The sequence below is a fragment of the Eubalaena glacialis genome, chromosome 3, assembly GCF_028564815.1.
Source record: "Eubalaena glacialis isolate mEubGla1 chromosome 3, mEubGla1.1.hap2.+ XY, whole genome shotgun sequence".
In the NCBI taxonomy this organism is placed as follows: Eukaryota; Metazoa; Chordata; class Mammalia; order Artiodactyla; family Balaenidae; genus Eubalaena; species Eubalaena glacialis.
This window is the reverse complement of record NC_083718.1, coordinates 187,881,267-187,951,083: the sequence shown is the minus strand read 5'-3', so window position 1 is coordinate 187,951,083 and position 69,817 is coordinate 187,881,267. Positions and strand designations below refer to the sequence as shown.

Below are 69,817 nucleotides of genomic sequence, written 5' to 3'. Positions count from 1 at the left end.
AAGCAGGAGGGCGGAGCCACAGTAAAGCCTGATAATGAATTTCCCTTCCGTGCTGCATGACCCAGCCCCAGAGCAGATACACTTTGATTTAAAGAAAATTAAGTGTCCGGGGGACTTCCATGGTGGTCCAGTGGTTAAGAATCCACCTTCCAATGCAGGGGACACGGGTTTGATCCCTGGTCAGGGAACTAAGACCCCACATGCCGTGTGGCAACTAAGCCCACACGTCGCAACTATTGAGCCCAAGCGCTCCAGAGCCCAAGCGCCACAACTAAGGAGAAGCCTGCACCACAAATAGAGAAGCCCACGCGTCTGCAACAAAGAGCCCGCGCGCCACAGCGGAAGGTCCTGCATGCCAAAACTAAGACCCGATGCAGCCAAATAAAATAAATTAATTAAATTTTTAAAGAAAGAATAAGTACAGCATGCTACCATTAAAAAAAAGAAGAAGAAAATAAAGTGTCATGGAGTCAACTGTGTCCCCCCAAAATTCATATGTTGAAGTTATTGTCGAACCCGAATCCGTGTGCCTGACTAACAGTGGGACCAAACAAACCAAAATGTCAGAGAGTTTGAAGCAAAGAAAGGTTTATTTGCAGGGCACCGAGGAGAAGGGGCAGTTCATGATTAAAAGACTCAAACTCTCTAATGGCTTATAGGCAAGGGTTTTTAAAGACAGAGTTAGGGGGTAGGTTGCCTTATCAGCTCACGCACCTTCTTCCAACTGGTTGGTGGTGAGGTAATAGGGTGATGTTTCCAGAATCTCAATCATCAACCTCTGGGTCCAACCAGTCTGGGGTCTAGTGCTTGCGGTCAGCATGTCATCATCATCCTCTACTCGGTGGGGGGTGGGGGTGGGGTGGGCGGTGTCTTAGTTTCTGCAGAACAACTCAAAGATATGCATCAGATTGTTATATCTGTCTCTTCAAGAGGAACTAGGAGTCCTGCTGTAACTGTATTGTTATAATCATTAACTGCTGGATCTGCTCTTTGGAACTCCGGGGAAACCTAGGAGACTAAAGTCTTTTTTCTACAAAAAAGAAACAGGGGACACGGATGGGCTTTTGTACCCAGGAGGACCCCGGAGGGTCCTGCTTGCTTTCAATCCCCCTTTTCTTAGATGCTCCTCAATCCTGAGGGGGACAGGGGACAGGACGAGAAAGAGAATAAAGTTTTGGAAAAAGAGGTTAATCATAAACTTGGCAGGAGAGCTCGGTTTGAGATGGTCTCGCTTTCAGAAGTCCTAACTCCTAGGACCTCAGAATGTGACTGTATTTGCAGTCAGGGCCTTTAAAGATGTGATTAAGATTGAGTGAGGTCATACGGATGGGCTCTCATCCAATGGGACTGGTGTCTTCCTAAGAAGAGAGGGAGACACCAGGGAGGGAAAACCAGGTGAGGGAGGACGCAGGGAGATGGCGGCTGTCTGCAAGCCAAGGAGAGAGGCCTCAGCAGAAACCAAACCTCCAGCACCTTGATCTTGGACTTCCAGCCTTCAGAACTATGAGAAAATTAATTTCTGTGGTTGAAGCCACCCAGTCTGGTACTTTGTTCAGGCAGCCCAAGCAGACTAAGACATTAGGTAATTTGACATTTGCAAAGAGGGAGTGGCATTGACACCCACTTGGATGGGAGGGGTGAATTCCTGAGTAGCGTGGGTGGGTTCCTGGGTGGCTGGCCAGGGGGCAGTCTCCTGATGCCCTGAGTCTCATCACGTTGGCATTAACCCTCATTCTCCAGAAGTGTGTGGGTTTCCAGGGGGCCATGACCACCACATCCTCTTTCAGGCCTTGACACTGGTGCAAGCTGGATCTGGGAACGAGAGCACTGGTCTCCACGTGAGACGGGGTGACCTTGCTCACTCACTCCATCCATTCCTTCCGTCTGTCCTTCGATATGCAAGGAATGCTCAGTGTAGCGGGGCGTTTTACCAGGTGCGGAGGCATCATTAACTCCTTTATCACCAATATCCCAACCCAAGGCTCAGTGAACTTTCTGCAAAGTGCCAAAGAGTAACTTCAGCTTTGCAGCCATCCCATCTATGTCTCTATTACATGGCTCTGCCTTCGTAGGGAAAGCAGCCACAAGCAATATGTAAATGAATGGGCATGGCTGTGCCCCACCAAAACTTTAAGAACACAGAAATTTAAATTTCTGTAGTTTTCACCTGTCACGAAATATTATTCTTCTGGTGCTTCTTTTCCAATCCTTTAAAAATGTAAAAACCAGGGCTTTCCCTGATGGTCCAGTGGTTCGGACTCCACGTTCCCAGTGCAGGGGGCACGGGTCAGTCCCTGGTCAGGGAACTAATATCCCGCATGGCATGACCAAAAAATTTATTTATTTCTTAATAAATAAAAAAAAAGTAAAAATGTAAAAACCATTCTTAGCTTCCGAGCCATACAAAAACAGACCTACAGGCTGTAGTTTGAGGACCCTTATTCTTTTTTTTTTTTTTTTGCAGATATTCGTTTTTAATTATTATTTATTTATTTATTTATTTTTGGCTGTGTTGGGTCTTCGTTTCTGTGCGAGGGCTTTCTCCAGTTGCGGCAAGCAGGGGCCACTCTTCATCGCGGTGCGCGGGCCTCTCACTATCGTGGCCTCTCTTGTTGCGGAGCACAGGCTCCAGACGCGCAGGCTCAGTAGTTGTGGCTCACGGGCCTAGTTGCTCCGCGGCACGTGGGATCCACCCAGACCAGGGCTCGAACCCGTGTCCCCTGCATCGGCAGGCAGACTCTCAACCACTGCACCACCAGGGAAGCCCGAGGACACTTATTCTAATTTAAAAAAAAAAAAAATTCATCAAGCCAGATGTATAATAAGATGACCCCGAGTCTAACTGATTCATCAGGGTTCCTCTGTTTCAGTCCTTGTTGATGGATATGATTCTTGATGTCATATCTGAGCTACAAAAATCAAAGTTAAGGTGGGGCTGTTTCTACTATTCACAATCGCCAAGACATGGAAACAACCTAAATGTCCATCGACAGATGAATGGATAAAGAACATGTGACATCCAGATACAATGGAATACTACTCAGCCATACAAAAGAATGAAATAATGTCATTTGCAGCAACATGGATGCAACTAGAGATTATCACACAAAGTGAAGTAAGTCAGAAAGAGAAAAACAAATACCATATGATATCACTTATATGTGGAATCTAAAATATGACACAAATGAACTTGTCTACGAAACAGAAACAGACTCACAGACATAGAGAACAGACTTGTGGTTGCCAAGGAGGAGGGAGGAGGAGGGAGGGATGGATTGGGAGTTTGGGATTAGCAGATGCAAACTATTATATAGAGAATGGATAAACAACAAGGTCCTACTATATAGCACAGGGAACTATATTCAATATCCTTTGATAAACCATAATGGAAAAGAATACTAAAAAAAGAATGTGTATATATATATATACACATATATATAAAAGAATCACTTTGCTGTACAGCAGAAACTAACACAACGTTGTAAATCAACCATACGTCAGTTAAAAAAGAAAAAGATGGCGGACTTCCCTAGTGGTCCAGTGGTTAGGTCTCCGCGCTTCCACTGCAGGGGACACTGGTCAGGGAACAAGGATCCCACATGCTGCACAGCATGGCCAAAAAAAAAAAGAAAGTAAGAAAAAAAAAATGATAGGGGTGTTTCTGCAGGATAGGTACCCCCACCTCCACCTCTTCCTGGGAAGTTGATTCTGGAATGAAAGCATTCACTTAAATTCACTTTCCCAGTTTACTCCTCACTCAAGACTTGTGACTTGTGACCAATCTGCTTCTAAAATTCTGGGGATGGAAATGTGACCCATGACTGTGGGGTCCCCTGTGAGGGCACAGATGGGGGCCAAGTCCCTGCACGGTGTCCCTAACAACCAAGGTTGAAGTGCCAGCTCTGCTCCTCGGTTGGAAGACTGGCCTGGCCCTGAGGTTGCCTAAGAAACGCTGGCAACCCCAGGCTTATCCTAAAGCATCAGCTGAGCCCCCTGTCCTCCCCCAGAGGAAGGCCTTTGGAGTGAGAGGGCAGAGCCGGAGGAAGGAAACATCTCCAGCCTCACAGTACAGCAAGTTCCCGGGACCACTGCCAGGACCAGCCGGTCTCCCAGGGATGGACAAACAGAGAAGGAAAGGAAGCAGCACCAAGTCGGCCAGTGCATGCCCCAAACCAAGAGACACATTTAAAACCTCACTCTATGCATAAACAACGAGGCCCTACTGTATAGTACAGAGAACTATATTCAATATCCAGTGATAAACCATAATGGAAAAGAATATGGAAAAGAATGTATATATATATATATATATATATGTATAACTGAATCATTTTGCCGTACAGCAGAAATTAACACAACATTGTAAATCAACTATACTTCAATAAGATAAATTTAAAAAAACAAAACAAACCTCACTCTACACTGAACGGGAGGTGAATCTCACCTCAATTTAAAACAAAGGCAAAAACATAGAGACCCACACTTTAAAGGGAGACCTGGTCTAAAATTCACAGACTGTTTTAAAGAATTAAGTGTTATTATTTTCACAGACACAGGGTTATTGAAACTAAGTTGACCAACTTTTCCATAGCAAGGCTCACCCTTGACAAGGGAATGAGAGGGAGGTCTGGGCAGGGCAGTACCTTTCACCACTCTGTTATCTACTCACTTCACGTGTACTTCCTGGGCTGGCCACCAGCTGGGCAGTAAACACTAAGGCAGGAAAGACAAATGTAAACAAATGGGACATCTGGCTGAGGTGTCCTAGGGGTGCAGAGGGAAGAATGCTTGGGTCAGGGAGAAGGTAAACCTACAGCGGGGAAAGGGGAAAGAGTCCCAGGCTGAGGGTACAGCATATACAAAGGCATGGGGGCATGAAAGAGTGTCACGTGGCAGAAAAATCTGGGAACACTCCCGGGGTAGATTGTGTTTTTTTTTTTGGCCGCAATGCAGGGCACGCAGGATCTTAGTTCCCCCAGCAGGGATCGAACCCGCGCCCCCTGTGGTGGAAGCATGGAGTCTTAACCACTGGACGGCCAGGGAAGTCCTGATTGTGCTTTGAAATGGTGGTTTTGAGTTCACACTCAGCTTGCGCCTTAGGATGGGAATCCTGCAGAGCCATGGTTGAGGGTGTAGGCCTTCTGCTAGACGCCCCCAACCCCGCTCACCGGACTATTTAACTTAATGGATTAAATGTTTTCAGGCATCCACCTGCATCCCCTCAGCCAGCCCCAGAGTCATGGTGGACACTTCCCACGCAAGCCCCAGTGGCTTCCTGAATCCTCCATGAGGACATGCCTGGGCCGGGGACACACACGGTCAGAGGGAACCAGGAGCTGGTCGCCCAGGAGCAAATCTGAGGGAGAGATGCCCAGCCCCCAGCCCCCTCAGGGACGTCCTGAGCTGCGTCCCACTCAGCCTCCCTGGGGCCCCGTGGGGTCTGGCTCCACATCCCCGCGGTGGTAACAGCTCGTTGGCACCCGCTTACCCTCCCTCCCTCTGCTCACCTCCCTGCCCAGCCTGGGACCATGTCCCCCACCAGCTGCCCACAGCCGGGCTTTCTCACAGGTCCTGGGGTCTTTCTGGGTCACCAAGGCAGTATAACTTCAAAGCCCAGACTCACATGAAGGTGGGCCTGTGGGCACAAATTGTCTTTTTTTATTTCTCTTTTTTTTTTAATAAGTTTATTTATTTATTTATTTTTAGCTACATTGGGTCTTTGTTGCTGCACGCGGGCTTTTCTCTAGTTGCGGCGAGCGGGGGCTACTCTTCGTTGTGGTGCGCGGGTTTCTCATTGCGGTGACTTCTCTTGTTGCGGAGCATGGGCTCTAGGCACGCGGGCTTCAGTAGTTGTGGCTCCCGGGCTCTAGAGCGCAGGCTCAGTAGTTGTGGCTCACGGGCTTCAGTAGTTGTGGCTCACTGGCTCTAGAGTGCAGGCTCAGTAATTGTGGCTCGCGGGCTTCAGTAGTTGTGGCTCACGGGCTTAGTTGCTCCTCAGCATCTTATTTCCCTGACCAGGGCTCGAACCCGTGTCCCCTGCATTAGCAGGTGGATTCTTAACCACTGAGCCACCAGGGAAGTCCACAAATTTTCAGAGGAGCTTTTTTTTTCTTTCCTCCTGAGTCCAGATGGACAGACACGTTTCTTCACCTGTCTTTGCTGGCAGTTATGTTAAAATCCACCTTCACAGAGGCTCTGGGCCCTGGAGGGTCCCCTGCACCCTTATTCCTTCAGTCTCCTCATGCCAAACATCCTGGCTACAAAGTTCAGCCAACAACTGAAGGGTAGTCGTGATTCCCTCTCCATAGACCCCCTGGAGTAATTTCTCGAAGTTTTATGGAAGACAATATGGCAGTTCCTCAAATAATTAAAAATAGAACAACCACATGATTCAGCAATTCCACTTCTGTGGAATACCCAAAAGAACTGAAAGCTGTCTGCAATCCTAAACAGACATTTATTTATACACCCACATTCAGAACAGTCTTATTCACAAAAGCCAAAAAGTGGAAGCAACCCAGGTGACCATCAACGCATAAATGGGTAAACAAAATATGGTACCATATTGTTCAGCCTTAAAAAGGAAGGACTGGGACTGCCCTGGTGGTCCGGTGGTAAAGAATCTGCCGTCCGATGCAGGGGACACGGGTTCGATCCCTGGTCCGGGAACTAAGATCCCACATGCCATGGGGCAACTAAGCCCGCACACCACAACTACTGAACTCACGCCACAACTAGAGCCTGCGTGCCTCAAACTACAGAGCCCACGCGCTCTGGAGCCCACGCTACAACTAGAGAGAGAAAACCCTCACGCCACAACTAGAGAGAAGCCCACGCGCCACAATGAAAGATCCTGCGTGCCACAACTAAGACCGGACGCAGCCTAAAATAAATAAATAAACAATAAATAAATCTTTAAAAAAAAAAAAAAAGGAAGGACCAACAAAAACAACATGGACAAACCCTGAGGACATGATGCTGAGTGAAATAAGCCAGTCACAAAAAGACAAATAGTGCAGGATTCCACATATAGGAAGTACTTAGAGCAGTCAAATCCATAGACAGAAAGTAGAAGGGTGGTTGCCAGGGGCTCTGGGGGGGAATGGAAAGATAATGTTTAGTGGGGACAGAATTTCTGTTTGGGAGGATGAAATAGTTCTAGATATGGATGAGGGCGGTGGTTGTACAACAAGGTGAATGTATTTAACACCACTGAACTGTATTCTTGAAAAAGGTTAAAATGGTAAATCGTGTGATGTCTATATTACTACAATTAAAAATAAATAAATGAATCAGAGAATAACTTGGTTTTGTGTTTTAAACGTTATCCTTTGTGTCTCATCTTGGATTTGGAGGAGTTTTGTAGCAAAGGGTGTTTTGGGGACCTCAAATCAGCCATATTTCCAGAAACAGAGGCTCTGGGACCAAGGAGTGAAGGGCCTTGAAGGTCCCTCAGCACCCCTGTCACCATCCCCCTCACAAACTTGTAAACACAGTTGGTCTGCTTTGCGAGCCTGTTTCTCCCTGACTGTGTGATTCAGCCATGTCTGTACTGCTACAGACTCAGGGGGCTTGAGTCGGTGAAGTTTCGGCATATGAACTAGGATGTATTCAGAATGTAAGTTGCTGCAAGACAATCCCCAGACTCAGGGGGAGGGGGTGGGGGTGGGGTAAAAACAGCTCCTGAAGGTTGGAGTCCGTGTCTGTGCACACAGCCTGCCTGGCCTGGTGAGGACCTACCTCTCCGTCCCCTGGCATCTCCCGTCCCCTACTCACCAGCCCCCAGCCACACAGGCCTCCTTCTTCCAGTTTCTCACACAATCCAAGCTCACTCCCACCTCAGGGCCTTTGCACCTGCTATATCGCTGGTGGGGACACTCACCCCAGGTCCTCACATGTCTAGCTCCTTTGCATCCTCCACATCTAGCCTAATGCCACTTCTGCAGACAGGCCTTCCCTGACCACCCTCTCCAAAGGGAATGTTAGATACTTAAAGCATTTACCATCACAGTGTCCCACTTACTTCCTTCGTGGCATTGGACACGAGGTAATAGTTTATTGTACCATTTGTTCCTTTGTTTATTGACGGTCTTGCCTAATGGAATTTGAGCTCCATGACGGGTGGGGACCACTTCTTGTTCTTACCTGAGTCCCTAGTGCCCAGATCAGAAGGAATTCAGCTAGAAGCTGTGAAAAAAGAAAAAAAAAAAATCAGACTTTTCATGATTCAGTGACTCCATTAAGTCCTGAACTGGTTCCAGGCCTAGAAAGCAACACGTGGGTGGCGATGTCCTTCTGATGGTGACCATCCAGTGGGGCAGATGAGGTGGGCTGGGGAGGATGGGCTGAGGAATCAGTAGACGGGCTTTGTCAATGTTCATCCCCACCTGCCTATTCAATCCCCATCTGGAAGTGTCAGGTAGGTGGATATTCCAGAACAAATCTAGGGAAAGGGTGGAGCTGCAGATAGAAATTGGGAGTCAACACAAATGTCATATGGATGGTTTTTTAAGTCTTGGAACTTGATGACATCACCTAGAGAGAGGGTTTGGCCCCCAATCACAGCATTGGGTGGCTTGGCTGTCTTTGAGCGGTAGGGACCACATTTAAAACACTTTGTCAACCACCCAGCACATAGCCTTCGGTGATGGGCATGGGGATCCCATGGAATCGGGAATGATAAGACTCAGGTCTCCTGTTATTTCTGTCCCTTACGATCTGTAGAGCTATCGAGATGCAACGTCTCCAAGCCTCAGTTTCCCCATCTGTAAAATTACTGTGGGGCACATGACTTACTTTATTTATCAATAATCCAACTACACTCCCCCAGTGCCCTCGCAGGCTGGTGTTGGGAACGACCTGTCCCTGTCCTGGACCCCACAGTTTAGTGGGAGAGCTACAAGGAAGGAGTGGGCTGAGTCCCAAGGAAGCAGGAGGGGCCACTTCTAACTCTGAGAGAGGGTGTGTGTTGGGGAGATTCTGAACACCCCGGTGAAGTAAGCATTTTAAGCATCTTTTTATAAAAGAGGAAAGTCAGGTTCACTCCAGGTCACACAGCCCGTAAGTGGCAGAGCGCACAGTGACATGCTCGGCTATCATTAGCTTTGATGCTCATGGCCATGGCCGTGGTAGCCAAAGCCCTCTGGTAATGAGAACCCAGCTTGTCTTCTTTCCCTACCCCTGCCTTCCTCTCTCTTCACTGGTAATAGATTTACAAATCAGCACAAAGAGTGGTGATCAATGGCAAGGTGGCTTACAGATCAGGGAGAAAGAATAACTATGCATTCTGCTGAGAGCCCCTAATCCAGTCCTGGGAGGTTGGAACATAGAGTCTGGAGCCCAACCACACTGGTTCAAAGCCTCTGTGCCTCAGTCTCCTCATCTGTAAAATGGGGACAAGAATAACATTCTCCACCTCACGGGGTTGTTGGGACAGTTGAGTGAGTTAATACAGGCACAGGTGCTCTATAAAGGCTACTAGGATTCTGGCTCCCTTTTGTACACCTGCCCTCTCCCTTGACCTCGGCCCAGGGTAACAGCAGCCCCGCTCTGCCCCACTTAGACCGTGGGGCTGCAACCAGAGCCAGCTCCCCCTGGGAGGACAGCAAACGTGGGATAATTTCCAGGAGCTAATGAAGCCTTCAAACCCTGGTGCCCTTGTTCCCCCTCCCTGGGCCAGGCAGCCCAGGAAAAAAGCCCATTGAGAAGTCAGCCGTCAGAGCCTGAAGGACAGTCCCAGGATACACAGGCACCTGTGCCCTCCTGCACGTCTGCAGGGACCCACTGGGACTCCAGCCCTACTCTCATGTCCCCTGTCTACCAACTCCCCTGTGGCCCTACAGGAAGCCAGAGAGAGCTGTAATTTCCCCCCAGTTCTGTCAGGTGCAACTGAGCTGAAGCTGCCTCAAGAAAAAGAGCCCTTCTCCACCCAGCTTCCCCAAGGCAGATCCTCAGTTCATTTCTCCTGTTTTGCTTACACGGGTGGGTGGTTTTCAGAGCAGGGTGAAGGGAAACACTGGGGTCGTCACTGGGCTCTGACATCCGCCGTCATCAGCGTTGGAGTTGGGACGAGCACCCTGGCTCTAGGTCATCTATGTTGGGCCCACATTTTTTTTTTTTTTTTTTTTTTTTGGCCCTGCCGCGCAGCTTGCGGGATCTTAGTTCCCCGACCAGGGATCGAACCCCGGGGCCACAGCAATGAAAGTGCCGAGTCCTAACCACTGGACCACCAGGGAAGTCCCTGGGCCCACACTTTAAAATCATTACTGGTCCAGGCTAGGCCAGGAGAGCCCAGCGTGACAGTCAGCAAGTTGGGGGAAGGAGGTAGAGGAAGGCATGCCCCCGCCAGCTGAAGGCTGTAACAGGAGTGCCCCCCAGTCCATTACACGTGGGCTCAGAAAACAAGCTGTCTGCCACAGGGACCACGGTCTGTATCCCCACCTCTCAGCCATCCGTCACACAGTCTGTCATCTAAATAAATGCACAGCCCTTTCCTCTGCCCCCTATGTCCTGACCCTGCTCTAGGCTACCACTCTTTTCTTGTCTGCACCATTCAAACATCTCTCTGATTCTAATCTTCCACCAACCAATTCTTTGACCACACAGCAGCCAGAAGCATCTTCTTCAGAAGTCTTCTCAGGTCGTACCACTGCCCTTTTGAAACCACCACCCTTCAGTGGCTTCCCATTCCCCCCAGGATAAAGTGCAAAATCCTGGGCCTTATTGGTCTACCTGGCTGCCCTCTCTCCCTGCCATTCTCCGGCCGCATGGGACTTGTTTTCTCTCCAGGCCTCAGGCCCTTTGCCCCTGCTGCTCTTCCTCCATGGGCCATTCTCCCCCCTCCTTTTAGTCTGGTTCATTCCAGGTCAATCTTCAGGTCTCCAAGAGACTGAAGCCCCAGGCATGCAGGACCCTATAAAATTCATCCACTAAGGATGCCCTGTGCCAGGCTCAGGTTTGCAACAGAGAAGCGGGCAAATCAGTATTTGTTGCATGAATGCATGAACGAATGAATGAGAAGTGTCTGCCCTGTTTCTCTCTCCTGCTCAGCCCCGTCCGCCTCAGTGGTTGGAAGCTGCTTTGGGTCTAGACACCGTTGCCTCTCCCTGTGGGATGGCTGCATCCACCCTGATGCTCCTGGCCCAGCATCCCTCAGAGGTCAGCACAGTCAGCACTGGGTACCAGGTTGAGGAGAACAAGGGGCCTCTCCCCAGTTCAAGGTCCCACCCTGTGGACAAGAACCCAGACCCCGCTTCTCAAAGTCTCTCACCCAACAGCCTTGCCAACTGCCAGCAGCAGCCCCCTCCACAATCAATGTAGCTTAAACCCATATCAAGGGGCTGGGGAGCCAAAAGCATGATAATAATGAGACGTGTTTACTGGCAGTTTCTCTGGCCAAGGCACAATTAGCTTATGTAACCCTCTCCACAACCCCGAGAGGCAAGCACTGTTAGTATCTATCTCCTCTTTATAGTAGGGGAACAGATGCTCAGAGAGGTTAAGTGACTTGCCCAAAGTTCTGGAACTTGAACCCACACGGCCTGACTCTAGGTGGGTATGGTTAACCTTTGCCGCCACTTGGTGGTAAAGCACTCCCATTCTGCAGTCAGGGTAGCTTGCTTAACCTCACCTAAGCTCAGTTTGCTCAGCTGCAAAATGGGTATAATAAGAGGTCGTGGCTTGTTGGGAGGATTAAATGAGATAGCACTGGACCTGGCTAGCGTGAATGCTCTTGCCGTTGTCTCTCTCAGGGCTCTGTGACCTCAGGCAAAGTCCTCAGCCTGGCCGCTCTGGTGGGATAATACCCACCTCCCAGGCTCGATGGGAGGATGAAGTGAACCACTGTTCCACAATCCCTCATCCACCATCCTAAAATCCAGAAAGCCCCGAAAATTGGAGGCTAACTCCCTCGGCAGCAGAACCTGACCTGGAGCCACCTCATGTGGCGGCAAACTCTGACCTTGCTGGATCATGAGGCTATTTACACGGTGTATTTTAATCCCACACGGTGTGACTATCCAGAACTGTTCTGTGCTTGCTGGTGGAGTGCTGCCCTGGGCCTGGGGTGCCATCTACCATGCAGTATATGCACCGTCCAGTGTTTCTAAAATCATCAGAATAGCTCTGACTTGTGACACACACCCCAGGGTTTTGGATAAGGGGCTGTGTTTATAGCATCCTCTGCACAAGGCTGGCATATAGCAGGTGATCAGTAAATCACCGTTCTCTCTTCTCTTAGGGTTACACATGTCCTTAACCCCTCTCTCCAGCCTGCTCTGCTCTTTTATATTGGAAATGAGAGTTCTTGTGCATTTCAATGGATGCAAATAGATACTTGGTGAGAATCCGGGTCATAACTACTGTGTATTCAGTATTGATCATGGGTAGGGCTCTAAGCTCTTCATGTGTCCTACCTCAGACCACGCAGCGGGGTGGTTAAGTGCATTCCCTTTGTTCAAATCCCAGTTCTGTCACTTATTACCAAGGCCTGCTGTGTGATGACCTCCCCCCGCCCCCCATGACACAGTAAATGGGGATACAGTCATAGCTCCAACTGAAAGTGTCCTAGAAGGACTTAGAACAGCATGTAGCACATACTCAGTGTTAGCAGAATTATTATTATTAATCTTCACTTTGAAGTACATACCATAACTAGCCTGGTTGAACAAGTGGGGTGACTGAGGCATGGGGAGACTAAGTAACTTGGCAGTTGGGCGACACAGTGCTATATTCTACTGCCTCTCAGAAGTCAGGACAAAGGGAAGAGTGGGAGGGAGGGAGGAGGGAAGAAAAAGGGCATTATCCACCCTGCAGTGCCTGCCCAGCCGGACAGACTGTCCAGTCAAGTCCCAAGCTTTATTCAAAATATATCAGAAGCACGAGTCTGGGCCTCCTAGAATTTACCTTTTACTGAAGGCGCTTTCCTTCTAAGAAACGGTCAGGAAAACGTGGGGTCGGGAATAATGAGCTCACAAATCATTTGGAAAAACAGGTTCCAGCCTGTGGACAAGGAGAGGGAGACCCACTGGCAGTGGCTTATCCTTGCAGGAGCCAGAACAACACGGCCTTTCATTAGTGAGAAGGCTTGGCTTGCGGAGCCTCATTAGCATTGTAACCAGAAACCCGGCTCAAGCTGGGTCTGGTAAAGAGAAAGGAAAGGAGGGAGAGAGGCTGCTGGCCTGTGTCCTTTGCCCCCAGTCACACCACCTGCCCCTGCTTCCCTCCAGCCCCCAGGCGGGCACAGGCCTTTCAGCATCTCCTGAGATGTGGGACCCCTCAGGAGAGACTTGTCCCTGCCCCAGCCTTAGACTCTGCAAAACTGAAATGCTCCTTATGAATCTCTGCAAAGAAATGAAATCCCAGGTCCTGGGGGTGGGATGGGTGGTGGGATGTTTTCCCTATAGTGTCCCTTTTGCAGAAAAACAAGGATTAAAGAAGCAATTAAAGGTTTGACAGCCAACTGTCAGAAGAAGAAAGCAAAAAGAAACTGGTAACAGGTCAGCAGGAAGCCTCAGGACCTTCAAAACCAAAACCTCAGGTTTGGTTACCAAAAACCCAAGCAAGTCTCTCCTCCAGACCCCACCAAGTCTGGGAGTAGTCCACGTCTGAAACTAAGCAATGCCTAAGTGGATCTCCGGGTGTAACTATCTGTCTGTGCCCTTCCACATTTCTGAACTTGATATGATGTACACATATGCATTTATGTAGTCTGCCTTACTTTTTTCTTTTTAATGAATATTATTGAGATATAATTTACATACAATAAAATGCACCCATTTGAAGAGTAAGTTTTAATGAGTTTTGACAAGTGTGTATACCCTGACCAGAATACAGAACACTTTCATCACCCCAAGAAGTTCCTCTGGTCTCTTCGTAGTTAATCCCCTTCCCAGCCCCAGGCTCAGCCCCAGCCCCAGGCATCTACTGATATGTTCTCTGTCACTGTAGATTAGTTTTGCCTTTTCTAGAATTTCACATATAGAATCATGTACTCCTTTACGTCCAGCTTCTTTGTTGTTATTGTTGGGGTTTTCTGATGCTATTGTAAATAAAATTTTTTTAAACTTCATATTCACACTGTTTGCAGCTAGCAAAAGAAGTATTTCTTTTTTTGTATATTGACCTTGTCTCCTTTGAGCTTGCTAAATTTACTAATTAGTTCTAGCAGTTGTTATATAGATTCCTTAGGATTTCCTAGTAAACTATTACATCATCTATGACTAAAGACAGTTATACTTCCTCTTTTCCAATCTTTATGCCTTTTATTTCTTTTTCTTGCCTCATTGCACTGACTACGACCTCTAGTACCATGTTGAATAAATGGCAAGAGCAGACATCTTTCCTTGTTGCCAATCTTAGGGGGGCAGGCATGCAGTCTTATGCCATTAATTATGATGTCAGCTATAGGTTTATTGTGACACCCTTCAGCAGGTAGAGGAATTCCTTGCTCCAGTTTGCTAAGAACTCTTTTCAGGAATGGGTATCCTGTGTTGTCAAATGCTTTTTCTGAATAGAGTCGATACTCAATAAAAATGTCTTGAATGAATGAATCAGATAGCTTCCTTGACATGGGGATCAAACAATGTATGCTTTTCAACATTTTGTCAGAAATGTCCAGACTTCTCTCTGAAAATGTCCCAGTCTTCTCTCCCACTAACACATACATCAGGGAATGAATGCTGGTCCAGCTCATTGCCACATGGCACAGCAACATGGCCTGGTAACCACAGCCACAGTCCCTTGGCTGAGCCGTGAGGGACAGGAGAAAAAAGCACTCCATTTCCCCCAGGCAAGCAGGGGGCGGCTTCACAGAGAAGGTGACTTCTGAGCTGGTCTCAGAAAAGGTCCAGAGGAGTCTGGCCAATGGAGGAAGGGGACATCCTAAGCAACAGCATGTTCCAAGGCAGGGAGGCATGAAAGATTGTTGCATCAGCCACTAACTAGATGTGTGGCCTTGGGCAAATCTATCCTGCTTATCCTTAAAAAGGGAAGCAAAACAACAGGGCTGCCAAAGGGCGTGAGTATCCAGTGAGATAAATACATGAAAGACCTTGCAAAAACTCTTAACATGAAGGCAGCATTACTATTAACAAGGGGATGGGGAAGCCTGTTTATGTGTCCAGCACAGCCTAGACTGACAGTCCTTAGGGAAAGAAGGAGGGGGCAGGGTGCTGTTGTGGTGTGAGAAGCCTGGGTCCCAGTCTCAGACACCTCTATGGGAGAGCAGCCAAGAGGGAGGGCTGTGCTCCAAGGATGGAATCTCCTTGGGTTTAGAATCCCACCCGGATGGGAACAGCTCCCTCCTGGTTAACAGGGTTGCATTACTCTCTCCTGTTTCTACTCATGCCTCATAAATCGACTTTCTGAGCAACTGAATGAAGGGATTTGGGAGATCCAGGAAGCATGAAGAAAAACCTTTCTTTTTTCCCTGCCTCCCTCATTTCCTTCCTTCCTTCTTTTTCCCCACATATGGAGCACTAGTATGGCTTTCCCCCTTCCCAGGGGGAGTAATGGCTTTAATATACAGCATTCACTGTATTTGCGTTTTGGATGACTGCTCCTAAGAGTTGTTTTTAAAGAGTCCTCCCAGCAATCAAATACCTAGCTCCTGTGTTTGCACACAATTTCCCTTCTGCTCAAGCTCTTGTTGTGTTTACACACAGGACATCTAGCAGCTTGGTCTGATCAAGGTACTGCTTTTAGCAGCTCTGGGAGACTGAAAACAAAGTGTTGGTATATTCTGTACCTGGTGCCTCTGGAGAGGGGTGAGAGTGGAGGACGACAGACTAAAGGGTTGAAGGGGTGGCCTGTGAGAGCAGGTAGAAGACTTTTGTTACAAGAGACATGAAGACTTGAAACCAGCAGCAGCAGTGAAAGCAGCACAGAGAGGGGGATACTTTGGGAGAATTCCAGGAAACAGAAGTGCCAGGTGGACTTGGGGGGGGGAGGTAGGGGAGAGATAGAGAGAGGAGTCCAAAGTAACAGGAAAGTTTCTGGCGTTGGGGACTGTGCAGATGGTGGTGTCACCATCTTCCAAGACAGGAAATACAAGAAGCAGACAGGTTTGGGGGAGGGGAAGAATTAAGTCACGAGTTCTGTTCGGGACATTTATTCATTCGTTTCTTGGGCATTGCTAGTGGCAGATACCTTGTCAGGAAACACCGTGAACAAAAGAAACAAAGTCCCTGCACTCCTGAAGCTTACACTCCTGGGGCGGAAGGACAGTTTTTACACAAATAAAACAACAAAGTAACTGCAGAAGCCTATGTGAGGAAATTAAGCAGAGTCGTGTGGTTGAGTGTGCTGCAAGGGGGGCCAAGGAAGGCCTGTGTGTCCAGACTTGGAGTTAAGAAGTTGCCAGGCTGAGTCTGACGGTGACCCAAGGACATACAAGCAGAGAAGCAGCTCGGATAGAGAAGCTCAGAAATCTGGGCTGGAGATGATCAGAAAAGAGGCCAAAAACCGTATCGCAGCATATAATGCTATTTCTAGAAAAATCAAAGATACACAAAATGATACCACGGGTACACTGGGGGTTAAGGCTATTTGGATCTTGTTTTTCCCCTAAACTGGGTGATGAGTACAGAGGTGTGAGATGTCATATGTAATTTAAATACTTTTTGACACAGCGTATCACAAAGTAAACTGGACTAAAAAAAGGAAAAAAGGCCAGGCGCAGCGTCTCACTACGCTCAACGAAGCCCCGTTTCTGTACCTCCCTCATCAGGGATCAGGCAGCCTTGGCCGGTTCTCGCTTCACGCGCATTGGCTCAGGCAGTCGCCCCGCCCATGTCCGCCCGCCAGCCAATGGGAGTGCGGGATCCGGGTCCACACCCCCGCCGCGCACCGCCCCGGGCCCGCGCCGCCGAGTGACGTCACGGCCCGGCCCCCGCACGTGACGGCCGCGCGCCGGGCTCCGGCTGGCTGCTGGGCTCCCGCTGGCTGCCGGGCTCGCGCCGCAGAGGCAGGTGAGGCGCCTGTGGCCACGCGGCAGAGGGCGCGGGCCGAGGGAGCCAGTCGTGGGGGCGCGCGCGCATGGAGGCGGTGCCGGCGGCCTCCTGAGGACAGCCGGGAGAGCGGAGCGGCCACCTCGTGCATCCGTCAAGCCGCCTCGAGCCCGCGGCACCCGGCGGCTGCGGGCCGCGGAGCCGGCGCGGCCATGGCGACGGGCAGTCAGCAGAAGGAGAACACGTTGCTTCACCTCTTCGCCGGCGGGTGAGTGTCCCGCCCCGACTCCGCGCCCCCGCCCCGCGCCCTCGGTGTGCCGGGGCCGGTTACCGGCCCTCCCGGGGCTGAAGCTCCGCCTCCCGAAAGAGGAAGTCCCGGCGTGGGGGTGGTGGGGAGCCCCGGGGGGAGCAGGGCCTGTCCCACCTCCTGGCCGCATCCCCGGAGGGTGATTTTACGCCGCGTGCGTCGCGCCCACGCCCACCCCCATCCCCACGGCTTCTCCAGCTTTTTCTCCTTTTAAACAGTTAGTGGCTGGTCTGACGAGTGTCACTCGGGGGCGGTCCTGCCTGGCCACGCTGCGCTTAACGACCCTCTGCCTAGATTCTCCTCCTGGGCCTTTTCCCGAAGGCTCTGGGCGGTCTTGGGGATGCTCCGTTTGGCCCGGGAGTCCCTCAGGGTAGCGCAGGGGCGAGTTCAAATGGTCGAGAGGGCTGCCGGTATTGGGCATCAGCAGGGGCCTGGAAAGTGCTAGTGAACCGTGATGCTGCGGTCAACAACCTGTGGGAGAGCAGTCGGGAAGGTGTGCTGAAATGCTTCTCACCTGCTGGTTGAAGCGTCCAACGTCAGAAACAACATTAAATCTAAGATGTGCCCTGTTTTGAAAGTATCATTAGTTTGATCGTCATGGCACCTTGTATTTTTTCAGTGGAGGCAACGTATTTTTAGGGAGGTGGGGTGGTAGGGGGTTAGGAAGGGAGCTGGTGTTTTTGTTTTTTTCAGAAAATAAAAGTAAAAATGTTTTGTATTAGTAATTTGTTTTCTTTTAATACAGACCTTGGGTCCTTTTGGAGTCTTCTAGGTGTTTGGAGTCTTATTTGAGGACCTCACAGGCCTGGCACAGCCATTTTTAAGTGTAGGACATTCTGCATAAAGTAGGATTTATCCTGGATTATTATCTTGATTTGTGTATTTTAGTTGCAGCTTAGTGTTTTAGTTACTACCCAGATATGTTCCTTATTACAAACAAGTAATGGTTGAGAATTTATTTGCAAAAATGACCATGATGAAAGTGTTCCTGAGCGCTCTGTACTTTTTATCGTAGTGGATTACCCAGTTACGTTGTTTCTCCAGTCAGAAAATTGGTTGTTCTTCATACACAGGAACGATTTCTCATTCAGCTCTTCCCTATCAATCCCCCTCCTTTTGCTTCATCTCCCCCTTGATGTTTACTTTGAGAGTAACACAAGGTTTGGGGAGGGATTCCTAAATTAAGACAGTACATTAATTTGTCATTGTGGGGAATTTTAAACAAGTTGACCATGTTATTTAAGTCATTTCTCAAGCTAAGAAGGATAGCTAATCATTTTTTTTTTTAATGATTTTATACAGTGATTTTGATTTACAGTTTTTAAGTGAGGTGGTCTTTTAAAAAATTCTTGTATTCCGAACTGGGAGAGTTACTTGCTCTGGAGCAGCCTCTGTGAGGCTTGCTTGGTAATTGATTCCCCTGTCGAGATGAATCTCCCTACACGCCCTTCACAGTGCCCTCTGGCTGCTGATTCTCCTCCCGGAGCACCAGCCTCTTACCTTGTGATGGAGGAAAACTGCAGTAGCCAGCACAGCTCTGGACTGATTAAAACGTGGAGTTTATTAGAGTGGTGCTGGGGCTATTGTATTTAATAGGTTTCCTTTCCTTCATTAGCAGTTCTCAGGATTCCTTGCAGATACCCAAGAAAGAAAATAAATCTTCGAAGAGGATGCTTTCAGAGTAACTAATTGGATTTCGACTCATTCCCACTAGCCTAAAATATACTACTTCCATTTCTTTTAGGGAAGATCATTAAAGGAGCTAAGTATGGAATGGGTGTATCATGCAGTTAAAATCAGTCAGTGCAGTGGTCCCCCCCTGTGTGGTGGAAGGCTGTGCTGCTTTGCTCCAAGTAACTAGTTTCCACTGTTAAGCTGGCCTCTTTCCAAAGAACTGAGTACTTTCTTTGAAAAGGAGTCAGAGCCCCTGCTTTTTAAGGGGGGGCTCTGTGACATTTCTCCTGATTATTGAATAGCCATTGGAAACTAACATCAAACAAGTTTAATGCTATAACTAATTAATGATACTGAGTAAATATTTTTATCAGGTATAACAGGCTTATGAATAGTTGCAAATTAATTTTAGATCCTGGAAAGTAAAAACTACACCCAAAATAACTCGCTGTCTTTTAAATTTCTTAAAAAATTTTTTAAGCAGTTTTGTGTGTTCTTCGGAAGGCAAAAATACTCCGAAGTTAACCTGTAATAGTCATCTTTTTAATATAGTGTTGCCCTTTAAGAAAGAAGAGAACTGGAGGAGAAACACTCACAAACCAACACCTAGAAATAAGCACTTTAGAATCAGGTCTGTGTGTGTATATGTGCACCAAATGTAATTTCATAGTTAATTTTAAAATAGGCTCCCATTCTTTATACATTGCTTCCTCCTTAGAAATATGTTGGGTTTTGATGGCAGCATGGTAGTGAATTCTCTGAATGTACTCCTAATCAATCGTTACTGTTCTGTGGTTGCAGTGAAGAAGGTAAACACAGTTTCCAAGCCCAGTGACAGGAATTCAGGGAGGCTCTTAATAGTGATTTATGACAGGGCTACCTAATTTATTCTGATTACATAATTTCTTTCTGATCTTTCATTGCTAATTTTTTGCCATTATAAACTGGACATCCTTATGTGTACCTGTGTAGTTGTCTGATTATTTCCTTAGGATAAACCATTAGAAGTACAATTGCTGAGTCAAAACACATTTTTAAGGCTTTTGATAGCTACCAGCATCTTCATAAGCCATCTCTTAGGGTGGTTTGCTTCTGTGTGAGGGAACCTCATTCATTTGATGTCGATTTTTAGTATTTTTAGGGATTCTGCTGTTTTCTGCTTTCTCTCCTCCTATCCCCAAATCTGGGTAGTATTGTTGTCAAGACAAAAAACCTAAACAAATTTTATTGTAAACCTATCATTCCTTTTCTACTGTTTAAACCAGACCATTAAGAGAAACACTGAAATCCTCCGAAGTGGCCCTTCTGTGTCTAGGCCTTATGTCTGTTGAGAAAAATCTCTTCTTAAACTTTCCCTATCAAATGCCTTGGGGATTCTGGTTGTACGTGTAGTGTTAGTGATGTCCTTCGCCTGCTGAACAAGCAACAGCGTGGCAGGGTGGCGATTCAGGAGAGTACTCAGCACCTGAAATAGCTATGCTAAGCTGCCCTTAGATTAGAGGTTGATGGCCTCGATAATATGCATTAAGTCTTATTTTTATGGCATGGTTTTGTCATTAAATGTACTTACATAGCCTTTAAAATGTATTTTAATGGGGATATGGTATGTCTTTAAGGTTTTTAAAATATGTAACCTAAGATAATGTTCATAATTCAGTATTTCCCCCCATTACGGACAGCTGTCACCTGGTGTACTCCTGTACTGTCCTTGTCCCTACAGATTTAATCTGTATCAGCTAATGGTTAGTTTTGAAGTGTTAGGCACATGTTAATATATCTGCTAAGGAACGATGTAGAGAAGATGCAAGATTTATTTGCAGTGATGAAAGAAGTTTTGATATAGTGTGCCCATTTTTCTTATATAAGGCTTATATAAATGTATTAAGGCTATAAATTGACTTTGGTTTCATCCAGTGTATTTCATATATGTGACATTTTTAAAAAATGTATTGTGTTTGGATGAAAGATTCCTGCTAGAATTTAAGCTTCATGAGGGTAGCACCCATGTCTGTTTTCTTCACTGGTCCATCCTAAGTACAGTGCCCACCCCACATGTTAGAGATGCTTCACTGATACTTGTTTAAAGAGTAACTAATTGATGTGGCCTGTTAAATTGTCCCAAATAAAGAAAAGCAGTACTTTATTTGTGAATTATGAACATGGTTCTGTAGTAAGATTTGCTGAAACTGAATTGGCATAAGGTAATATTATTTTGGATTTGTGTGTTTGTGAAAGATAACGATTCTCTTCAGATTCAGCAGGTACTGTAGAGGGTTTTTTTAATAAATTTATTTTATTTATTTATTTTTGACTGTGTTGGGTCTTCGTTGCTGCACGAGGGCTTTCTCTAGTTGCGGAGAGCAGGGGCTACGCCTCGTTGCAGTGTGCGGGCTTCTCATTGCGGTGGCTTCTCTTGTTGCAGAGCACGGGCCCTAGGCACGCGGGCTCAGTGGTTATGGCACGCAGGCTCAGTAGTTGTGGCACAGGGCTCAGTAGTTGTGGCTCGTGGGCTCAATAGTTGTGGCTTGCAGGCTCTAGAGCGCAGGCTCAGTAGTTGTGGCCCATGGGCTTAGTTGCTCCGTGGCATGTGAGATCTTCCGGGACCAGGGCTCGAACCCATGTCCCCTGCATTGGCAGGAGGATTCTTAACCACTGCGCCACCAGGGAAGCCTGCAGAGTTTTTTTTATTCGGGTGCTGTTTCAGATTTTTTTTTCTAAATGAGGTAGAATATAGAAAATGGCATCTAAAGGATAGTTAGCTGCATCAAAAAATATGCGTTTTGCTTTTACTGAGTGAATACAGAATTTGCATAATCAAAATCTTCTAAGCCCTATGCTAGGTATTCAAATAAAACATTCCAGAAAATTATGTATAAAGAGGCACTCTTTTTTTTCAAGTAGTGACAGTAGAGGTAGCAGATGAAAGGAGGAAATTACCAAAAGCTCCAAAGACTAGGATCACAGGGTGTCTGGCCGTATTATTAGTTAGTAGAATCCATATTGTAGTTAATGTATAAGCCGTGAGTCTGGAAACCAGTTTACTATCAGTTGGGTAGCACTTATAATAAAGAGCATCTTGGTCTTGGCTTTAGTGTCTAAAATGAGTGAGTGTATAGAAAACAGCTTCTTGTTGAAAACATCTAGGTTTTAAAATCCTCCTTATTGCTTGAAACTCAGAGTTAAAAGGTAAAAATTTGTGTACATAATTTAAAAATTTTGTCTTTGATCCATAAAGATTGTAGGTAAATGCAGTGTATATATTGTAGTAGTAATAATCCTGTTTGTTCTGCTATAAAGTGGAGGGGAGGCGCCTAATCCACAGGTGGAAAAAACAAGCAAGGCCTATGTGGGTAAAGGTAAACAGTTAAATACATCTTTATGTAATAAACACAAGACTTCAGTTCTGGGCAGGAAGAATGAGAGAAGGTAGAGAATGAGGGGAAGGGGAAGGAACAAGTAGTAAAAGATGAAAAAGGTGCAGAAAAATACAGGTAATAGGTTTTTTTTTTTTAGAAAATTAGGCAAATAGGTTTCAGAGAACAACTACCTCTTGTGGCTGCTTTGAGACGTGTAATTTAACTGCTGAACAAGCAGCGACGTGGCAGGATGGTGATTCAGGAGAGTACTCAGCATATTTTAGTGGTCTAAGATATGGGTATCCAATCAGAATTAGTCAGTTTCTTGACTGTGTGATGCCAGGACTGCGTCACCGTGAAACTCAATGTCGAATGTGACTTTTCCTGCCTTCTGAGCATTGGCTACCGGGGCCCTCAGCTGAACCTACTCTAAGACTTAGAAGGAGGTGGCAGAATTTGGCTGACTGCCATTGACCGCTGCACCCCAGGCTGTATATGCAGAGCAGAAAGGTTATAGTTGTCAGCACTGTGGCATTTGGAGTGTTGAGAGAGGCTTTTGCCGTCACTGTCCCCTTCCCTGTCACCAGCCCCTACTGGTCTGTAGGTTGAGGGAGGTTGTGAGGCTGAGAGATGGGCACCTTGCTCTGTGTCCAGAGGCTTCCTGAAGGTGGGAGGCTGCTGCATTATCGGCCCATGCCAGCAGGATGAGGGGGGGCAGTGTGGTGTGCTTGGGAAGGACATAGGGCCGACTTCCTACCCGGTGCCAGTCTTGTTGCTTCATGGTGGGTGTGGAAGGACACTAGTGGGCTCCATCGGCTTGGTGTCAAGGAGCATGGGGACCAGAGGAAGGAAGGACACCTAGTGCTGCCTGCAAGGTTCCCAGGCCAAGTTAGGCCAAAAGGAGATTGGGGGATGGACTGCTGGTGGGCCGAATACAGGGGTTCTCAGTGTCGGGGCTCTTGGGGAGATTGAGCACCACCCCAGGGAGGCCTGCACACCATTTACACTGACTCATAACATTCGCCGAGGCCACCAATATACGTAACACATGGCCAGGTGGACCCACAGCTACACCTGGACCATTTACATAAGGCTGCTTCTCTCCCAAGTCCTCGTGCCCAGAGAGCCCTAAAAGGAAGGGAAGAAAAAAAAGGCGAAAGAGCAGACCAAGTCCCCTCCATGTGTTCACGAGACTGAATTTGAACAGCTGCAAGGATAGGAGAGGCAGGATTCGGTGGAGCACAGCTGAAAAGCAGTGCCAGGGAGGACCGGCAGACAGAGCTGAGGTCTACACCGTCTCTGAATGGAGATTCCTGAAAGGCTCCGTTAATGCCTTCTGCAGAGTCGCGGTGGATGGGGCTTCATCCCAGCTAGTTGACCGGGTGAGGAGCCGGGCTAATATTGAAGGTCTTTGCGTTGAAGAATTGAGAATTGACAGGACCTTTTTTTCCTACAAGGAATATAATTTGTTGTACCCTGAAGTGCTTTGGACCCAACTTGACTAAATATCTTTAGCAAATTTGGAAAGCCAACCTAGGGAAGGCAGTGTTTTGATTTATATGATGTTATCTCCTCAGGCTGATGAATGTCCAGGACGTGTGGTTCATGAAGAAAGAAAAAGCAGTTGAACTGAAAGATTAACTTTTAAAATTCTGCTGTGAAATGTCTTAAATTTCAGGAAGAATCTTCTTTGGACAATTTAGTTTGATGTCAGAACTTGTCTTCTAATTAAGAGTATTTTAGTGAATTTGTATCCAACACAGCTTAATGATTTAAAATATTCTTTGGGGGGACTTCCCTGGCAGTCCAGTGGTTAAGACTCCACACTCCCACTGCAGGGGGCATGGGTTCGATCCCTGGTCAGGGAACTAAGATCCCGCATGCCAACCTGCATGCCAAGCTGTGCAGCCAAGAAAAAAAACAAAAGTCCTTTGGGTATTTTTCATCTAAGATTTTTTTTCCTGGTAGATGAGGAAGGGCTTAGCTACTGAGTTTACAGTTGGCAGTGCTTTCCCAGTTTTTAGTTGTTCCCCGTGATGCTGCGAGGCTGCCTCATCCCTCTCGTGGGAGAGGCACCTGGAGAGCCTCAGCTTGCCCTGAAGGAGGCCGGGACCTTTTCACCGCCCCACCCCTGCCCTGGGCACGGTGTGTAACGTGTAGAACGGTGGCTGTGGAGTGAGTGTGGCCCGCCATCCCCAGGAGGTGCCCAGCTCGCCTTCGGTGGGCATTCGCTTTGTTAGCAGGCACCGTCCGGCAGGCCATCCTCTGATCGGTGGCATTGGTGTGGATGACAGTTGGCCGACGTAAGGAGCACTGCTGACCTGAGGACAAACCAAAGGTGGTTGACCCGTGTTGTATTGGAACTTGTTGACTTTCTGATGAAAGAATTTACCCAAAGCTCTATTTATTTTATTTATTTATTTTTTTCAGCGACATGGAGTCAGGTTACTGACTTAAGATATTTCTTTATCTTACTCTGGAGCTTGTAAGTTTTCCAGTGTTTAAAATGTTATACTGTTTTTCAAGCACATGGCTCTTTTTTTAAAATATTTATTTATTTGGTTGCACTGGGTGTTAGTTGTGGCAGGTGGGCTCTTTAGTTGCGGCACGCGGGCTTCTTAGTTGTGGCATGCAAACTCTTAGTTGTGGCATGCATGTGGGATCTAGTTCCCTGGCCAGGGATCGAACTCAGGCCCCCTGCATCGGGAGTGCGGAATTTTAACCACTAGAGAAGTCCCGAACCTGTGCATTTTAATGCCAGGGATACAAAGATGAATACAACGCAGGTCCTGATCTTCAGTGTTTTCCAAAGAGTAGAACCTGTGTCGCTGGTGGTATGGGGGTGGCTTTAGATGGTACAGGACATTGTTACCTAGAACCAGCCCATCAGACGTGCAGTTTTGTGGATATTATTGTTTAAGAAAAGATGAAAGTAGGTATTATAGGATAAATAGGTGAAAAATATTTAAATTTTAAGTTCAGGTAATATTTCAGTATGAACAAATTGTAAAGCGTAGTTTGGGGAACGCTGACCCACAGAGACAGTGCATCTAATGAAATCCCAGAGGATGAATTGATTAGTTCTGACTGAGGGAAACACAAGGACTTAATGATTAAAAAGTAAGCTTTAATTTGATTTTCAACGGAGTCCAAATTAATCAGATTTTAATGAAAATCTGGGTTGTAATAAACACTGATTTTCAAAGTAGTAGCATTACCTGAATAACTATTTTGTTTCACTGTGAAAAGATGCATTCTCTAGAATATTCATTGCAACATGAGAGTGAAATTGGAAATGACATGAACGTCTAACGGTAGGAAATAGGTTAAAATATTATACACTGATAGAGAGGAATAGTATGCAACCATTACAAATGGTAGTGTAGGTGTACATTGACATGGAAAGACATCCACGATATCTAGATAAGAAGAAAAAAATGTGAGATTGAAAAGCCACTAATGAAAAGCCCTAAAGGACGTACTAACGTGTTAACAGTGGTTATCTTTTTAAGCTGCTGGGATTTCAACTAATTTTTTTTTAAACTCTTGGTATGCTCTAATTATGAGATGAACATAGGTACCTTTTTTTTTTTTGACAGAGAAAAGTTCAGTTTCCCATTTCATCTGTGTACAGAACAGGATAGCTTTTCTGATCCTGTTGTGATTTCTTCTCTTACAGGTGTGGAGGCACGGTTGGTGCTATTTTCACTTGTCCTCTAGAAGTCATTAAGACAAGGTTGCAGTCTTCAAGATTAGCTCTTCGGACAGTCTATTATCCTCAGGTTCATCTGGGGACCATCAGCGGAGCTGGGATGGTGAGACCAACGTCAGTGACGCCTGGACTCTTACAGGTTCTGAAGTAAGTTCAGTCCCGGTTCCAACTCCTGCCCCCAGCCCCCCCACCCCCACCCCCACTGTCAATGCAGAGTGTTCATCAGGCCCATCGGATGGAATGTTCTGTTTGTACAGGCTTTGTCCAAATTTAAGAATTAGGTTTCTGTACCAATACCTTTGAACTTTGACCTTGCTCTCTTGGCCTGAGGGCTCCCGGTGTGCACGTGATCATCTTCGTCCAAGGACAGTTAAAGTAAACCTAACAAAGCAAACCCAACACCCGTGTTTAAACTGTTGCATCAAAGTGTTGCTCTTGCCCCAAATCTTCTGAGGACCAGCGAGAAGCTCCGAGGTGGCAGAATGAAATTAAAATGTTTTAAATTACATAAGAGAAGGGCTGTGACTATTTTAAGAGGAAGTAATATGGAAATAAAATGTTGCAATTTTTTACTTTTTATTTGGAAATAATTTTACATTTATAGAAAAGTTGAAGTATATATTTAGTAAAATGGCCCTTAAAATTTTTGTTTCATACCTAGGCTATCTGCCTAATTTATTATTTTTACTGCATTACAATATCTCATTTGTTTACAAAGTAGCTAAATATTCTTAGGTCAAAGTTGGCTTATCAGTCTCTATGCGTAAGGCAAAATCAGTAATTCAGAAGAGCGCTTGGCAATGTCTGTGTTTTAGCTTGGGGCCTTGTGCTTTAAAAGAGATGTTCAGTAAATGATAGTTGAATTTGACTACACTGATGTTCAGAACTCTAGCACTGATCACTGGGAGAGCATGGGTTCAAGAGAGACACAGCTGTGTATCAGTGTGCACGTTTAATTGGGAAGTGTTAGAAAAAGATGCAGTAAAATGGAAGTGCTCTGTCTTAATAACCACAACACTTCGCACTTTGGGCAGAGTTCCGTCACGTTTTAGATAAGGTAGAATGGATTGGAAAGCACTTAATTTATTTTTAGGTACGTTTTGTTTGTAAAGCCGACTTCTGAGTCACTCAGGCACCCATGCCAAACACACGTACGAGGGTGCATCCAAGCTCGGGCAAAACCGGGCAGCAGGACCAGCTGCCGAGGGCAAGGTCCCAAGTGGGAGAATCAGAAACCCAACTAGGGGAAGAGGCAGCTGGTACCCAAGACTCGAGGAGAATCTTTTTTTTTTTTTTTAATTGAACGCTGAGAAGGGTTGGGGAGGCACAAAAGGCAGAAAGTTAGGGGCAGACGCAGGGAAGGCGGAAGCACAGAGACAGGAGGCACGCTTTGCTCTCAGTAAGGAGAGAGACAAGCCCGTTTCCTCCAAAAACATGGCTCTGAAGACACCCCATCTCAGTTCGCCTTTTTATAAGTGTAGTCACTAGCAGTGTCTCAAATGACTCCTTTCTTCTGAGGAACTTAAAATGCTTTGGACCTAGTGAAACAGGTAGTTTGCCAACTCTGCTAACATCCAAGGTGAACTTCCTCTTACATGCTTGCCAACAACGCATGACTAGTGGATTCATCTACTTACTGTAACTGGGAAACTCCTGGCCGGAAGTTGAGGGTGTCACCGGGGCCAAGCCCGTAAGGTAAATGGGACTGCTTCTCTAGTTCAAGTATTTCAGGATGCGTGTTCTGCGCCCCCAGTACCTCTGTCTTTCTATCTCCAGTAAATCTCCATGTATGTTTTTCCCCAATTAGGACAATTGTTTACTAAAATGTAAACCAAAGGGGAAGAAAAGCCTCTCCATCTTTTAAAACACATGAACAGTGCCCACACCGCACGCAAGACAACCCGTTTTCCTAAGTGGTCTGGTGAGAGACCTTGCCCCCTGCTCCATCCTCGGGAGCAGCGGAGGAACTTCTGCCCAGATGCCTCCAAGGCCCATGCCCCACCCCCCAGTAAAAGCCAAAGCTACCTCCGGGGCCTGCTGGTCTCAGCACCCCTGTCACCCACCCCTCCCATTACCTCCCTGACTTCACCTCCTCGTATTTCCCCTCCCGGACCCTTTCGGCTACACCGGCCTCCTACTGTCCCTTTAAAAGACCGGGAACTCTGGAACATTCCACAGCAGGCCCTTTCTACTGGACATTATCTGCATGGCTGGCCCTCAGTTGTCACCTTTGCAGGAAGGCCTTGCAGTGACCATGCTGTTGAAAACTGAGCCCTTCCATCATGCCCTGTGCCTCCTTCCTGCTTTATTTCTATCCACAACACTCACCTCTATCCAACACACAGTGTAGTTTACTTATTTTTATTGTTTCTTTTCTCTCCCTGCCGCCACCAGAACGGAAGTACCTCAGAGGCAGGGACTTATGGTTTGTTTTGACCACCGAGGTATCCCCAAGCACTGAGAATGCTGCCTGTCACACAGCAAGAATTCAGGACAAATAGAATGTGGCACATCAGTAAGATACTGAATATAAAGAGCTTGACACACACTGCTCCCCCCACCACGTAAATAATAAATATTAGCTGCTAGCATAATACATACTTTCTGTACTTTTGAAACATAAGAATTATAACTGAGTTTCTTGGTAGCCAAGGCAAAAAGGGGACTCTCATACTGCATAATTCTCCTCTGGAGAAAGCACACTTGCTCTTCGGGGCAGATGTATGTCATTTCCTGTTAATAAGTTCTGAAAGCAGTCTGTTACCCAGTACTTACATCAGACAGTGTACCAGCATAAGAAGCATATCTTTTAGGATGCTTTAATGGAAGCTGACTACTTTTCACTTTACCACCACCCTCCTGGCTCATCTGGATCATTGGACTGCTTTCTGATTCTTCCATTAATCACCCCTAGGCTAGGGCAGTGATGATGGTCTTCAGAGCGGGCTCTTTATCCAGGAAACAGTAAACCGAGGACAGAGATCCAGGCCTTTTCTCTATGCCACAAAGCGCATCAAGGTTGTCCGTTCACAGTTTTAGAAGCCATTGGGTTTATCAGATGATTATTCATTTAAAACTAAGCTGCTTATTATTAGTCTTACTCTTCCAAGAAGTACTGCATTTATCTTTTTTTTTTACTTGTTTTTATTTATTTATTTATTTTTATTTTTGGTTGCATTGGGTCTTCGTTACCGCATGCGGGCTTTCTCCAGTTGCGGCGAGCGGGGGCTACTCTTTGTCGTGGTGCGCGGGCTTCTCTTGTTGCGGAGCACGGGCTCTAGGCACATGGGCTTCAGTAGTTGTGGCACGCGGGCTCAGTAGTTGTAGCTCATGAGCTCAGTAGTTGTGGCTCACGGGCTTAGTTGCTCTGCGGCATGTGGGATCTTCCCGGACCAGGGCTCAAACCCGTGTCCCCTGCATTGGCAGGTGGATTCTTAACCACTGTGCCACCAGGGAAGCCCAAGAAGTACTGCATTTAAAGACTTAACAGACAACAGAATTTGTGTACAGGCAGTTTATTTTTCAAAGTACAGAGCAGTGTTTGCTTGTGTCTCGTGTTAGGTTAACCTATTAGAGAAAAAATATTCTCCAGTGGAGCATCAATTACCTTTATATTTTGAATATAGTTACTTAAAAAGAGAAAAGACAAGATGTTAAAACAATTAGGCTCTTACTATTAAATTTACCAGGGGGTAATTAATAATCCTTTTATTCAGGTATCTGCCTTAAAAAGGCTTATGACTTAATCTTTTTTTTTTTTTTTTTTCCCTAATCAGAACTCCTGTTCTTTAAACTACTTCAGGTACTTTATTTTTGTTTTTTGAAGTACCTCTTTAATCTGAAAAGTAATATGTTAGTGAGGTCGTTTCTCTTTTAAAAACTGATGGGTTCAGATGAGAGCTTTGTCCTGGATTGGTCTGTGGCATACATAGTATGATCTAAAATAGTGAAGAGAATGAAACGCTCCAAACAGGACCCTAATTTCTTTCTGCATTTCTTTCCTAAATGAAAGTTTCTATGACTGTGGGAAAATTAGTCTTGGTCCTAACAAGCTGAGGAGTACCATTTATAGTAGGAACTTGATTGTTCCAGAAAAGTTTTGTAAACATCCAGCTAGGTTAGCGGTTTGAATTATGTAACAGATTTGACTTTTTGCCCACTGTTAATATGCGTAACTATGGAGACAGCCTTTCTGCAGTTCTTAAAAGGCCTGAGTCACTTGAGGACATGCATTCCCTACTGCATTATAGATGAGCGGCTCCCAGCTCCCTGGAGCCAGAGATTCCCTTAATTGTGTGTAGGTGACCCCTGGGCCGGCTGCACGGTGGACATTCGTGGGGACCAAAGATGGAGTCTGAACTTTAAAAAATGTTGAATGTATTGACCGTTTGAAATCTTTTACATGCTATACTATAAGGTATAGGTCACTTCAGGGTGTTATCTGAGAGAAGTTTTGGATGAGAGAGCCTGGCTTTTTAAAAGCCCAATCCTGTTTTGAGAAAGAGTAACAGTAAAGTATTTAAAGTTGAAAACACTAAACTCTGATGCCTGTATTAAGGACCAAATGGCTTGGTTTTGGCCAGTGTGAAAATGCACTGAAACTCCGTGTCCTTCATTTGGAGTGTTAGGTTTACAGAAACCCACGAATTGTCTTTACCCCAACCCCGCTTCGTGACTTTGTGGGCTACAAACATGAGTTCAGTGTTTTTATAACCTATGACCTATAGCTTTTTTTTAAGAACTTTTTTTTTTTAATAATTTCTAACTTACAGAAAAGTTACAGGAGCAGTACAAATAACTTGCTTATATACTCTACCTCAGGTCACTTGTTTTTAATATTTTGCCACATTTGCTTATTTGTTTTTGCTCTATATACATACAGTTTTTTTTTTTCTGAACCATTTGAAAATAGGTTACATGCATTATGTCCCTTTACCCTTAATTCTTTAGCATTTATTTCCTATGAAAAGGATATTCTCTTAAAACCACAGTACAGTTTTCAAATTCAGGAAATTTAATATTGATGTACTGCTTTTTAACTAATCTACAGTCTATATTCCAGTTTTATCACTTATCTGTTGTTAAGCGATTGATTTAGCACAAGGGTTAAATTTTGTTTTAAAACTCTGTTCCTACCAATATGTCTTCTGTTCTCAAAAACTTTTTCAGTGAGGCTTTCTGGGGTTTTTTTGTTTCTTTAACTGCTTTATTAAGATGTAATCCACATGCCGTACAATTTTCCCACTTAGAGCACACAGTTCTCCCGTTGTAGTATGTTCAGAGTTTTGTGCTCCCATCACAACAATTCTAGAACGTTTTCATCCCCACTGCAAGAATCCCCTAACCTGTTTGCAGTCACTCCCCATCCCCAGGCCCCCAGCCCTAGACAACCAAGTACTAATCTTCCTTCTGTCTATATAGATTGTCTCCTGGATATTTCATCTAAATGAAATTGTACAGCATATGGCCTTTTGTGTCCAGCTCCTTTCACTTAGCCTACTTTTTTTTTTTTTAAGATTTATTTATTATTTATTTTATTTATTTTTTGGCTGCGTCGGGTCTTAATTGCGGCACGCCGGATCTTCGTTGTGGTGCGCGGGCTTCTCTCTAGTTGTGGCGTGCGGGTTTTCTCCTCTCTAGTTGTGGCACGCAGGTTCCAGAGCATGTGGGCTCTGTAGTTTGTGTCACGCAGGCTCTCTAGTTGAGGCGCGCCAGCTCAGTAGTTGTGGCCCGTGGGCTTAGTTGCCCCGGGACCTGAACAGATATTTGGACACTCACGTTCATAGTAGCCAAAAGGCAGAAGCAGCCCAAGTGTCCATCCACGGATAAATGGGTGAACAACATGCGGGGTATCCATATAATGGATTTATAATTTAGCCTTAAAAAGAAGGAGATTCTGACACATGCTATAACATAGATGAACCCTAATGACACTGTGCTGAGTGAAAGAAGCCAGTCACAAAAGGACAAATACTGTAACAGGGTTCTACTTGTATGAGATCCCTAGAGCAGTCAAATTCATAGAGACAGAAAGTATAATGGTGGTTGCCAGGGCTGGGGTGGGGGGATGGAGTGTTAGTGTTACTGGGTATGGAATCTGTTTGAATTTTTGAATTTTATTTTATTTATTTTTTTAATACAGCAGGTTCTTATTAGTTATCCATTTCATACATATTAGTGTATACATGTCAATCCCAATCTCCCAATTCATCACATGCCCCCCCACCCCCCCACCACTTTCCTCCCTTGGTGTCCATACGTTTGTTCTCTACATCTGTGTCTCAATTTCTGCCCTGCAAACCGGTTCATCTGTACCATTTTTCTAGGTTCCACATATATGCGTTAATATACGATATTTGTTTTTCTCTTTCTGACTTACTTCACTCTGTGTGACAGTCTCTAGGTCCATCCACGTCTCTACAAATGACCCAGTGTCGTTCCTTTTTATGGCTGAGTAATATTCCATTGTATATATGTGCCACATCTTCTTTATCCATTCGTCTGTTGATGGACATTTAGGTTGCTTCCATGACCTGGCTATTGTAAATAGTGCTGCAGTGAACATTGGGGTGCATGTGTCTTTTTGAATTACAGTTTTCTCTGGGTATATGCCCAGTAGTGGGATTGCTGGGTCATATGGTAATTCTATTTTTAGTTTTTAAAGGAACCTCCATACTGTTCTCCATAGTGGCTCTATCAATTTACATTCCCACCAACAGTGCAAGAGGGTTCCCTCTTCTCCACACCCTCTCCAGCATTTGTTGTTTGTAGATTTTCTGATGATGCCCATTCTAACTGGTGTGAGGTGATACCTCACTGTAGTTTTGATTCGCATTTCTCTAATAATTAGTGATGTTGAGCAGCTTTTCATGTGCTTCTTGGCCATCTGTATGTCTTCTTTGGAGAAATGTCTATTTAGGTCTTCTGCCCATTTTTGGATGGGGTTGTTTGTTTTTTTAATATTGAGCTGCATGAGCTGTTTATATATTTTGGAGATTAATCCTTTGTCCGTTGATTCGTTTGCAAATATTTTCTCCCATTCTCCCATTCTGAGGGTTGTCCTTTCGTCTTGTTTGTAGTTTCCTTTGCTGTACAAAACTTTTATGTTTCATTAGGTCCCATTTGTTTATTTTAGTTTTTATTTCCATTACTCTAGGAGGTGGATCAAAAAAGATCTTGCTGTGATTTATGTCAAAGAGTGTTCTTCCTGTTTTCCTCTAAGAGTTTTATAGTGTCCGGTCTTACATTTAGGTCTCTAATCCATTTTGAGTTTATTTTTGTGTATGGTGTTAGGGAGTGTTCTAATTTCATTCTTTTACATGTGGCTGTCCAGTTTTCCCAGCACCACTTACTGAAGAGATTGTCTTTTCAGCATATAGATGGGTCTTGTTTTTGTATCCATTCAGCAAGCCTGTGTCTTTTGGTTGGAGCATTTAATCCATTCACGTTTAAGGTAATTATCGATATGTATGTTCCTATTACCATTTTCTTAATTGTTTTGGGTTTGTTTTTGTAGGTCCTTTTCTTCTCTTGTGTTTCCCACTTAGAGAAGTTCCTTTAGCATTTGTTGTAGAGCTGGTTTGGTGGTGCTGAATTCTTTTAGCTTTTGCTTGTCTGTAAAGCTTTTGATTTCTTCATCGAATCTGAATGAGATCCTTGCCGGGTAGAGTAATCTTGGTTGTAGGTTCTTCCCTTTCATCACTGTAAATATGTCATGCCACTCCCTTCTGGCTTGTAGAGTTTCTGCTGAGAAATCAGCTGTTAACCTTATGGGAGTTCCCTTGTATGTTATTTGTCGTTTTTCCCTGGCTGCTTTCAATAATTTTTCTTTGTCTTTAATTTTTGCCAATTTGATTACTATGTGTCTCAGTGTGTTTCTCCTTGGGTTTCTCCTGTATGGGACTCTGCGCTTCCTGGACTTGGGTGGCTATTTCCTTTCCCACGTTAGGGAAGTTTTCCACTATAATCTCTTCAAGTATTTTCTCCGGCCCCTCTCTCTCTCTCTTCTCCTTCTGGGACCCCTATAATGCGGATGTTGTTGTGTTTAATGTCCCAGAGGTCTCTTAGGCTGTCTTCATTTCTTTTCATTCTTTTTTCTTTATCCTGTTCCGCAGCAGTGAATTCCACCATTCTGTCTTCCAGGTCACTTATCCGTTCTTCTGCCTCAGTTATTCTGCTATTGATTCCTTCTAGTGTATTTTTCATTTCAGTTATTGTACTGTTCATCTCTGTTTGTTTGTTCTTTAATTCTTTTAGGTCTCTGTTAAACATTTCTTGCATCTTCTCGATCTTTGCCTCCATTCTTTTTCCAAGGTCCTGGATCATCTTCACTATCATTATTCTGAATTCTTTTTCTGGAAGGGTGCCTATCTCCACTTCATTTAGTTGTTTATCTGGGGTTTTATCTTGTTCCTTCATCTGGTACATAGCCCTCTGCCTTTTCATCTTGTCTATCTTTCTGTGAATGTGGTTCTTGTTCCACAGGCTGCAGGATTTTAGTTCTTGCTTCTGCTGTCTGCCCTCTGGTGGATGAGGCTATCTCTGGAATCTGTTTGAGAAGATGAAAAAGTTCTGGAGATGGATGCTGGTGATGGTTGTACAACAGTGTGAATGTACTTTTTGCCACTGAACTATACACTTAAAAATGGAAAATGGTGAAAATTTATGTATATGTTACCACAGCAAAAAGTTTTTAAAGAAAAAGCAGGCAGAGTATTCTCTTTGAACTTGATATACTAAGCTTTGGCTTTAAAGAGCAATCATCCGTCCCATGAAAATTACTGGATTTTTCTATTCCTCATTTCCCTGTTTAGGGCTCTCCTATAATAGGTAAAGATCTAGAAGATAGGATTATTAGAAATAAGGAATAAATCCAAAAGAAATACCATCCGAGGAAATTTCTCAACCTGTTTCTCAGTGAATCTTGAACATAACAAGGACATCATTTCCTGTTTCAGACCCTTTGCTGCTCTCTGCCTTCCTAGGATGTTGGTGGGTAGTGCAAACCCTGAACACCTTGCTCCTGCCTGAACAAGGGAGATTTTGAAGCATGTTTTTTCACTGTAGTAATGAAAGCAGTATTCATCAGTCTTCTGATTTTGTATTGTAATATAATCAGATAAGACCCTGGGGTTTTGTAAACATTCTGTTCTTTATTCAGGGAGCTAATGTGAAGGCTGACCCCTTATCATTTTGCACAGGCCTTGCCTAAGGATTTTAAAGATACATCTTTTCTCGTTATTCAGGTCGATCTTGGAGAAGGAGGGACCAAAGTCACTTTTTAGAGGCTTGGGTCCAAATTTGGTTGGAGTTGCACCATCAAGGTAAGCATTAACCTTTCAGCTAGCTCACTGCATACAGTATCTAATACACTGAGTCCTTTCTTACTGGAGGGGCAATACCGCTAGATGTCTAGTTTCTTTTTCTGTGGAGGATTTGCCAGAGTGCATCTGACATATAGAAATGGTGATAACTGTTGGCATGTCTTTCAGTGTGTGCGTGAGAAAGAGATTCTTAGTTATTTTATTCTTAAGTTGAGAATTATTCTGCTGCCATCACGTGGTGTCTTCTCTGAGTGTTTGCTACTCTAAGTATGGCGTGTGGTCAGCAGCATTGGCATCACCTAGGAGCTTGTTAAAACTACAGGATCTCAGACCACACCCCAGACCTACATCAGAATTTGCATTCTGCCAAGACCCACAGGTGATTCATATGCACTTGGAAGGACTGATCTAAAGCAATTTTAAAGGCTTCCAAGCTTACTTTATTTAAAAAATTCTTATTTGTGTTACAAGGTTTAATTCTCTTTAAAGCTTATTTGAATATATCAAGCTGCATTGTCCCAGTGCAGTAGCCCCTGGTCATGTGGGGCTACTTAAATCAATTAAAATTAAAAATTCAGTTCCTTGGTCTCACCAGCCACATTTCAAGTTACTTAGCCATCATATGTAGCTAGTGGCTCCTGTATTGGAGATCATAGGTATAGTACCTTTCCATCTCTGCAGAAAGTTTTTTCCGACAGTGCTGATACAGAGGATAGGCGTGTGTGGATATGAAAGTGAACGTCTGCGTGTGTGTGTGTGTGTGTGTGCGCGCGCGCGCATAGCAGCATATCTCTGAAAAGTAGGTAAGAAACTGCTTCTAGAAATTGCCTCCTGGGAGGGGGAGCTCAGTGACAAGGGTCACTTATGTGAATCCACATAGTACTTGAATAGACTTTAAGCAAAATTAATCTTTATAACAAAAATGATAATTTTGTTTTATACAAACTGAAGACTAAAAGCTTCTAGAATACTTGCATATCAGTGCTCCAGTTTATACACAGATTTCCTGAGGATGTTGTAAAAATGCAGAGGTCCAAGAGGGAGGGGATATAGGTATACATATAGCTGATTTACTTCATTGTACAGCAGAAACTAACACAACATTGTAAAGCAATTATACGCCAATAAAAAAAAATGCAGATTCTTATTAAATCCTTTTGTTCCTTTGGAATTCTGTAGCTTATGTGTATAATCTATTGAAAATATAGAAAGTACTAGTCTGTGAGGTTATATGAGGTATGCATTATTAAGAGAAGGCAAACATACTGCATATATGTAGTAAATTTTTAAAATGGAGTCAGATCTACTTGTGGACAGTGCTAATTTCTGTCAATCTGATATAGAGTCCTGGCCACCACACCCATTTAGAACAGTTGGGACCTAGAAAAAAACGAAAGACTGTTTTATAACACATTCATGATATGTAGTCAGGATCCTAAGTTGAAAAATACATTCTGTAATTGATCCACGGGCCAGCTGAAAAAAAGCATTTTCCCTGACAGTGCTGGTGAAGAAGCAGGGAAAAGCACAGCCAGGCTCTGCTCTCCAGCCCCAACAGGAGAGGAGACAGAAGTGGGGAAGCAGACAGAGGCGGAGAAGAGAAGACCAGAGAGCCAAGGTGGGGGGCCCGCCACCCCCAGCAGTCCCTTTCTGGGGCTGGGAGCACGTCAGTGGAGGGTGCACGTGATGAAAACACATATGCCACCGTACATGTTCCTATGTGATCCTGCGTCATCAGGAAAAAAGTTCACAGTACATCTGACATACTCATTTTGGTGTAAGGCAGGACAAGTGTGGTATGTTTTAGAAATGTATTATAAATTTTAACAGTTATAGTATATGTTGGTGCTTAAAAGGATTGGCATTCATCCAGGATGAAGACTGTAAACGGACTTTGTATGTATATTACCAAAACCTCATTTTCCTCAGTTATTTTGGGCACGTCCATCATCATTGAGTACTTTCTGGAGGGACAATCAGGAGCTTCCGGAAGATGCCTGCAGCAGGTTTTGGTTTTAGCACAGATAAGGTCAAGCTTTCGGTTACATGTTAATTTCTTTCCCATATTGCTAAATTTGTCAGGGGTTGTGGAAGGACATACGTATTGTATAGTGTCGAACCAGCGTCTTGATAGCATTCTCTCTTTGTTCTAACAGGGCTGTGTACTTTGCATGCTACTCCAAAGCCAAAGAGCAGTTCAATGGCATTTTCGTGCCTAATAGCAATACTGTGCACATTTTCTCAGCTGGCTCTGCAGGTATGTTACCGTAGTGAGTGGAGATGAGTTGCTCACTTTGCTAAAGCATGTGTTGTACCAAACAGCTTTCTCCAGGAATTAGAAATTAGGTCTCTGCTTCTTTTGCATCTAAAATCATTTTCCTAAAGCTTTATGTTAGAAGTGATAAAACATGAGTGTTTGAGAGCAGTTTGTAACTTGCTTCCGTTTTCTTTTACCCCTGAAGCTTTTTATTCTCCCTCAAAATTGACATGTTCCCATGCATGCTACTGGTTAGTGTGATGTATCTTTTAAAGGAATATTAATGTATTTTCATGCCTTTTTATTACATTATTTTCTAAAATTCGAGCTGCTTTTTCTGTGGCTCCCGACGGTGTCCAGCCTACCCTGAGTACAGTTGGCACTTCTGTCCTTAACAGTTGGATTGTATGATGAGGGCTCAGGGCTTGTAGCGGGATTCTTGCAGTAGGATCAGTGATAGATCAGGTAGCTTCTATTCTTTTTTGAGGGAATCATTCCACCTACCATAGAAAATTCACAAAAGGATTTTTTCCCCAGGAAATACTTGGCAAAAACATGGACATGTAGATTTCTGAGAGAAGGCTATGTCTTTTTCGATGTAAATTTTATGTCTATTTAAATAGAAGGGTATTTTAGAGAATTAAATTGGCATTTTATGAAAACTTTCTACCCTCCAAGTTGTACGTATCAGTTTTGTCCCTGTTACTCCAAATGAAAGTACTAGTAATCCATCTGAATAGTTACAGATAATAATTTCTGGACCCCAAATGGGAAATGACATTAGCAGAGCTGCTTCACAACAAGAAAGGTGTTTTATAGAATATGGAGCTCTGAGAGGAGTGCGTGGGGTTCAGAGGAGGTCAGGCTTCACTGCCGAGGCCGATAGGGCATTAGCGATACGCGAAAAGCTGTGCCCCAGTTTTGTAACTTTTGCAAAATTAACTTAGAGGAACCTTGGTAAATAAAACAGACCTGGAGGGAGATTTTTCTTTTTTTTTTTTTTTTTAGTGAAGTCTTTAATTTGCTGTTTTAAGGAGCTAATGCTTCTGTCATTGTTTTTTGTTCTGTTTTTTTTCCTCCTTCCTGGTAACATTCAGTTTTTTGGGGTTTTTTTGTAATTCTGGTATAGCTGGTTTACAAAGTTTTGTTAGTTTCAGGTGTACAGCAGAGTGATTCACTTTCTTATGTATATACACACACACACATATATTCTTTTTCAGCTTCTTTTCCATTATGGTTTATTATAAGATATTGAATATAGTTCCCTGTGCTGTACAGTAGGTCCTTGTTGTTCACCTGTGGAGGGAGATTTTTAAACCATTATCTAGGGTCCTGTTATCTAATCAATCTACTTAGACTGTGGAGGGGATGAGGTATTCCAGAGGACTCACTGTGTGTCAGGTCAGTACTGCTTTTTTGGTTGGTCTGGAATGATTAACAATATTAAGATGGAGAAGACTTACTTTAAAAATGGTTACTATAGGCAGATCAGTCTTAAAACTTTGATTTCCTAAAATGGTCGGGTATTAAAATGTCAAAGTTTGGATTCAGGTAAATGGAGATTTAGTTTCTTCTATTTTAAGTTATATATCAGGTACCCTTTTGGATTAGATCAGCAACTTTTTAAAACAAATTATTTCTGAACCGGAACCTTTCCATTGAGTTTTAGAATAGTTTCATATATGTTTACCAATGGAATCACATTAACAGGAATGTCAACAGCACCACCTAGCGGCTGAATGGACTAGACAGGGCTCTAGAAAACTGAGAGATATATGTTAGGTCCTACATACCAGTAGATGTTACATTTTAGGGGACTATAGCTACCATCTGTAGTATGGAAATATAACTGCTTCCTACCATCCATTTTTATTATTAAGCCATTGAAAGCCTGATTTCAAAGTTTATCACATGGAATAGACAGCTTTAATAAGCATTGACTCTGTTCACTGATTACATTTTCTATTCTTTTTTTCTTCCAGCTTTTGTCACAAATTCCTTAATGAATCCTATATGGATGGTTAAAACCCGGATGCAGCTAGAACGGAAGTAAGTTGTTAATTGTTCCTTCCTTAATATAAGAATTCTTAGGGCTTTTTTTCTTCCACCAGTTCCAGCTGTGGAGTGAGATGCGTAGCGCGTCCTTAGCCATCCCCATCCTTGTTTTGCCTGAATATAAGCATATGTAGAACTCCTTTTGTCTTGAGGGTGATACTGCCAAGCCTTGTGGGGAGACAAAGGCCAACAGAAATAACACACAAGGGGGTGTCGGAAGTTCGCTCAGTTGTGGCCCCTGATCTACAGGGTAGTCGGTGGGTCTCTGCTCCTGGATGACCCCACCGCCCCCAAGTTGGAGTGCTGCGGGCTCTCCTCCAGGTGGCCTCTCTTTCAAGTGGGAAGATGCCAGGAAGGGCCGAATAGCAAATGCCCCTGGTCTCAGAAGGGGCATTCTAATCTCCAAGGCCCTCAGATATCCGAGATTCCTGTGCTGAAACTAGCCAGGGATTCTTGAGATTTTTCATGCTGTGGGTTCTCTTGGCAGTCTCTGGTGAAGCCTACAGGTGCTTTTTAGAACAATATTTTTAAAAGCAGTGAAAACCAATTATTGAAATACAATTATCAGTGGGTTTTTCTTTTAATTGCAATATAGTAATATAATTCTTTAACACATTAAATAAGATCAAAGAGCATCCCGGTAACTGCTGTAATTTCAAGTTAGTGAAGATGGTAAACGATGCCTTGTGATAGGATTCTAAGAACCCTTCTGTTACTAGGTTGCCTAGAAGTGTTGTGTGGGGCGCTGGAAACTCCAGCTAGTCCAGTCTAACCTTAAGCTACCCAGTAAAGAAAGCACAGGAGAGAGCGAGCAAGAGCGCCCCCTGGAAGTGGAGGTGGGGTCTGCCTTAGCTTGTTTTTCTCTTGAATGACCCCCATAGCCTCTGAATTGGTGTTTGATTCTGTGTTCCCCCTAGTCCGTTCTGTCTGAAAGAACCTTCTAAAATGCATCAGGTCTAATCATTTTGAATAGATTGCTTGCTCAGAATCCTTCGATGAATGTCAGTTACTCTCAGGGTCAAATCCTCACTCCTCGGCTTAACGTTCAAGGTCCTTTGCGATTTTCTAAAAATGTCCTGTGCTCTCGTGCTTCCGTCTCCCTGAATCTGCCGTCCCCTCGCCAGGAATCCCGTTTCCCCTTCTTGTCCTGCAAGCTCCAGACCAGCGTCCTCTCCTGGAAACCTCTGGCAATCACTCCCAATTCCAGGTGTGCACACAGTGTCCTAATGTCACTTCTGTTTAGCAGCGGATAAATGCACGAGTCAGCTGAGAGCCTTCCTTTATATGCATTCTTTTAAATCTGGCTGGTAATGACCCGTGCTTAGGACATATGAAAGCTGTGTTTGTGTGGGCTCTGTTAACATAGCCCTCAACAATGAGTATTTGTTGCATGCTTCCTGTGCAACTAGTCACAGCAGAAACAGCAGGGAATAAGACATGGGCCCTGCCTTCCAGAAGCTCACAGCTTCAGAAAATAAACAAAGAGAATTCTAGGCTGGTGGGATAAGAGGCCTGAGGTGCTCCAGGACCCTGGAGGGTCCCTAATGCAGTCTGGGCAGGACGTGCAGCCAGGGAGGGGCTCTTGTGGCATCCACCCTCCCATCTACAGAATAGCCGGTGGGCAGCGGCAGGTGCGAAGGTGCCTCAGTCAGGGAATCTGCTGTGCAGAAAACCTGGAGGCAAGAAAGCATTGTTCATTCCGAGCAGCAGAAAGAAGGGGTGTGTCCTGCATGCAGATGTGCTGGAGAAGGAGGGAGGTGCAGGGAGATAAGATGGGAGAAGCCAGAAGAGAGGGCCACATCCTTAAAAGCCCTGGGGAGGAATGGGCGTTTGGACTCGGCTTTATTTTGAGGCAGCAGAGAGCCGTTAGCGCAGTGGTTCAGGGGGCCTGTCTGTCCTCCATTAGAGGATATTTGGCAATGTCTGGAGATGTCTGTATCTCTCACGACTTAGGTGGCATCTAGTGGGTGGAGGCCAGGGCTGCTGCTAGATATCCTACAACGCATAGGACCGCCCCCAGCGGAGAATTATCTGGCCCCAAATATCGATAGTGCCAAGGTTGAGAAGCCCTGCATGAGAGGATGTTAAGCAGGGGAGTGAGGTGCTTGGTGTTTGTGTTACAAAGGTCACTCCAGGTAGGGGGTGGGGCTGGGGGGACCCAGAACACTGGTCTGCTGCCCCACAGGAGGGTCTCCCACGTGCGTCAGTGTGAACACTACCCAGTCCTGGGATTCTGTTTGTATCCCGGCAGTTTATGAAAACTTCCTGTCGTGGGGTAGGAGCATCCAAGCTGAAGGCTTTTTAGTTATTGTATAGTCTATTCTGTGTTTATAATTTTACAAATGTAGAAATAATGGAATCAAAATACACCATTTGGAGACTAGAACGATAAGAAAGAATACTCACACTCACCACCCTGTCGGAATGTTGGGGAGTTTTCCTTCAGTATTTTCTTAAAGCATATTTGTACAGTAATCGCAATTATACTTTACATGTAATTTCGTCCGGCTCTCCACTTTAAGCACTTCCCCGTATCTGACTGCCTTCACAACTGTTTTAATCTAGTATATGTACCACGGTTTACGTATCTATCCCCATGTGTAGACATTGGGATTGTTTTGATTCTGTTGCAGTCGTATTTTCCTCTGTGATGCACACCTTCCATATAGCTCTTTCCAAAAGTAGATCGAAGACCCTGAGCACGAGTCTGTGACTCAGTACTGGTGCACGTCCCACCCTGTGGGCCTGTCGGGTGTCCGGGCTGATGGGCCTGGCTTCACAGCAGGCCGGGCTCAGCCAACCACAGACCAGGGAAGACTGCTAATCTTTGTGACTCGGTGCAGCAGGCGGGCTCCTTAGCGTGTTGTCGTAACGGCCTCTCGTTGGTCTCCTTTGTGCAGAGTGAGGGGCTCCAAGCAGATGAACACGCTCCAGTGTGCTCGCTACGTTTACCAGACGGAAGGCATTCGTGGTTTCTACCGGGGACTAACTGCCTCGTACGCTGGAATTTCAGAAACCATCATCTGTTTTGCTATTTATGAAAGTTTAAAGAAATATCTGAAAGAAGCTCCCTTAGCCTCTTCTACAAATGGGACTGAGAAAAATTCCACAAATTTTTTTGGACTTATGGCAGCTGCTGCTCTTTCCAAGGGGTGTGCTTCCTGTGTCGCTTACCCCCACGGTAGGTTTCGCTTTTCCTTCCGGAGCAGGAAAATAGCCATCAGTTTGTGTCAGTATATCCAGACCTCCGTAGCTCAGGTGGACGTGCAAGCACCTGCAGGTGACAGGGGAGCCGAGCCCAGCTCAGCTGGCTGCAGCCCATGTGTGCAGCTCACGCGGGCAGTGGGAACTCCGCTTTACTTGGCTCCAGCAGATTGTGGCCAAAACTTGGCTGTGTGGAATGTGGGCCCTGGGTTGTGGAACTTCTGATGTTTCCAAAGAAGCCAAAAATCTGGGTTGTATTTAAAATTCCTCAATTTAAAAAAATGATGCAGGAGCCAAGCTTTAAAAAAAATTTCAGCTTCCATTTTGAATGGAGTGCTGAGGAAAACTACTTTGGCTAAGTTTACTTTTTAAGGAATTAATAATAGACCTAATGTTCTACTGAACTACTTTAAAAAGAAAAAAAACCAGCTTATTTTATTGTGCCATGAAAAACAGGTTTTGTTTTCAAACACCCGCTGCACTGTCAGCTGTGACAAATGCACACGGTCAACTTCTCACAGGTCATTGAGTCCCCGTCATGTGCTGGGGCACCAAGCAGCCCCACGGGCTTGCAGAGAGCGGGTTGGATGCTTCCCGGGTCATGTGCCCTGAAGTCCGCTCGACAGGCAGTCACAAGTGTCATGCTGTGGGTGCCAGGGTGAGGCAGGGCCAGGTGGGCAAGGGTCTGAAAAAGGAGCAGGCTGGACGGAGTGGAGAAGGATCCTGGTAGGAGGAGAAAGTTGGGGAGTACATGGGAAGAAAGTTTTGTTGGAGATGTCACCATACGTAATACAAATACACCTCCAGGGAAATGACAGTGTTCACTTCATTGAGAGTAGAAAACCATAAACTATCTTAAAATTGAGTCCCATTCAAACTAAGCTTATTTTTTAAACCCTTAGAAGTTATTTGGTACTTTTGTATGTATACATCAGTCTTGGGACAATTGACCAATTCCCAGAGTTAGAAAATGTTCTGAAAAGAACTTTTCATTGTCTCTCTGTGACTACCCCAACCAAATAGAGCCGAGATGGCAAAGAGCCATAGCTGTACATTAACGTTTATAAAGCTGTGTGCTTCGCGTTCTCTGCACATATTGCTTGGAAGTACAGTTCATCTGTAGCCTGAAATGTGTGTTTCTCTCTGCAGAAGTCATAAGGACACGGCTCCGGGAGGAGGGCACCAAGTACAAGTCTTTTGTCCAGACTGCTCGGCTGGTCTTCCGGGAAGAAGGCTACCTGGCCTTTTATAGAGGACTCTTTGCCCAGCTCATCCGGCAGATACCAAATACTGCCATTGTGTTGTCTACCTATGAGTTAATTGTGTACCTGTTAGAAGACCATGCTCAGTAACAGGCCCGAAAATTGTGCTCTAGAAGAATAAAACTGAGAAACTCTAGAGAATTTTTTTTTTTTCCATTGATGTGTAGAATGTTTGAGACTGAAACAGGAAAGGCCGTAGAATATCCGGCTTGTATCACCTGTTGGACATTTCCTTTTGGATTCATGCTTTCTGGAAGGTTTAAATTCATTAACGTTAACAGTTAATTATAACTTTTGGTTGGTTTTTTTGTTTTGTTTTGTTTTAACTTAAGAGAATACAGGATTAAGCAGCCAGTAAATTAAATCATGGTATTTAAGTATAAATTTGTTTTGTGTCCTCTTTTATGTCCACCATAGGGTAAACTGTAGCTAAGGACTTCAGTGAAGCATAAGCCTAGAAACGCAGAGAAAAACTATCAAGTCAAGGTACAGTTGTTTTCTAATCTGACTGTAAGATCCTGCACTGTGGGACAGGTAGGAAGTGCCACATCTTGATGGCACAGGGCAGACCAGGACAGACTTCCCAGCTAGTCTCCAGACCTTCCACAGATTGATCATTTAAGCTTTCCGGCTGCTGAGTTTAAAAAAATAAGTACAGCTTCCTGACACTAAATATTTTAAACTATAAACCTTTTCCAGAAGTTATCCTCTATCCTCAGTTTGAACCAAAGGCAAGAGTTTTAAAGAATGGTTTACCAACTACCTTGCCCCTGGATGTACTTCCCCCAGTTCAGCCTAGTCAAGCCCAGGTCCCTTGTGAGAGTGTCGGAGGGCAGCCTCCCGAGTCAGCTGTGAGTGTGGAACGCGGCGCGTCTGCAGCCCTGTTCTCGGGGCTCCACCACTGGAGAGGAGGGGCGGGGAGCACCGTTGACTGCCCACCCCTAGGGGAGTGCTCTTTTATTCTGACAGGAGGCATTGGTGGTGTTTAAATACCCTAGAATTTAAGGTTAAAAAAAAAAAATCCTAGAAACGAGAAATCACCAGAGTTTTAAACACCCCCCCCCCTCATTTTTAAAGGAAATTTAATAAAGGACAGAAAGATAATAAGGCAGAAGGCAGGTAAGATAGATGGTCTTCCCATGAACTCTTTCACTGGAATTTGCATATACTGTACATTAAGGTTATTTTTCAATCAATATCTAGAAAGATACTTGATTCTAATCACTGATGCACTGTAACTTCAGATTCAGTGGCAGATACTCTGGTAGGGATGAGAAGAGGATATTTTCAAATTGAAATACAGTTGAGTTTAATTCTCTTCACCTTTGGTCATAAAGGAGGTGGGTTGGTGTCTCTGAGCCCTCTAGCATAATTTGCCACAACTGTCAACACTAAATGGAAGTCAGAATACATGACTTTAGTCAAACCTCAGTGATTCTACAATGCGTGACAGCAAAGATATTTCTATTCCAGAAGCTCATTTTAACTGTTTAATAGTGGCACTTAGCAACACCTTCCTATTTTAATGTTCATACGAAAGCCTGAATTTTTCCTCAAGATTTTATCTAATATGAAGGTCAAAAGTTAGGTTGCTTAATATTCACTAGTTGGGTATGAGAATTATTTGGAAATAATTTTCACTTACACATTCTCGAGGTAATAAGTTTGACGTTAAGCTGGTATAATTTAGTTCTCTGCTTCTGCACCAGGGCATTGAAATGAAAGAAACGTTGAGTACCAGAAGTAGGAAGAGAACAAGCAGGAAGAAAGTGATGCTTCCTCTATAAAGGGGCTTATTGGATTTTAAAGTGGCATATATCACTGAGCTGTTAATGGAAAAATCCCATGATTGATTTCTCTTTTCCACAAGCTTAGTCACTGACATTTCACCATTTTTCAGTAGTCATATGTGTAAGACTTTTAAAACCCTCGTTGCTTACCCGTGTGTGCCATGCACTGTGCAAGGTGTTACTTTCTCAGTTAAATTAATTCTGACAAACTCGGGAGGCACGTTTTACCATCATGCACATTTTACAAATGAGAGAGGCTCTGAGGCTTGCCTGGCTCGCCGGAGGTAAGTAGTAAACTGAGCGATCGTGGGTTTGTACTGCTTGCTGAGTAGATGAATGTAAGGTGGAAGGGGCATCCGAGCCTACGCGATGATCTGACTCTGAAGCTAAGATCCAGCGAACCATTCCATTCAATTCACTTAAGGATTACGATTCCACCCCAGTCAAGGTGAGCTGCTAGTCACGCCCAGGACAGAACTGTTGGGTGCATTCTTTGTCCACATAGATCACAGAGCCCTTCCTTTGAGTGGGACGTTCTACAGACACTTAATCTTCCTTGGAAAGAGAATGGTGCTTAAATACAACGCCTCACATTTTGAAGGGAAGCTTCACTGCTATTCATTCATTTGTGGTGAAAGCAGAAGTGAAGCACAGGAAAGCCTCTGCTCTGACACCTACTTCCAAGAAAGTGGAGCGTGCAGGCAGACTCTCATCACTGCCCAGGCTTCGTGCCCTGCTCCCTTGTCTGCAGTTCCTGGTGAAGGCACAGGACTAGGATGTGGGACAGATTAACCAGCAACAGGAAACAGGTAACATTTGCTGCTACATCACCCATCACTGTCCAGGACGGTAAGGATTCTAGTGTTGACCTCAAAAAACACGAATAGTTGTGGAACACTGAAATAGATATTGCAGAATTAAATACAAATATTCCTAACTTGCGCTTTTTTTTTTTAAGTTATAAAAGTAATTTAGCACAAACCAATAATACTAAAACACTTTCATGAAGTGAATCTTCACCCCCCGAGGTAGCTGTTTGCAGTTCAATATTAACCATCGTCTATTCCAATAAACATACACATATTATAGGAGTTTATTCAAACTTAGGTATTAACAAAATTAATGTGCATGTTGCTTTTTTTTTTTAAGTGTTTCATCCCTCTAGGCCAATACCTATAGCTCTGACATTCTAATAGTTGAATTACGTTCCGTAGCATGGCTGTCCCATGATCTAGTTATCTTCCTCCCTATGGCGGGAGGGGGCGGGGTTCATGTTTCTACAAACTGATTTTTTGACCATTGGAGTGGCTTCAGTGGAAGCGGCTTAAGAAGCTCCGACTTGCCGTAAACCAGCGTCGCGCGCATAGGCCCGGTTTGGCTAGGCGTTGGGAAGACCGGACTAGCCGGGGAAAGACTTACTAGCCCGGGATGCTGAAGCTGGGGCGCCGGGCGAGCAAAGCGGGAGCGGAGAAGGGCCGGGCCGGCCCCGCGCCACCTCCCACCTCCGGCCGCGGGAGGGCGCGCTCTGGCCAGTACGGCGACTTCCGCCGGCGCCCCGCCCACCGGGCTCGCCCCAAGCTCCGATTGGCTGCGCGGCGGGAGCTCGCCGAGTCAGGGGGCGGGCCCGCGCCGGCTACAAAGCGGCGAAGGTCACGGCGGGAGGAGGCGCGCGCCGCCGCCCCGCGTCCCGCCCGCGGCCCTCGGCCCCGCCGCCAGCGCCAGCGCCAACGCCGCCGCCTACCGCCTGCCGCCTGCCGCCTGCCGCCTGCCGCCTGCCGCCTGCCGCCTGCCGCCGTCCACCGCCCATCGCCCGCGCCAGGAGCCATGGAGGGAATGAGCGCGCTGCTGGCCCGCTACCCAACGGCCGGCCTGGCCGGTGGCCTGGGGGTCACGGCGTGCGCCGCCGCCGGCGTGCTGCTCTACCGGATCGCGCGGAGGTGAGTGCGCGCGGCCCACGCGGCCGGCTAGTATCACGTCCGCGCCTCCGCCTCCGCCCCCGCCCCCGCCCTCCGCCCGCCGTCATCCCAAGCCCGCCGGCTCCGGGGCCGCCCGCGCCTCGCTGTCCGTGCGCGGCGAGGCCGCGGCGCGGCGGTGTGGCCCGGCCCGTATGTCCCCGCGCCCCGCCCCCGGAAAGAAAACCGGGCTGGGGATCCCCAGTCGGGAAGCGGCTGAGGAGTGGGTTGGGGGACCCCAGGGATGTGGGGCGGGCGGGGACAGCCAGCGCGTGAGGTACGAACTTCCTCCCCCGCGGAGACCTGCGCTGGCCCAGCCGCAGGGTCTGCAGGGTCCCCAAACCCTGCGGGAGCGTCGAGCGGGAGTCGGGCCTTGCTCCTTTCCGTCTTGAGCCCCGATCCCTGGTCCTCAGGGGCACGTTGGGTCGCGTGAACACCAGCCGGTGGTTTCTGGGCCGCATACGCTGTCTCGGGCGTTGTTCTAATCTCACATAAGCCCATTTCAGAGTCACAACCCCTGCTCTGTCTAGAGAAGCTGAGGGACAAAAGAGCTACATAAATTGTTATTAATTAGACGAGTCAGGGTGTGAGCTGAAGCATCCTGACCCTGGAGCCTGCATCCCTAACTCCCGGGCTCTACAGCCTCCAAGAGCAGGCGAGGCTGACATACTTCAGAGGTGTTTAAACGGGGCTGGGCTGCTGAGCGGGTTCAGTGGCGGCTCCCCAACCCCGACCCCGGCTCAGAGATCATGCTGACCCCCCCGTGCAGAGCTGGCCTCCATGGTCAGGGATAAAAGCTTAATGGCCTCTTGCTTCAGGAGGACCTCAGGGACAGCCCCACTGTCTCCCCACTTGATCCACCTTCCCAGGGGATAGGGAAAAAAGGTGGGGTTGTGAGAACATTCTGGAGACAGAATGGGTGGGCTTGTAGCTTCAGCAGGGTATGTGGAAGCGCAGCTCTTAGGTGGGAGAAGCGAAGGAACTTGCCCACGGTCACTCGGCAGCAAGCGGGGGAGCTGGGACTTGAACCTGGAGGGCATGTCTGTTCTTCCTTAGCCACCACCGGGTACTGCTTCTCACCCAAGGGGAAAAGAAGTGAGGGCGACTGAGTCACAGGCTTCCCGGGGGAGGAAGGGGTAGGAGGGACATCAGCTGTGTCTGCAGGATGAGCCAGACTGGCAGGCTGAGGAGGGGGCGGCCTCAAGGGGTCCCTGACAACGCACAGCTCTACGTGTCCCAGCTTCTGCCCAAAATTTGGAAGCTGGAGGGGCTTGCCAGACCAACTGGTTCAAACCAGTCATCTCATACGCGAGGGAACTGAGGTGCAGAGGCGCATGCCGCTTGCTCTTGCTTGGATTCCCAGAGCGTGTCGACAGCAGAGGTGTGTCCAGAGCCCGGCTTGCCTCCCAGCTAACCGGGGGCAGGGAATGTCAGCCCAAGGATCAGAGCCTGGGCCAGGCCTTGTCTCCAGGCTTCGCAGCTCTCACTCGTGTTGGTGTGGCTGGATCCGCACTGGGTTTGCTCACTGTGCCTCAAGCTCCCATCTTGTGCTGCGGCTGTTCCTGGGGGTCCCGTCTCCCCTCCTGGGCTGCCAGCCACAGCTTTCCCTCTCCCGGAGACAGGAGTCTGAGGCCTTGGTGCAGTGTTGGGCGAGCTGCTTGGAGGGGAGCCAGGAGGGTACCAGTGTGGCATGACACCAGAGTCGTGGTGTGGCGTTGGGACCTGTTGGTTGAGAAGGACCAGCCCTTTCCCAGGAGGCTCTGAGATTCTACCAGAGCGCTGGCCTTTGTCTGGGGGTTGTAAATTAGCCACTGTCACGATTCAGAAGCAAGACCAGGCTGAGCCCTTCTCCCTCTGTGGGGGAAACAGTGACAGTGAGGAATGGCTTTGGCCACAGCGTGGGTTTTGAATGACCCTGGGGAGGGCATGTGAGGAGAGTTGTTTCTGGAAATGGACTTGGCCGGCTGGGTGTTTGGGGGCTCGGCACAGAGATGGAGGGAGCTGGACGGAGGATCGGCCGGGGAGCAGGGGGAAGAGCCCGCTTCTCTGAAGGGCTGCGGTCCCCAGAGCCTCAGGCAGGGCCAACCCTGGCTTCCCACCCGCGGAGTCTTCTTGACGGGACCATGTGTTGTGACCTGGGAGGGGCAGGAGCTGCTGTTGGCCCCATTCTACAGATGAAGAAACAGAGGCCCAGGGAGATTGTGTTTCCTGCCCTACGACACCAAGTTGCTAAACGGCAGAGCCCTGCCTCACTCTGGCCCTTCAGCTCCTAACCAAGCCTCGTGCTCTGGATCCTCACTGAGCAACTTGGCTGCCGCTCTGCACCCATAGGAGGCCAGGTGGAAGCCCCAATTACACTTCCCCAGGCTGGCGCGCCCTGTACCCAGGCAGTCTTGGTGGCTTCCTGTGCCTCCCCCACCCAAACTCCCACCCCCGGGCTCTGCCGCTTGGCATCGTGTCCATCTCCTGCCAGCACATCCCTACTCAAGACCTCTGGAGGCCCCCATAGGTGGTTATTGGTTTGTCCACTTTCTGGTGTTTGGAGACAGAGAGGATGCAGCCTCCCGGGTAAAGGAGCAGAGCCTCGGCCTGGCGTCCAGGGTCCCTGGTTCCCGCTCACCTCTCGCCAGGCTCTCCTGGTGCTGCGCACTCTGGCTGGGGGGACCCTGCTCTCTGCACACGTGCCGGGTGGTGCCCCCCTTGCCCGCAGTCCATCTGTTTGAGGGCCATCTGCTCGTTTGCCTTGCTGGCCGGCAAACCCCTTCTTGAGGGTGACGGCAAATGCGCCACTTGCTGGCTCTCTCCTGTGGCACCTGTCACCAGCTGCCCTGTGAGGTCGTCGTGCTTGTCCTTGTGTCCGGGTCAGGAGTGGAGAGCCTCGCTCGTCTCTGCCTCCCTGCAATCCAGCGTGTGCCCAGCCAGCGCGGGCTGTGCTGAGGAACCGGCGTGGTCCACCGAGGGCGGATCCGGGCTTTCTGTCTTGGTGTTGGCTGGACTGCTGTGGGCCTAAGTGTGATTCGCCTCGAGGCCAGCGCGGGCGGCTGGAGGCCCGCTGGGTGCTGGTGACACTGAGTTGCACATTGGTGCCGCTGTCTCGCTGCCCAGGAGGCTGCTCCTTGGATTCTCCCTGGTGGATCGGACAACACTCAGGGCACAGAGGAGCAGGTGAGGAGCCGTGTGGGGTCCAACAAGGACCCCTCGCCTATGAGCCTGTCCTGGGATCCCCTCGGGGCCCTGCTGGAGGCCGACCTCTCGGCCCCCGATGGAACCAGCCTGACTCTCAGAGACCATCTTCCAGACCCCGCCAGGCCAGCCCATGGTGCCCAGGGTCACAGGCTGTCTGCCAGACCCTCTCTGGGAACTTCTCAGGGCCTGGCGGAGACTGGTGGACGCGCGGGCCTCCCCCAGATTCTGAGCACCCCCCGCCCCCAACAGGGACTGAACCCCACGCAGTGTCTCTTCCATGTGGCACAGTGCTGGGCTCACAGCAGGTGCCCGCCCCCTGGCAGGGGAGCTGCAGCCCTCAGAGAGGTGGGCCAGTGGTGGGCTAGAACTCACGCCCGCCCGCTCCCACCAGACCTGTAGGGCACGGCGGGATGCCAGGGCACGAGCTCTGTTGTAACTGACTGCCCGTGTTTGGGGCTGAGGGGGTGATACCATTGTTAGGGGCCTGTGTTCATCTTTTCTTCCCCATTGTGGGTTTGGGGCTTGTGGAGGGATGGTTCCAGAGCATGCAGCTGCCCCTGGCTCCCCCCCAGGGGCCCATCCTGCCCTTGGCTGCCTCAGGCCTCCTCCAGCCCCAGCAGAGGTTGAGAGCTCAGCACACAGGTAGCAGGAGCTGGGTGAGCTCCTTCCAGACCCTCCCGGCCACTCGCCCTCTGGGGCCCAACCTTCCACCTGAGGTGGCCTGGCCTGGACCCATCTAACTTGCTCCTGCCTGTGTCACAGGGACATTCTGTCTTGTCCCCTCAGATCTTGTCCACCACGAAGAGTGGTTTGACCCAGAGCCTCACTGGGGGCGGAGGTTGTTGGCTTTCGGGAGAAGCGGGTTGAGGGATCAGGAGGGGAGCAGGGTGGAGGGGCGTTTCCCTGAGCAGGACCCCGGCTAAGCGGGCTCAGATAGGCTGACCCAAAGGCTCCGCGTCAGGCCTGGTAGAGGTGAGTGCAGGCCCAGCGGCCAGGACCGCCCAGCGGCTGTGGGGGCAGTACGTACGAGCTGTGCGGTCAGCCGTCAAGTGCAGCCCGCGAACATGAGTCACTTCATCCACGTGTCTGGCGCGTGACGCTTCGGGCGGGCGGCAGCGGCGCTGGTGCTTGGGGAGCTGACATTCACAGCCAGCTCCCCGTAGCTTTGCTGGTCCGTCTGCCGCTCACAGGCCTGCACGCGCTTTCAGGGCTCACCCCATGGGGGCTGTGGGAGGTGACTTCCTGGCACGGGGACCCCATCTGGCCAAGGTGGCAGGCAGCTGCCCTGTCCGCGAGAGAGGACCCTCACCCCGCCAACCCTGGGCAGGGATTACCAAGCCAGAGCCGCTGGCCCAGGGACCAGGACTCATCCCCAGCCTCCCCTTCCTGCCACCCCCTTCCAGGCCAGGCTCACTTCCCTAGCAACAGAGCTGGAGGTTCAGGGTGGAAATGATGACTTCCTGGGCGGGAGGGGCTTCGTGCCTGGCCCCCTGGACCAAAGCCTCAGTTCCTGCTCGCCTGCCACCGGTCGTCTTTATTCCCTTCCCATCTCTCTTTATTCGTGGGCTGCCAGCTCTTCTGCTGGCTTCTCTCCAGAGGCGGGGTGTGGTGCGGTGGCCGTCTGGGGTGAAGGGGGCAGAGGGGCCCATCATGAGGACAGCAGGACCTGGGGGCAGAGGGGAGAGGTCTTCCGGCCTGCCTCATCACCCCTTTGGACACACCACTGTGCACTCTAACAAAGAAGCCTGTAAAGCAGGTACAAATTAACAAAGAGAAAGCCAAGTGCTTAACTGCCCAGGAATGCCAAGTGCTGGCTTCTCAGCAGAGCAGGTTCCCATACCGCTAGCCGCCTCCTTCCACTGCTCTTTGCCTGAAGCCCAGTGAAGCTGTCAAAATGCCTCCGCTGATCACCTGCCCAGCTCAGCGCTTTCCTAAATTCTCTCATTTGATCCCCTCGGCAGCCTTTTGGGGGCAGGGATTATCATTATCTCCCTTGGCCAGATAAAGAAATGACTTTCCCCAAAGGCCACACCATGACCACGAGCCGCGCTGCCCAGTGCTGCTCTTTCTGGGCCTTGCCCTCTGGTTCAGTGATGCTGAAGACGTGCGGTCCCTTGTCATCCACTCTGAGGGCCTTGGCCTGAACTGGAGCTGCAGCTGCTTGGGGTGAGCCAGGTGCCCTCTGTGGACCCTGGGACCCTTCCCTGCAGGGTCTGGTTTCATGTCCTTGTCTCTGTCCGGGCTTTCTCCTCCCCTCCCCTGCCCTCCCCATGTAAACTGTCATTTATTGGGTATTTAGCTGGGCACTGTAAGCGCTTCCCACACTTGACATGTCTTGTCCCCAGTCGACAGGTGAGAAGACTGAGGCTTGGAGAACTCTAGTAACCTGCCCATGGTCAGTGGAAGGGAAAGGCCAGGAAGCATCAGTGGTGTCAGAAGCAGCAGCTCTGCTTCCCGGGGGGCCAGCCTTTCTTCCAGGCCCCTGACAATCCCGGGGACAGGGTAGTGACACAGCCAGAGCCCTGCGTTGCGAAGCACCTTTACGTGTCTTGTGTCATTGGGTCCTTGTAACACGCAGACGCCCTGGTTCTGTGATCGCTCCCACTTTGCAGATGCGGGCCAAGGCTGGGAGAGGAGAAGGTGGCAGGGCCGGGGGCTCTGGCTCGTGGAAGCTTGGGGCCGTGCTGTCCTGTGGACAGTAGGGGTGTCCGTGTGTGGTATGGCTGCCCATCCCAGCAAAGGCCCAGGCGGCACCCCCAGAGCTGGAGGTGGACTCTGGGGGTGAGTAGGGAGACGGGAGTGGCAAGGCCAGGACCCCAGGGCTCAAGCATCTGCCACCTGTCGCCCACATTGTTTTAGATTCTTGGAACTGGAGGGGTTTGCTTGGTAGTTTCCATGTCCATTCCCCAACCCCCTCGACACACACACCCCCAACAGCCAGGGAGATGGATGGAGGGCCCTGGAGCACAGATCCCTCGGTGTCTGGGCCGGGATTATCCTGCACACCCCACCTGTCAGCACACGTGTGGCTGGCAAGGGCCACTGTGGCCAGCCTGTCCTGTCCCCCTGCCGGGGAGGGGGGCCCCAGGCTGAGCAGCCTTCTGCAGTCCCTACCCCTTGGCCTTCTTGGCCCTCGCTCTCCTGGGGACTTCTGTGAAGCCCAGGAGGTGCCTTCCATCTGGAAACTCCCCAGGGAGCACCATTTCCGCATCCTGGGAACAGGCCCAGGTCTGCGGGCCTTGCGGGGAGGGAGGGTGGTCCTAGAGCCTGGTCCCTGTCGGCCCCGTGGCCTGGCTGGCCCTGGGTCCCTGGTGCGTCTCCAGCTCGGGGGAGGCTTGGCCTCAGAGGCCAAGGAGAAGCCCAGGTCCTGCCGTTGGACACACAGCGTCCTGCCCTCCTCCGCCTGCCTGCATCTCCAGCTCGGGGTCCCCATCCCGCTTCCCACGTGCTCTCCCTGGTCTCCCGTCGCGTGGGTACGGAGGTCTTCCCGCTGATTCCGCTCCTCGTCCACAGGATGAAGCCGACACACACCGTCGTCAACTGCTGGTTCTGCAACCAGGACACGGTGGTGCCCTATGGGAACCGCAACTGCTGGGACTGCCCCCACTGCGAGCAGTACAACGGCTTCCAGGAGGTGCGGCCCTCCCATCCAGGACCTGCGGGCCCTGGGCCCTGACCCTGGGCCCCTCCTTTGAGGAGGAGCAAACAGGCTCGGGGAGCTAGGGTGACTTGTGCAAAGTCGCAGCTCTGAAACTGGCAGGTTTGGGTTCAGACCCAGATCTTTCTGGCTCTGAAGCCCAGTCTCTGCCTTGCACCAGGCCGGGGTCAGCAGGCTCTCTGCGGGCTGGGCAATGAGGAGTTCAGGCTTTGCAGGCCACGCGGTCTCTTGCGACTGCTCGGCACTGCAGAGTCTCCACAGACATGTGTAGCGCCTGTGGCTGTGAATAAAGCCCAGGAAAGCTTTATTCACAGACGTGGGCAGCCAGCCCATCGCCAGAGTTTGCCGACCCCTGTGCCAGCCCCTGTTGGGTCCTGAGGAGGGACACCAGGTGGGAGTGTGGGCAGGGGGCGGGTTCCAGGCTGCACCCTCAGCGTATCGCCTGTGTTGGGGGTTCCCGTGACGTTTTTTTGGAAGGAGAGCTTCTGCGTTGCACGTAAAGCGAGGGAGTGTTAGCGATCCACTTCCGTGGAGTGTCGGCACGCAGGGCCTCTGTCCGGCGCCTGGCCTGAACCCGTGGGGAGGCTCTTGCCCGTGGGGAGGGGCTCCCCCTGACTCAGGTCCTCCTCCCCGCCCCCCCAGAACGGCGACTACAACAAGCCGATCCCCGCCCAGTACCTGGAGCACCTGAACCACGTGGTGAGCGGCGCGCCCGGCCCCCGGGCCCCCATGCAGCCCCCGCAGTGGGTGAGCAGCCAGGTGCTGCTGTGCCGGCGGTGCAGTCACCACCAGACCACCAAGATCAAGCAGCTGGCTGCCTTCTCGCCACGTGATGAGGTGAGCGGGGCATGGGAGGGGCTGGGGGCTAGAGCAGTGGAGGGGAGGCCCCTCCTCACCCCAGCCCACGCTGGCCCTGTGTTCCGCGTGTGTGATCTAGTCATCTCAGCTGCCACTCGCTTCTCGCTCTTCCTGTCTCGTGTCACTGCTCTGGGGGCCCCAAGCCTGGGAGCATCGTGGAAGGCCCAGCTCGTGCCGGTCCAGAGGGCTTTGTCCCTGGGCAGGGGGAGGGAGGGTCCTTGGGCTCCAGCTCGGGGCCCTGTTGGACCATCCTCTCCGTGTCCTTCTGAGTCAGTCTCAGCCACTGGCTGGCGGGCAGTTTGCTCTGGAGTTGGTGGACGATGTCCCGGCTTGTGGGAGAGGAGGGGAGACAGGTGCTGCCCAGAGGCTTGGTGTTAGGGCTTTGCCTCCGCCGGGTCCACCGTGGAGCCCAGCAGCCTTGTCATCTAGCTGATGTCACCTCGCCCAGTCTGGGGGTTCTGTGAGCTCAGGAGAAAATCCCAGCTGAAGCCCAGAGACACTGACTTTCCCAAGGCCCAGCCTGGGAGTAGGGGAGGGCAGGAAATGGAGGTGAGCTGGGGCTGGGAGGGGAGAGGCGGGGAGGCTGCAGAGAGAAGGGCAGGCATGTGCGATGAGGCAGCCAGGGCAGCTCTTCTGGCACATTCAGTCCCAGCAAGAGACCAAACTGCTGGCCCTGCCGCCCTCCCCTGGGAGCGGGGTGGGGGGGGTGTTGCTGCGTCTCTTGGGGGAGGAGGGGTGGGACTCGGGTCTCCTGGGCTGTTCCTGAAGCGTAAAGGCCCTTTGGTTTCTGCTAGGGCCCTGGCCCGGCCGGGGGCTCTCCAGTGTCTTCTAGACCACTGGGCTTAAGGGGGGAGGCAGGCCCACCTCTGGGTTGTCCGTCTGCCCGCATCCAGGTGGTGTCAGCCCAGAGCTACTTTCCCCCATGGGTCACCTGCCTTCCTGGAGCTCTGGAGTCCGGGAGCAGGGCCTGAAGCAGGGGCCACGTCCCAGGCTCTGGCCTCAAGGTGCGTCCTTCGGAGCGACAGAGTTGGCTGGAGTGTCTGCTGTCACCTGAGGGCCCTGCTGTGTCCCGGCCTCTGGGCGGCCCTTATTCCCAGCCATTTGTCCTGTTGGGCAGCGGGGGAGCAGGTGCAGGTTGGGGACGACTCGCACGTGGTCGCCCCCCGGAGACCCTGAGCCTCCGTCCCGCTCCGCAGGGCAGATACGACGAGGAGGTCGAGGTGTACCGGCACCACCTGGAGCAGATGTACAAGCTGTGCCGGCCGTGCCAGGCCGCCGTCGAGCACTACGTCAAGCACCAGAACCGCCAGCTGCGCGCCCTGCTGCTCGGCCGCCAGTTCAAGCGCCGGGGGGCCGACCAGACCCACGCGCAGGTCCGAGGCGCGTCCGTGGGGCTCTCCGGGCACCCCAGCCCTTGAGCCTGCGCAGGAAACCCCTTCCCAGAGGGCCGGGCCAGTGACTGGGGGCAGCTCTGCAGAGCTGAGGCCCTTTTCCCTGGGGCAACAACTGTCCCGCGGGGCCACATCCCAACCTGTCCCCAGACACGGAGCGGAGCAGGGGCCCTAAGGAGCATGTTTGTTATTTGCGTGCGTGACGGGGGCTTCTGAGCTGCCCTGCTGAGCCTGGGCACCTCCCAACGCCTGTGTGGGCTCCTCCCAGCGCCTTCGTGGTGGGTGCTCTCCAAGGCGCCATGGAAACCAGACTTGGGGAGGTTAAGTCACTTGCAGAGGCCACGTACCTGGTGTGTGGTGTCACCAGGATTTGAGCCCAGGACTGGCTGGCTAAAACCATTGTTAATTTTTATCGCTGTACTCAGATGCTGGCGTGTCCTGGCTTAAAACAATGTGATATAAGTAGCAAGTGGGTTTAGAGGTAAAAACCATCCTCCCCAAAGAAATTCCCACCCACCCCCTGGGTCCCCAGAGGTGCCCTGCTGGTTGTGGCCATCTCGCTGACTGGCTGGTGTGTGCTTTCCAGTCTGCAGCCAGGCCCCCGACCACACAGCCACGCGCCAGCCCACACGCCCATTTGCACAGTGGGATGCTCTGACCCTTGCTTTCCTCCTCTCCACCGTGTTCCCAGACTGAACAACTTACTGCTGTATTTTTTAACTTAATTTTGGCCAGAGTTATCTGTATACTTATTACAATTCCAGTTAAAACCGCAGTAGGAAATTTTTATGAGAATTTGAAAACGATTGAAAAAAACGTACTTGAAGGAAGAGGTCACCATCACATCAAAAGGAGTTCTGTAGAGAATGTGGCAGCACAGTTCTTCCCCACACAGGAGCTCGCAGTGGGGTGACGGCCCAGAAATGAGACAGATTAATGGGACCCAGTGGTGAACCAGAAACAGAGCCAAGAGTGTGTGAGAATGTAGGGCATCTCTGATCACCAGGAACTGGTGGGTTCTTCAGCAAGTGGGCCCCTGACCAGACCCCCGTGCACAGAGTGGGCACCGGGACGGATGTCGGTGGCTCTGTCCCTCTTGCTGACCAGTGTCTCCCTCTCTCCCTCCCTCCCTCAGAGCTTCTGCTCGTCCATGGTGAAGGCCCCGCTCCAGGTCATCGTGCTGCGAGCCCTCGCCTTCCTGGCCTGCGCCTTCCTGCTGACCACCGCGCTGTATGGCACCAGCAACCCCTTTGCCCCGGGGGCGCCCCTGCCCCCGGCCCTGCCACCTGGTAGCAGTGGCTCGGCCCCGCCTGACAACGGCACAGCCCCTGGGGCCGAGGGCTGGCGGCAGCTGCTGGGCCTGCTGCCCAAGCACGCGGCAGAGAAGCTGCACGAGGCCTGGGCCTTCGGGCAGAGCCACCAGATGGGCGTCGTGGGGCTGGGCCTGCTCACCTGCCTGCTGGCCATGCTGCTGGCCGGCCGCATCAGGTGCGTGGGGGGCAGGCGGGGCGGGGCACAGTGGGAGGAAAGCTCCGGGCTGGAGGGGAGGGGCTCTGAGGGGCCACTGGGGCCACGTTGCCTCGCTGCTCCACCTCAGGCTCCTCATGTGCAGAGGCGGGTGGTGATAACCTAGCTCGCGGGCTGTTGGAGGGTCGAGTGGGCGCCCTTGGGCCTTTGCTCTGCTTCCCTGTGCGGTTGCAGACCCTGTACCGAACGGTGTCCACATCATCTCCCAGTGACTCTGAGGGAGGTTTCTTAGCCCCATCGTACAGACTAGAACGCTGAGGCTCAGAGAAACACTGACTCAGAGTCGTGCGGCCTGTAACTGTTGGAAGCGGCATTCAGAGGCCCACGCTCTCCTCATGGCCCTGGGTTCTGTCCTCTGAGCAGGGCTGGGGGTGGATGAAGGTGGCAGGAGCGGGAGGGGTCGTCTTATCCCACCTCGCTGGGCCCTCACTCCCGCTCTCCCCGCAGGCTCCGGAGGATCGACGCCTTCTCCACTGGCCTGTGGGCCCTGCTGCTGGCGCTGCACCTGGCCGAGCAGTACCTGCAGGCTGCCTCGCCCAGCTGGCTGGACACGCTCAAGTTCAGCACCACGTCCCTGTGCTGCCTGGTGGGCTTCACAGCAGCCGTGGCCACGAGGAAGGCGACGGGCCCACGGAGGTTCCGGCCCCGAAGGTCAGAGAAGCAGCAGTGACTGCGGGGGGAGGACAGACGGACGGACAGGCCCAGGGCTTTGCCCGCAGCGCAGACAGGGCCCCTCTGTCATGCATCTTTCTTACCTGCCTCACTCCCGCCCCTGCCCAGCCTAGGGCCCCCGGTCCTGGCCCAGCCCCTCCACTTCCCCGAGGAGTCAGGCCTGCCCCCCTTTCCTTTCTGGCTCCACCAAGCCATTCCCCAGCCCAGGCCCCCACCCCACCGAGTGCTCTCTAGCTGCTCACTGCCACCACCTCTCTGGCCAAAGACCCCCCTCACTGTCCTGAGCCTGGAACACGGGCAGCACCCGTGCTGCCTGCCTCTGACCCGTGGCTTCCTGCTGGCAGCTCCAGGCACCCCACACTGGCCACGGCCCTTTTCCTGGCTCTGACACCACGGGAAGAGGGTTGCAGGCCTGCTGCCTGCTTCTCCTCTCACCTTGCCCCGTCTCTGGGCCCCCTGACATGGGTTGGTGACGGTGGCTGCAGGCTGGGCCCTGGCCGCACGGCCTGACCACTCGGGCTGCTTGGCATGGGCAGGTGCTGCTGAGCCGGGGCCAGAGCGGAGCCCCCTACCTCGTCCCACCGTCACTTCTCTGGTCTGTCCCTTTGGTCCTACCCGTTGCCCCGTAAGCCCCGTGGAGCTGGTGAAACCAGGAGGAGACAGGGCTGCCCCCTGGGTTCCCTGCTCTGAGACCCTGTTACCCCTCAGCCCCCTTCCCCAGGAATGGAGAGTGCAGTTCTTAGGCCCAGACAGGCCTTGACCGTGAGCATGTGGGGTGAGGCCTTTCTCAAGCTGGACAGGAGGAAATCCTGCTTGTCCTGTGCTCAGCAGCTTTCTTAACAGCCAGGCCGTGGTGGGAACTGGCCCAGGCTGGGGGGAGGTCTAAGGTCTAAATACTCTCTCCTTTACTTCTCTATCTTTTGGGCACCACTGTGAGCCAGATAGGCAGAACCCGGGCATACACACTCTGCCCACTCTCCTGGGAAGCCCCTGGTTCTGCCCTCGAAAGGCAGGACCCCAACCTTTATGGCCAAGCCCTCCACTCACTCCCTGCAGGGACTGGGGTTCAGGCTTCCTGGGCCGAGGCGGCCCTGATTGGCAGGCAGCGCGGGGCCTGAACTGCTCTCGTTGGCCCTGTTCCCTTCCCCCCATGCCAGGGGTGTCCCCAGTTTCCTCCTCTCACACCCTTCCTCCAATATGATGCCTGGGAAGAGTTCCAACTGCCCAAGGTTAGCATGGGGTAAGGAGCCCAAGGGACACACAGGCCCATGACACCAGGTCATTGTCACCTTGTCCCTCTCTGGCCTGTCACTGCCCTCCTCCTGGTCCCTAGAGCCCCTCAGGGAGGGCACCACAGCTCCTGCTTCCCACTTCCCTGTAGGGCAGCCGCAGACCCCACAGGGCTTCAGCCTCGCTCTCCCTGGGCCAGGCCCTGCTGTGCCAGCCTGTTTACCGCCTGTGGAGGGAGAGCTGGACCCCTCTCCAGGGCCCCTGAGTGCTGACCTTGGCGTGGATGTGCTCTGGAGGCTGACACGCTGTCCACGTTTGGAGGCAGTTCCCAGCCTGGGGGCTGCCCTCCCAGGGCCATGGCAGGAGGCTGGACCAAGGCCGTGCGCCCCTCTAGGGCCCTGGGTCCTGCCGCTCCTCGCTGCAGGCACGAGCCCCCTCCAGGTGTGGCCCCAAGTGCGCCAACCCCTCCGCTGTACACATGGGAGCCCAGGGAAGGCAAGAGCGGATCACACACGTGTGCGGGTCCCACTCAGGAAAGGGCCGTCAGCTGGCTGAGCCTGAGGGGCAGGTGGAGCGTGCCCGGCTCAGGCCCCTCGCAGAGCCCCCGGGGAGCAGGCCCCGCCGTCCTCATGTTCTCGGGCTCCGAGGCGGCCGCCCCTCCCCACTCACCCCTCGGCATCCGTGTGCCGAGCGCCCGGGTGGGGAGGAGCGTGAGGTGGAAGAGCGCTGACAAGGCGGAGGAGGAGTGGGGGGGCTGCCCTGTCCCTCGCCCCGGCCGGCCGGCCTCAGGGAGAAGGGGCGCCGGGCGCCGGGCGGGGAGCCCGTGTCTGTTGGCTGTGCGCGCCCTGCCCTCTGGAATCCCCTGTTCTCAAGGAAACTGGCGGCGCGATGCTAATTACTGTTTTTCTTGGTGTTGAGTAGAAGCAGGACATCTGTGTGTACGTGTGTATTTAAGTTAAATTATTTATAACAACCCTAACCAGCTCTCTTGCTGGCCGGGAGCCTGCTGAGCAGATGTCGCTCCTGCCCTCTAGTGGGGACGGAAGGACACCTTCATGTCACGAGATGGAGCTCATCGAGGAAGGCTTCCTGGCCTCTTTAGTGTTTGGTGTGATGTTTTAAAATCACCCACTTGTCCCTTAAAGTTTCATTACATAGAGCATATTCCAGCACCTTCCGACATTACTGGCGACAGCTGAGGAAGTGCGGGCACCACTGGGATTGTGGCTTATTACCTGGGAATGTGTCGGCCCTGCTGGGGGCCTCTCTCCCCTCCGCTGGGGACGACAGTCAGACCATCTGGGATCAAGGGGCCGTCTTCTCCCTCCGGCTCTGGGGTCCCCGCCCCAGGCCGAGCAGGCTCGCTCGTAACGCTTGCCCAGGAGCCCGCCGGGAGGGGCCCGTGTCCCTTCTGCCTGCAGCTGTCACCGAGTGTCCCATCCTCTCTTGTGTAGACGTGGATGATTGTCTAGTGATCCTCTCATTACTGTAACCGCAACTCCCGGCCATAGATGTAGTGTTTTTGATGCTGTATTTTCAATAAATGCCTCCGGGGCCCTGCTTTGACCGGTGGGCGTCAGGCACCACGTCTTTTCTGGTTTTTTTCTTTCACGTTCCTTCAGAGGCTTCTGTGCCGGGGGCAGGGGTTTCGGGGGACGGGGGTGCCCACCAGAGTCAGGTTTGGGAGCTGGCAGCGTGGGCACCAAGCGGCTCAGGGCCCACCATCCTCGGGTGCCCTGCTGGCTCATACTTTTCCTCGTCTCCATAAACTGCTGCTTAAAATGTAGTCCTCTCTCTCCTGTTGTTCCCTGCTTGGCCTGGGATTGGCTTGGAAAATCAAAGGTCCCCCTCAGTGTCAGATGGGAGGCAGTGCAGCCAGCCGCCCGCCCCCGCCCCGGAGCCCCTGTGTCCCGGCGGACACACAGACTTGGATCTGGGCTGGAGCCTCTCTGAGATGGGATTTGAAGGCACAGGCAGTCTGGGTGGGCCTCGCCAGAGGAAGTGTCAGTCCCTGTGCAGCACTCGGGAGCCTGGCGGAGATGGGGCTCCTTTGACAGGGGCCTCCTGGGGCCTGTCTTCTGCGGAGCCAGGACAAGGGGTCACGCTTGGCGCTTCACAAGGATCTGCTAGTTGAGTGATGCCACTGCATGTCCCAGCGAGAGGGTCAGACCGCAGAACTGCCTCCCCCTCGGTGTCACCATTTGTAGTAGCATCAGAGATTGGGAAAGCACCTGTGCCAGGTGGATGAGAGACTCAGGTTATAAGCTCTGGGGCAGCCCCAGGTGTGAGCAGAATCTGGAAAGAGTAGGAAAGAGCTGACAAGACCCAGCTTCTGGGCCCAGCTGGCCACCTCTGAAACCTGCAGCCCGACTTGGACCCTCTCCTCTTACTTGCCGATTACTGCAGGTGGCCCTCGGCCGACTCCCGGCCTGGCCTGGCCTGTGGGCTGCCCAGTGGGGCGGCACAGGAAGCCCAGTGCGGGCAGAGTCGCGCTGCCACCCGCTGGAGGGGCCCGGGCGTGCCCGCCCCCATGGCCCACGTGCCCTGCCCTCATCGGGCTGCTGCTGCTGCACAGGGCAGATGGGGTCCTCTGGGAGGTGCAGGCCCCAGCAGGGGGCGGGGCTTCGTGCATGATTGGAGCAAGTTGGCCAAAGGTCCCAGCGCACCTCCACTGCCCTTCACTGGAGTGCCGAGTGTCCCCCCACCTTGGGCCACTCCTCAAGCTTGTCTGTCCTGCCAAACGGTATGTCATTCTAAAATGACAGCACAAAATCGTATCTTGTATTTAGAGGCAGAACCTCCCGCAGGCGTTTTGGGGGAAAGGAGGTAGGGGTCAGACGGGCTTAGGCAGGATGGGTCAGCGGGTGGAATGCAGGCGCGTCCAGCCTGGGGCCAGCCAGGTTGCCCAGACTCCGCCGTAGATTTGCTTGATGAGCTCCTGCCTTGATTTCCCCGTGTCCCCCAAACACTGGGCCCCAGCTTTGGTTCTGAAGTCCAGGTGGCTTCCTGGTGCTTTGGAAGGCTTTAAAGAGGTCACGCGATTCTCCAGGAGGGCATCAGCTGACCCCACACTTTCCTCATAAAACTTGTTTAAAGAGAGGGTCAGGAATGAAAGATAGGGAAATCAGTGGAGTGGAGCTTGGCCAGCGGTGCCCCGAGCTCAAGGTCGTGGTGGGCACGGGGTGGGTACCTTAGGCAGCCCCCCGGCTCTGCTGCAGGGACTGAGCCAGCCTGCCCGTCCGTCGGCACATTATCCATGGGCTCAGTTGTCCCTTGGGGACCGAGGTAAGGCTGGACCTCCCGCAGCTCCGTCCAGACGGCGGACTAATCATGTATTAACTGCCTCTGTCCCTCCCCCTCTGTAATCGGTTGCCTTAATCAGAAGCATGGTTGACATTCTGGCTTGGGGCCACCGAGTCCTGTTGTGTGATCTGTACCATTCTCGAGTTAAAGAGACACTGTCACCTTCCGTCTTTCGGGCAGCCTTGCGATCGTTACGGGTCTTTCTGAGTTCAAGTTGGTGTCCGGCCAGAGCCTCTTCCCGGAGATTCCCAAGCTTGGCTGCCTTCCGCCCCGCTCTTCCAGGGGCTTTTGAGGAGTGTCTGAGACCAGAGGGCAGCGGCAGGACTCCCAGGGTCGGGCCCTGGGGAGCAGGGGCCCCCCGAGCTCGGCCGCTGCCAGGAGGCTCTGGGCACTGAGCGGGAAGCGGCGCAGAGGAGCCCAAGGCCGTCGGCCCGATTGAGCGGCCAGCGCAGGGCTGGGCGTTTTTGCTTCGAGGTGAAGGGTTGGCGTGAGGCTGGCGAGGGCGACAGTGTCACTTTAATACCGAGACTCGTAGTGGACCTAGTTTGCTGTGAGGCTGAGGGGGATCGGAGGGGGCATGCCGGGAGGGGTGGGTCACGCTGGCACCTCCCAGCCACCCGCTCCTAATGGCGTGAATGTGGTTGGACTGCTTTTCTGCTGCAACTAACACACGCCTCCTCTGGGACCCCGACTCGTGCCCCACCTCGCACCGTGGGAGGGGAGGGGGCCCGCCGTGCGGAGGCCGCTCCAGGGCCCCCGGGGCTGACCCACTCCCCTCTCCCATGCCCGCCGGGCTCTCTCTCGCAGGTACTTCCCGGGAGACTCTGCCGGCCTCTTCCCTGCCGGCCCCAGCCTGGCCGTCCCCTGCCCAAGCATCGCAGGCCCCTCGCCGGCTCTGTTCATCCCTGCCCCGCCCGGCTTCCTGCCACTTGCCAACCAGCAGCTGTTCCGGTCTCCCCGCCGGGCCTCGCCCTCCTCGCTGCCCGGCCGCCTCAGCCGGGCCCTCTCGCTGGGAACCATCCCCTCTCTGACGCGAGCAGGTAAGTGGCGCTCGGGCAGCGGTGGGCGGCGCGGGGCTGGGGGCAGCTGGGCTCGGAGACTCTGGCTGAGCCCGAGGTGGGTTGTGGTGCTTCTGCTGTAGAGACGGGCGGAACTGGGTTCAGACCCTGCTGTGTCCACTCACTGGCTGCCTTAGCCAAGGGGCTTAACCATGCTGAGCCTCAGTTGCCCTCAAAAAAAATTGAGGCCAGTAGTGGAACCCACCCTGTGGGTGGTCGTGAGGGTTAAACCGGGTGGTGTATTTAAAGCGCTTAGGCATCCGGTGGGTCCACGTCCCCGCCCATGGGGTTTTGTCTTTTATCACCGTTCTTACCGTTATTATTAACTGCCGTTGTTTTGAGACACTGGGGCCTGGAAAATTTGCCCCCGGCCTTTCCGTGTGGTCCAGAGGGCAGGGATTCGGTTCAGGTCTGCTGCGTTTATGGAGCCCCGGTGTGACCAGCACCTGGCCCCTGTCACGGGAGGCTTTGTCTCATCCCTCCCCTTCCCCAGCAGGGTCTTCCCGGGAGCCCTGCGGGGGCTTCCGTGACGACCCTCCTCACTTTGGGAAGCCACCCGGTGCCCACGGGGTTTGCTTCACCCTCGGGGTGCGGCCTGGGCTGCGGGGCTGTGCGGCAGGATCCAGCCTCTAGGAAGGTGGGCGGCATCTTGGTTAAGCCGGGCTTGCTGACGTGCAGTGTCTCAAGCCCCTGAGCAGCTCCCCCAAGCAGGGGCTCCCCCTCCAGTCCGACACCCCTCTGGACCTGTTTCTCTCCGGGACTCGCCCAGCATCTGCTGTGTGCAGTCCAGCGTCCCCGTAGGTAGGGGGTGGGCCACGCTGCAGGAGACACGGCTCGCTGGACACAGCGCGTGAGCTGAGCGGTGGGTGGTGTTTGAGGCCTTCAGGCTGGGATTGAAGGGGTGAGAGCCCCGAGTGGTACGGAGACCTGGACTCCAGGGACTTCTGTGTCACCAAACGTGAGCCATGTTGCTGGCGGAGGGTGGCTGCTGCCTGCCCTCCTCTGGAAGTGGCTATTCAGCAGAGTTCCTGAGCTCAGGCCCTGGGGCTGACAGACAGGGCCTCTGCGGGCCCTCCGTGAACAGCGGCTGGAGCCGGGGGAGGGGAGCAGAGTGGACATGGAATGCCCTGGACCCAGGGACCTGGAGGGCCCGGAAGCTGGGCCCTTCCCCAGAAGAGTGTTCTCTGGAGCTCCCCACCAGGAGCCCACCAGGCTTCCAGGCCTCCAGGGTGGGGCAGGGACCCAAGCTCCCGAGCCTCTGCAGGGCAGCGTGGGTGTGGACCCCGCACACCGTGTCAACGGGCAGCCTCCCGGTTGCCCTGGGAGGCCCGAGGCAAGGGCTCAGGAGGCCCCCTGCCCTGAGGGTGGCAGAGCAGTTCTGGTCTCAGGGTGGGATCCCAGAGTCTCCATTGCTGGGGCGGGTCCTCGGCTCAGGTGTCAGGAGGCCCTGGTGGTCCGGGGCGCAGGCGCAGTGCCAGGGTCCATCTTCCCGTCTCTCTCTCTCTGCTCTACTTGTCTCTGCACCTCTCGCTGCAGGCCTCACCCCTGCGTCCCTCCAGCTCACACCCAGCAAGAAGGCCCCTCCCCAGTTCTTGAAAGGACTCCGGCTGTGCTTGGGCCACGTGGCCATCCTCACACAGTCACTTGGGGGTTGACCCGGGTCCCCGGACCGGTGGGTGGAAGGGGCAGGCGGGGCTCTGTGGCCGACGGACCCCTCAGAGCCCTTCGGGCAGTGGAGTAGCAGCCCCCATGAGGGCGCGTGGAGGCCGCCGGCTCTTTCCACGCTCGGCTGTCAGCGGGACACTTGGGGGACCAAGGGGCTCATGAGATGGAGCCCCTGCCCTTGGGGTGCACTTGGCTGAGGAAGGGGCAGCGGGCTCTGCGCACCAAGGCCCAGCGCAGGTGGTCAGGCGACGGGTTAGTGGAGCAGGGCAGGGCTCCAAATGGCTGAAGCAAAGAAGGCACAGGTCAGGTACCGGGACGCGACCTCCCGTGTGGCCTGCTGTGGGTTTCGGTCTCCTCATCTGCGAGGTGGGAACGTGCCCTCGTGAAAGCTCCACACTGGGTGACGGTCTTGGGTGACGGTCTTGGCAGAGCAGCCGTGCGAGGCGGGGAGGGGGCTGGAGCCGCGGCCCTGTCTCCGCAGGGACCTGTGTTGCCTTTCTCTTTCCTCTCCAGACTCAGGGTATCTGTTCAGTGGGAGCCGCCCACCGTCTCAGGTGTCCCGATCTAGAGAGGTTCCAGTTTCAGGTGAGGAGGACAGAATGCCAAGGGGAGTGACCGGGAAGCCGCCTCAGGCGGGGCAGCGTGTGGGCCGGCATTTCCAGAGCGTGTGCAGGGTGGGACAGCGGCCGCATTAAGTGTGAGCTTTGGGGTCAGACGGGCCCCCAGAGGGGATCGTGTTCAAACCCCAGCCCTGTGCCTCCCAGCTGTGCAGCCCTGGGCAAGTGCTTCACGCCCTTGTGCCTCAGTTTCCTCTTCTGTGAAATGGGCGTGAGAGTTTCTAGGATCAGCTACGATGCTGTCGTCCTTACAGTGGTGACGGATGGAGGCGGTGCTTGGGGTGCCGGCGTCAGCAGGGCTCAGGGTCGCTGACCTCAGGTCTCCAGGGTTTGTTTCTCCCCGGGCTTTGCTCTCAGCTGAGGGAGGAACCAGGGGCTTTGGATAGAAGTCGGGGGGAAGGGGGCAGAGGGGGCGTGGCTGAGGCTCCGTGATCCTCTCCCCTCTCTCGGGTGCCTGGTGGAGTGCAGGCCCCTCCTCCCTCAGTTCCCAGCAGGGCTCCCCTCTGCCCCCAAGTCTAGGCCCAGCCTTGCCTTTCTCCCTGGGTCAATACAGGAAAAAGCACCAGGATCAAAGCCGCTCCTCTAACCAGAGCAGACATTGACACGATATTGTCGTCTTTGTTTCTGTCATCCTCCCGCCCTCCAGATTACTTCTCTCTGCTGTCGGGGAGCTGCCCCTCCTCCCCGGTCCCTTCCCCAGCGCCCTCCGTGGCCGGCTCAGTGGCCTCCAGCTCTGGCTCTCTGCGCCACCGCAGGCCTCTCATCAGCCCTGCCCGGCTCAACCTGAAGGGGCAGAAGCTGCTGCTGTTCCCGTCGCCCCCTGGGGAGGCCCCTAACACCCCCAGCAGCTCCGACGAACACTCGCCCCGCAATGGCAGCCTCTTCACCATCGAGCCGCCCCCCGTCCCACAGAGGCAGCCGGCGCAGGACACGAAGCACACCGTGGGTACGGCCCTCTGACCACCCTCTCGGAGGCAGGAGAGCCCAGCGGGCCGTGGGAGGCCTCTGGTCAGTGTGCAGCGGTGGGGACACCATCAAGAGGTCACACGGGGCCTGTCCTGGCTCTTATCTGACTGTGTGGCCACTCTTCCAAGTCCAGACATCCCTGGCCTGGCTTCTGGTGACCTTGAACCCTCCAGGACGTTGCCCTTTGTTGGCTGATTTTATTTTCTTCTTTTGCAATTGACTTTGAGGATCCTCTGTTCCTTGGGATGGATCAAAAATGCATCAGGCTGCATCTGGTTGCAGATGTTTTTGTTTCGCTCAAATGAAATTTTTCTGCAAAGCATTTTAGAATTTTTTAAATTAGGCCTCAACCTTTAAAATCTAGAACTTTCACATGAATGTGTGGATTTCCTGTGTCTCGTATGATATCAGAAGATCTGGCCACGCTGGGTCAGACAGGTGGAAGGGCAGGCTGAGGTCCCACGCCCCAGCCTCTGCCACTCCCTGCCCCACCGACCTGCCCCCTCTGCAGCCTCGCTTGTGGCCGTCATCTTCCACCGCCTGGCGGTGTTTGAGTTTGCTGCTCCTGATCTAAAACCAGCTCCCTTCACGGCAGCTACGCAGACAGGACCTGAATGAGGACCTGGCCTCCCACTGCCCACTGCCCGGGGCGGGCCGAGCGAGTTGGGACCGGCAGGGCTGGCTGGCCGGCCACGTCCGAGGACCATCCTGGGATTGGAGGTGGAGCTGCCCCGCGTCTGTCCCTGGGGGTGAGCCATGAGCTCCCACTGAAACGCCCCTTCTCCCTGCAGACATGAAGTCAGCGCCGGAAAGAGGCAGCACCTGCAGCAGCCGCTCCATCAAGAAAGAGGACGACTCGTCCCAGTCATCCTCCTGTGTGGTGGACACCACCACCAGAGGGTGCGCGGAGGAGGCCACCACCTGGCGAGGTCTGCACCCCATGCAATGTGCGGGAGGAGGGCAGGGTGGCGCGAGGTCTGCGGGTCTGCAGCCACCTCCTGAGAGCTGTCCGAGAACAGCCCCTCGAGGGCTCTTGGGTGACAGAAGAGGGTGAGATGGCCCACCCGAGGCCTCCTGGACCCCGTCTGTGACAGCATCCCCACTCAGATTAGGTTCTGCATCTGCGCTCTTACAGGAGCCTCTGGTCACAGGTGGCTCTTTACATTTAACAATTAAAATGTAATAATAAAAATCTACCTGCTTAGCTGCACCAGCCACATTGCAGGTGCTCCATTGCCGCGTGTGGCCTGTGGCTGCTTGACTGGACAGAACAGATACAGAACACTTTCACCTTTGGAGAAAGTTCCCCAGGAGGGTGTCAGCATGGGCTCCCTGGGGGCCAGTGCAGAGGCTGCAGGCTACGCAGGGCACTGAGTTGCCTGGGTTCAAATCCTGGCTCCTCTGCTTGCGGGCTGGGGGCGGGCTGTGAGATCAAATCCCAGTTCAGTGTAAAGCCCAGCGGTCAGCTCCTGGTGCTGCCCCCAGACGTGTGGGAGACATGTATGTTGACAGAGGATTCTCCTGGAGTGATCATTTTGAGCTGACTGGAAATGGGTGCTGTTCCCAAATCAGGTGGGGTCTGGGATGTGACCCAGCAGCATCAACTTGGGGTGGGGGACCCCAGTCAGCAGCTTATCGCCTTTGAGGCCTGGGCAGGGTACTCATCCTGTCCTGTCTGTAAAGCTGGTGTACCCCATGGCAAGGTGCAAGTGTGTACCACCCTAGCCCATACCTGCCTGGTGGCACAGGGTCAGGAAGAGAGGCATCTTCAAGGAGTCAGAACTTGGGAATTCCCCGGTGGTCCAGTGGTTAGCACTCCGCTTTCACTGCTGAGGGCCCGGGTTCGAC

At 50.9% G+C, this 69,817-nt stretch overlaps 2 protein-coding genes across 3 annotated transcripts in view; both read left to right on the top strand.

Annotated features, from left to right (window-relative positions):
• Positions 1-16,902: 16,902 nt before the first annotated feature.
• Positions 16,903-44,460, top strand: SLC25A33 (solute carrier family 25 member 33). Its single transcript, XM_061187122.1, has 7 exons — positions 16,903-17,214; positions 25,963-26,142; positions 35,241-35,318; positions 37,475-37,575; positions 39,558-39,624; positions 42,531-42,811; positions 43,984-44,460. Exons 1-7 carry the CDS (start codon positions 17,159-17,161, stop codon positions 44,184-44,186), a joined length of 966 nt encoding a protein of 321 aa, XP_061043105.1. The 5' UTR covers positions 16,903-17,158; the 3' UTR covers positions 44,187-44,460.
• Positions 44,461-47,639: 3,179 nt separating this feature from the next.
• TMEM201 (transmembrane protein 201) overlaps positions 47,640-69,817 on the top strand; it is a 24,515-nt gene continuing 2,337 nt past the window's right edge. The window contains exons 1-10 of one of the 2 annotated variants that reach the window (XM_061185009.1): positions 47,640-47,823; positions 54,538-54,658; positions 55,325-55,519; positions 56,737-56,913; positions 58,067-58,419; positions 58,906-59,109; positions 64,471-64,703; positions 66,900-66,971; positions 67,650-67,949; positions 68,761-68,898. In XM_061185009.1, the coding sequence (XP_061040992.1) occupies positions 47,711-47,823; positions 54,538-54,658; positions 55,325-55,519; positions 56,737-56,913; positions 58,067-58,419; positions 58,906-59,109; positions 64,471-64,703; positions 66,900-66,971; positions 67,650-67,949; positions 68,761-68,898 (1,906 nt within the window). In that variant the 5' untranslated portion in view covers positions 47,640-47,710. The remainder of the gene's footprint in view (positions 47,824-54,537; positions 54,659-55,324; positions 55,520-56,736; positions 56,914-58,066; positions 58,420-58,905; positions 59,110-64,470; positions 64,704-66,899; positions 66,972-67,649; positions 67,950-68,760; positions 68,899-69,817) is intronic. The other variant, XM_061185011.1, reaches the window with a different exon arrangement.

Coding starts and splice junctions, on each gene's coding strand:
- SLC25A33 (XM_061187122.1), top strand. CDS start 17,159: ATGGCGACGGGCAGTCAGCAGAAGGAGAACACGTTGCTTCACCTCTTC. Junction 17,215..25,962: donor CTTCACCTCTTCGCCGGCGG/GTGAGTGTCCCG, acceptor CTTCTCTTACAG/GTGTGGAGGCACGGTTGGTG. Junction 42,812..43,983: donor CTGTGTCGCTTACCCCCACG/GTAGGTTTCGCT, acceptor TTCTCTCTGCAG/AAGTCATAAGGACACGGCTC.